The sequence below is a fragment of the Tubulanus polymorphus genome, chromosome 11 (assembly GCF_964204645.1).
Source record: "Tubulanus polymorphus chromosome 11, tnTubPoly1.2, whole genome shotgun sequence".
NCBI lineage: Eukaryota > Metazoa > Nemertea > Palaeonemertea > Tubulaniformes > Tubulanidae > Tubulanus > Tubulanus polymorphus.
This window is the reverse complement of record NC_134035.1, coordinates 3,674,215-3,746,303: the sequence shown is the minus strand read 5'-3', so window position 1 is coordinate 3,746,303 and position 72,089 is coordinate 3,674,215. Positions and strand designations below refer to the sequence as shown.

General features: G+C 40.1%; 3 protein-coding genes across 7 annotated transcripts; 1 reads left to right on the top strand and 2 right to left on the bottom strand.

The window, feature by feature from the left end:
• Nucleotides 1-23,300: 23,300 nt before the first annotated feature.
• Nucleotides 23,301-54,610, bottom strand: LOC141913393 (mediator of RNA polymerase II transcription subunit 25-like). 5 transcript variants are annotated; one of them, XM_074804901.1, is made up of 20 exons: nucleotides 54,480-54,610; nucleotides 52,611-52,890; nucleotides 52,006-52,051; nucleotides 50,431-50,555; nucleotides 50,260-50,358; nucleotides 45,839-45,959; nucleotides 45,090-45,243; nucleotides 44,054-44,137; nucleotides 43,246-43,371; nucleotides 42,911-42,981; nucleotides 42,175-42,384; nucleotides 39,276-39,826; nucleotides 38,791-38,953; nucleotides 33,392-33,577; nucleotides 32,667-32,762; nucleotides 31,930-31,998; nucleotides 26,531-26,599; nucleotides 25,314-25,386; nucleotides 24,667-24,815; nucleotides 23,301-24,065 (listed from the first exon to the last, which is right to left on the bottom strand). In XM_074804901.1, the coding sequence occupies exons 2-20, from the start codon at nucleotides 52,844-52,846 to the stop codon at nucleotides 23,877-23,879; spliced, it is 2,817 nt and encodes a 938-aa protein (XP_074661002.1). In that variant the 5' UTR covers nucleotides 52,847-52,890; nucleotides 54,480-54,610; the 3' UTR covers nucleotides 23,301-23,876. The 5 variants fall into 5 exon arrangements, 4 of the variants coding, with proteins under 4 accessions (XP_074661002.1, XP_074661003.1, XP_074661004.1 ...); XM_074804902.1 differs by lacking the exon at nucleotides 54,480-54,610 and adding an exon at nucleotides 53,001-53,149; XM_074804903.1 differs by lacking the exon at nucleotides 26,531-26,599.
• Nucleotides 54,611-55,285: 675 nt separating this feature from the next.
• On the bottom strand, nucleotides 55,286-57,739 carry LOC141912550 (holocytochrome c-type synthase-like). The gene is made up of 2 exons (XM_074803817.1): nucleotides 57,616-57,739; nucleotides 55,286-57,071 (listed from the first exon to the last, which is right to left on the bottom strand). The coding sequence occupies exon 2, from the start codon at nucleotides 57,049-57,051 to the stop codon at nucleotides 56,167-56,169; it is 885 nt and encodes a 294-aa protein (XP_074659918.1). The 5' UTR covers nucleotides 57,052-57,071; nucleotides 57,616-57,739; the 3' UTR covers nucleotides 55,286-56,166.
• A 975-nt stretch (nucleotides 57,740-58,714) lies between these two features.
• On the top strand, nucleotides 58,715-60,549 carry LOC141913156 (uncharacterized). The gene is made up of 3 exons (XM_074804618.1): nucleotides 58,715-58,812; nucleotides 58,948-59,086; nucleotides 59,928-60,549. Exons 1-3 carry the CDS (start codon nucleotides 58,805-58,807, stop codon nucleotides 60,453-60,455), a joined length of 675 nt encoding a protein of 224 aa, XP_074660719.1. The 5' UTR covers nucleotides 58,715-58,804; the 3' UTR covers nucleotides 60,456-60,549.
• Nucleotides 60,550-72,089: the final 11,540 nt, after the last annotated feature.

The following is a 72,089-nucleotide window of genomic DNA, read 5'->3' as shown; positions in this document are numbered from 1 at the left end:
AATCTGATTGCGGATCCGGAATCTACACCTCAGAATACATATTCCTACCAAATTTCGAAGGAATCAGAGAAAAAAAGTTTTCGCCGAAAAAAAACTCCTGGACTAACACCTTAGATTTTTGCCATTTTTTGCCAAAAAATCGAAACTCTTCGATTTGCTTGAAATTTCAGTCATTTATATTGTCAGGGGTGCTGATTCCAAATCTGCAATCAGATTTTGAATATCTCGAAAACTCTGGGGTCAAAGGCCTTTTGAAAATATAGGGGGGTCCCCCAAAAAATTCGAATTTCTCATTTTCTGGGCCTCGGATCCTAAAAATTCGTTCAGATTTGTGATCAGCACCCCAGAATACAAGTCTAACCGGAATTTCATCAAATCGGAGACAAAAAATATTTGACCCCTGACACTCATTTTGGGGAGTAGCCTACCTTAGATTGCCATTTCTCTGATATACCGGTAACTAGACACTCTTACACTGTGTATAACTGTTCGGTGGCCTCAAATCTATTAAGTTTCATTTATATCTTTTAGGATGTTTCTCATCATTAGGATGGAATTATTGACTTTTTGAGTTTGATGATCAGGATCAGATGAACTGGATAAATATGTGTTGGCAGTGTTAGAACTCACCGGGAGGATAAACAAACAAACGAACAAATATTGGGAGAACTTGACTTCAAATTTACTCTTCTTTAATAGCTTCCGAGCATTATTTCTGGTTACAGTGTTAGTGGTAGTTGAATGCACTATTTTAGAGAATAAAATTAAATTTGCTTGAAATTCTTCCTTTGGCATGTGAGCTTAGCGCTTTACTGGATGCTAATACATTCCGCAGACAAAAGAGTTCTATCACAAACGGTTTGAAATTCGTTTTAGAAAGAGAATCCCCTTCTAAAAACCTTAAACGATAGTCGAATTATTCATATACAATGGAATCGTATTAGATAATCAACGAAATTCGGCTAAGAAAAATATCTGTATTGCTCGCATGCCACAGTAAGATTGCGAGGCTGAGTTAGATATTTACCGTACAGTGCTGCCCCTATGAATAACGATAGCGGAATTTCTGTGAACTAAAATAGTAGCGCATATTTACCGCCGGAATTTAAATGTCCTTATTACGTACAATACAGACCAGTGTGTCGTCTAATTCTGATTAAATATGATACTATGAATACGTTCTGAATTTTGTATGATATTTCCTTATTTTTAGGTAACATATTTAATTTTTTTTAGCTAAAATTCACTTACTTATCAATCAATATAGTATTTGTATACAGAATAAATTATTCATTTTCATTTTTTAATGACAATTTATCATCAGAATTGACAAAATGTCCATATTTTTTCTTCGATTATAGTCTATTTGCACGCAAATAATCAGGGAACATACAAACACCTGTCGCTCTCTCCCAGACCATACTAGAAATACCCCGATTCAAATTAACTCTTTTAAGGCTCATTCTCTTATAGAAAAATTGTTTGGTTCGAACGTTTCAGAGCAGTTTTCAGAGTTTGAGAATTTTCCTCGGAATCCGGCCCGCAAATCGGTAATTAGTTCGTCCACTCCTGCCGTTCGAAGACTCTGGCAAGCGAGTATTATGTTAGTTCACATTTTCCACGCTATCGTTATACGTAGCAGCAGCACTAGACGGTCGAGATTGAATTAATCGCGCTATTTTACTGTGGAGCGGGCTCAATTCAATCGCTAATTCTTTATTTACAGTGAACTATTCCCTCAATTGATAAAGACTTTAAAGCCGCGATGATTCTAAATGTACGAATTTTGATATTGGTAAAAAAGATAAAAATTCATACATGATATTTCATTTTCAATATCCTCAGGTACACACACAGTTTAGGGGGACCTCACTCCAGTGACTTCGCAGACACTTCACGACAGTCAGTGGAGGCCGGGACCTACTCAAATTTAGTCTGAATCAGTCAGTCGTTTTTACTACGGGTTCCGGGTTGTTTAGGGAACGACGGCTAGGTGCTAGACTAACAGGGACCTCACTCGGTGTCAAAAACCACTTTCTAGCCTACACGGGCCGCACTACCCTAGCCGCTTGCATTGCACATGGTGCAGCAGGCGATAGTTTCACAAATCTTGATGAACTGTTCTTCAACTTCCTCCGGCACCACATCTTGTTCAGCAGGTTAAGACCAGCTGACTCGACCAGTTAGTTACACCAGCTTTCTCCCACTGCCACAGGCTGGGCTCTTGTGTAAAACGTGAATCTGTTAATCCAGTGACTGAAAACTGCTGAAAACTTTTGCTTAAGCCTGAGTTATTGTGTTTGCTTCTCTTTTCACCCATCCTCCCCAACCTCTCACCCCACCCTCCCTCAACCTCTCAACCCACCCTCCCCAACCTCTCACCCCATCCTCACTCAACCTCTCATCCCATCCTCCCCCACCTCTCACCCCATCCTCCCCAACCTCTCATCCCATACTCCCTCAACCTCTCACCCCATCCTCCCCAACCTCTCATCCCATTGTCCCTCAACCTCTCACCACATCCTCCCCCAACCTCTCACCCCATCCTCTCTCAACCTCTCACCCCATCCTCCCCAACCTCTCATCCCATTGTCCCTCAACCTCTCACCCCATCCTCCCCAACCTCTCACCCCATCCTCTCTCAACCTCTCACCCCATCCTCCCCAACCTCTCACCCCAACCTCCCTCAACCTCTCACCACATCCTCCCCCAACCTCTCACCCCATCCTCTCTCAACCTCTCACCCCATCCTCCCCAACCTCTCACCCCAACCTCCCTCAACCTCTCACCCCATCCTCCGCAACCTCTCATCCCATCCTCCCTCAACCTCTCACCCCATCCTCCCAAACCTCTCATCCCATTGTCCCTCAACCTCTCACCACATCCTCCCCCAACCTCTCACCCCATCCTCCCTCAACTTCTCAGTTAGTCTCCCTGTTAATGTGATTTCAATTTTATATTTCAGGTTTTCTTCGGGCTGTTGTGTAAACTTCATCACGAATACTGGACGTTGACTTCTACTGAAATTCATCACAGTTTTACTTCTTCAGTCAACTTCTTCCGGACTACTAGTGAACTAACTGGACTACTAGTCAACTAACCGGACTATTAGTGAACTAACTGGACTATTTAGTCAACTAACCGGACTATAAGTGGATAAAAAAACAGTCAGTGGTGGACTCCAGGAGGTGTATGTGGATTTGTGGAACTCAGTGGACTACCATTACTGCTAGACAAGGGCTAGTGAGTGTGTGAGTAGAATTTCTTATGAGTTTCCAAAACAATTATGAGAAAGCAGTTTATCTGTAAACACTGTTTTCTGCATTTCATAAGAATTTTCAATGTGGTTATTTGAGGCAGCCTGTAATTGTGTTGCAGGAGTTATAATACAGGGTTTTAGTAAGAGCATCAATTTCTACCTTAAAAATTAATTGAATATTTGATCATTGAATAATATTCGATTTTGGGCCGAATTTCCCAGGCAAATTTCATCAAAATTTGTGACGAAATTAAGGGGGTCAAAATACGAAATCCTGAATATCTCATTTTAGGTGCCTCGGATCCAAAATCTAACCCCATATTCGTAATCAGCACCCCAAAAAACATGTCTGCACTAAGTTTCATTAAAATTGGGCCCAAAAAAAATTTTGACTTTGTACCCCATTTTTGGGGTGCATATTTTGGGCATTAAAACCCATATTTGCCCAAGAAGATGAATTCCGATTCATAATCTGATTGCGGATCCGGAATCTACACCTTAGAATACATATTCCTACCAATTTTAGAAGGAATCAGAGAAAAAAAAGTTTTCGCCGAAAAAAAACTCCTGGACTAACACCTTAGATTTTTGCCATTTTTGGCCAAAAAACCGAATCTCTTCGATTTGCTTGAAATTTTAGTCCTTTATATTTTCAGGGGTGCTGATTCCAAATCTGCAATCAGATTTTGAATATCTCGAAAACTCTGGGGTCCAAGGCCTTTTGAAAATATAGGGGGGTCCCCCAATAATTCGAATTTCTCATTTTCTGGGCCTCAGATCCGAAAAATTCTTTCAGATTTGTAATCAGCACCCAAGGATACATGTCTATACTGAATTTCATCAAAATCGGAGACAAAAAATATTTGACCCCTGACACTCATTTTGGGGAGTAGCCAGCCTACCTGAGATTGCCATTTCTCTGATACACCGGTAACTAGACTTAACTCTTACACTGTGTATAACTGATTGGTTGCCTCAAATCTATAAAGTTTCATTTATATCTTTTAGGATGTTTGTCATCACTAGGATGGAATTATTGACGTTTGTGTTTGATGATCAGGACTACATCAGATGAACTGGATAAAATATGTGTTGGCAGCATTAGAACTCACCGGGAGGATAAACAAACAAACGAACACATATTGAGAGAACTTGACTTCAGTTATAGTGAACTTTATGTCCACGAGGACTAACTATGTGATGACTTTGCTGCTGATGGGATAAATATCTGTTTGAACTAAAAACTGTAAAACTAAAACTACTGATGGCATCTAGAATCTGCCGGATAGAAAACAACGAGGAACATAGAAGTTCAGGTGATATACAATCCCCTCTCTGTCTCTTTCTATCATCTCTTTCATCCTCATCTCTCATACTCATCTCTCATACTCATCTCATTCTCATCCTCATCTCACTCTTTCTCATTCTCATCTCATACTCATCTCTCATACTCATCTCTCATACTCATCTCTCATACTCATCTCTCATTCTCATCTCTCATACTCATCTCTCATTCTCATCTCTCATTCCCATCACTCATTCTCATCTCTTTGTCTCATTCTCATAGTCTCATTCTCATCTCACTCTCATCACTCATCTCATTCTCATATCACTCATCTCATACCTCATTCATCTGTCTGTCTCATTCTCATAGTCTCATCTCACTCTCTCACTCTTTAATTCTGGTCTCATACTCATCTCATACTCATCTCTCATCTCACTCTTTCATTCTCATTCTCATCTCTCCTCTCATCTCCTTCTTCTGGTCTCATTCTCCACCATCTACCGGGTTGTGATAGGAACTAGTTCCTGTCTCGCCCGGTAGATGGCATTATTTTTTTGATAAAATTTGCTTAAGCAATGGATAAATATGAGTTCCCCTGCACGCTGTCAGAACGTCCCTATAGCGTAGTGGGTAGGCTGCTGGACTGCTAGATCAGTGGTTGGTGGTTCAAATCCCATAATAGTATTTTATTGATAATTAAATAAAATGTTGAATTTTGATTTTGTTCGTTTCAATAAAATGTTGAATTTTACTTTTGCAAACAAGCTGTAACAAATTCCTACTTTGAATTTGGAATAAATCCTTTGATTTGTACTTTGCGTTTGTCCTTTCCTTTTTGACTTTTCCTTGAACGTGAGAAGTTGTAAGAGAGTCCTTTCCGGGGCAAGTGGAAGTTGTGAGAGGGAAGAGTCCTTTCCGGGGCAATCCGGGGCAAAGTGCCCGAGACAGAGATTTTATTAAAGAGAGCATTTTATATAGATGGACGTTTTATTTATTTACGTTACTTTTTACAACATGCGGCAAAACGAAATAATGACGAGTAGAGTCTGCGTCTCGAGGTTTGATGATGGTTCTGTAGTCGGAGTAGAGTCTGCGTCTCGAGGTTTGATGATGGTTCTGTAGTCGGAGTAGAGTCTGCGTCTCGAGGTTTGAGGATGGTGCTGTAGTCGGAGTAGAGTCTGCGTCTCGAGGTTTGATGATGGTTCTGTAGTCGGAGTAGAGTCTGCGTCTCGAGGTTTGAGGATGGTGCTGTAGTCGGAGTAGAGTCTGCGTCTCGAGGTTTGATGATGGTTCTGTAGTCGGAGTAGAGTCTGCGTCTCGAGGTTTGAGGATGGTGCTGTAGTCGGAGTAGAGTCTGCGTCTCGAGGTTTGAGGATGGTTCTGTAGTCGGAGTAGAGTCTGCGTCTCGAGGTTTGAGGATGGTTCTGTAGTCGGAGTAGAGTCTGCGTCTCGAGGTTTGAGGATGGTGCTGTGCGTCTCGAGGTTTGACGATGGTGCTGTAGTCGGAGTAGGGCTGCGTCTCGAGGTTTGACGATGGTTCTGTAGTCGGAGTAGAGTCTGCGTCTCGAGGTTTGAGGATGGTGCTGTAGTCGGAGTAGAGTCTGCGTCTCGAGGTTTGAGGATGGTGCTGTAGTCGGAGTAGAGTCTGCGTCTCGAGGTTTGAGGATGGTGCTGTAGTCGGAGTAGAGTCTGCGTCTCGAGGTTTGACGATGGTTCTGTAGTCGGAGTAGAGTCTGCGTCTCGAGGTTTGAAGATGTTGCCGTCAAATATTGCCGGCTGAAAAACAAATCGGATAATCGTCAAGCTAATGAAGAAGATTGAATATGCAAAATGTACGGATGGGTGTAGTTTAATATAATTACCTTATCTTAATGTAAAGATACCGAAACAGCAAAATGTGAGTTGATGCGGTTTCCAATGCAGCAGCAGCAGCAGACTAGTTCAGGACGTTGCGACAAACGAATTGTGTGTACATGTAGTTGTCAGTAGTAGCGAACTGGTTTCGGTTTAACCCTAAAAAGACACAATATTCATAATGTATGAATGTGCGCGAAATAGAACATCGGAAATCAGCGACAACAGCAACTCGTCTTCATCAGCAAATTAGCCGTCATCTGTTTGTAGTTGAAATCCGACATCAACAGCAGCAGCAACACCAATAAAAGCAGCAGCAGCAGTATCGGGATCTCCTCCGCAATCGTCAGCACCAACAGCCGCCAGTCTCATCTTGCGTTCTCAATCGCTAGGCGTCACAAATTCCTTCACGTTCCAGTCTCTCCTTACATCATCAGCCGCTTATTAGTTGGTTCTTCGCTTGAAGCCACACTTTCTTCACGCCTTGTTTCAGAGCTCTTATAGGTTGACCTTCATCACTGGACATCAGTTCTCGGACTGGCATCGGGCGGCTCGAACCGCGCTTCTAATACCTACGTCAACCAATCAGCGACGGTGCATCATCGATGCGACCGGATTGGATCAATCAGAAAGCTCGATCGCGCATTCCTGTGACAGACCCGAGTCCGTGACGCTAATCCGCAAGAACCATTCAATTCGTGCCAAACATTTTCAATGGGGCCTACAGGTCATCGAGTTTAATTCGACTATTCATAGAGGCACACATTGTTAAAGATAGAAATATCGAATGCGACGTTTTTAGGCTGAAATTGTATGCTGAAATTTTATCTCATGGTTTAGATAAACTCCAACAAACTTTAGTGTAGATTTCCCTTCTATTTAAGTCTGGTTTTGAACTGTAATACCGGCTCAATTTTACTTTTTCGAGTTTTGCTTTAGGATATTGAAGTTTGCTTAAGGGTTTGTGCAGTCACGCGGCACTATTGTGTAGTAGAGCGTATGGCATTTCTCCAGTGAGTTATTCTCTATTAGATAGAGTCGTTTTGAATCCGAATTTATACACAAGTTCACCAGACATCGCCGCGTACACATCTTCTTTAATTGAAATCTGGTGATGTTAAAGAATTATCTCAAAGTTTTATCATCAGTTGAGAAAGAACTGTGATTGATCACCGCGCGCTGTTTGCACCGAATAGTCGCTTGGATTTCTTCAGTTCGAGGAAATAAAAAAGTTTCCCAAACCCTCACCACTAAACTTAAAATAACAAACTAATATTGTAAAAAAGTCGAAGCCCCTGGTGGAATTACTCCGCTGCCGGGACTGGTATTGTGGGATAAATAAATAATTCAGCCAGAAACGACTGAATTAAACATAATTTACCCCACACCAGTTATTTTGTAGGACTCACGCATTAGCAACCTCATTCCAGGGAGGACAGTACTCTCGACTCGCCCGCCTACCGGAGATCACTTGCCACATCCTGACCCGCCTCCTCCGAGACTCGAACCTGGGCCACAGCGGTGACACGCTAGTCGCCGACCGACTAAGCCATCCGGTCCGCCCGATTGTGACAGGAAAACATTCGAACATATTCCACGGCCATTCACATTCGGACAAAAGACCATGACGTCACAATGGTCAACGCCGTGACGATGTCGACTCAGACTGAAATCGCCCGTTTCTGACCAAACTTGCAGCTCCAGAGTCTATATCTTGAATCTCTACAAATATATACTGATCGTTGCAGCATATTAGTCCTAGATACGACGGGTGGTTTTTGAATTTGAGAGTTCTAAATAGCGTATTTCCGTTTCAAAAATCCAATATCCTAAATCCCCACAAAACTCTACGTGCGTCTCGTATGACAGCCGATCTGACTCATGTACAGAATATATAAAGACTAATCACGTCCCGGTCACGGCCATGGTTCCAGTTAAGTCGTGCGCGACACATTTTGTTCAAATACGTATGCAACTTGCGCCTCTTAACCCTTAAAAAACTTAATTTCGATTATAGTTAAGGAATGATTATTTTACTTTTTAATATCACTATCATCAACGGCCAAAACCATTCCTTGGCCATTCATTGTCGAACGAAAGTTGGGTTCGGCTGATAATGGTTTTCGCCCCACATACCCAAACTAACTTTTGAAATAATCAAACCTTTAGAAAGAGGGGTATCCCAGTACAGGTATGCCAGTACATCCGAGCCGAATATAGAAGGAAATTCCCCACCAGTTTGGTACTCTTTCTCCAGGCGAAAAAGTCCAGAAAATCCCTTGCTTTATCATCAATCTGTCTCTCAGGACCAATGGATTTGGGGTCCCTCTTCATTACAATTATGGTCTGATGCCTGACTGGATAAATGGATGACTGGTGACCGAATGACCGAGCGACTGATTGATGAGATATTCTTAACAATACAATCTAGGAAATGCAGAAATCACAGAGGACCCTTAAGGCGGGGATCTGAGACATAGACCTCTGGACCCCGTCAATAACTGTGCAAAATGAATGAAGCGTATTCGAAGGAGAAAATGTGGCACCAGACTGAATCATACGTATTACTTATTCAGTAATCCAATACGCACTAAGCCTCAGAAATGGTGATCGATGGTGGTTTTAATTCCGGGAAGCAGTATTTTCCTATGGGGGCAGGAGAAATTCTCCGCTTCATTCTCCGGAGTAAATGGATAGATGATTGATATCGTAGCCAGGCCTGTAACGTGGCCGGTTTTATAGGCAGTTTGCTTTCCCTATAAATAAAAGTTTCCTTAAAATGTGGACTTTTAAGTGGACCTTTTTGAAAAGGCGCTCGAAGGTAAAAAAGGAGCCTAGTGACAACGGCATTATGTGTTAGCAATGCAAGGCTCCCTACGGAGTCCAACGCTAGTCCTAGGTATCTGTAGCACTATAAGATCGGGTAGGACATACGACAAGCCTAGGATGTTATTCATTTCCAGCAAATTCATTTTTCAGAGCGAACCGTTTTGGGATTTCCGGCGGTTTGTCGTAAACTACCTGAACTATACCCCCCCCCCACTCCGCTGCAGGCCCGGATGTTCGGAAGTTACTACTCCCCAGTCACTACACAGATTATAGGCTAGAGATAAAATGTTAATACCAGTCTATGAGTGTCACTGGTCAGTATATAGCCGCAGTGTATAGATTTTAAAAAAGAGCAAAAAACAACCCTCTAAATTTGGGAAACTTTTATATTTATTCAATTCCTCGAACTGAAGAAATCCGAGCGACTATTCGGTGCAAGCAGCGTGGGATAACCTCATGTCGATCTTAATCAGCATTTCAACAACTGAACGAACTTTTCTCTAAATTGCTTGTTCACAATTATATAAAGAATAAGATTTATACAAGAATTGATGATCGATGTAACCAGATAGAATGTTAATACGTTTAAACCGCGCCCGAGGACGTAGCGTCCACCGATTTTACCGAGCAAACCTGGAAATTCTAAAATCGTGAAAATGATACTCATTGTAAGCACCATTTTCGTGGCTTTTGCCATGCCCTTTTGCGGTTTCGGATCGCTAGTTGTGGCGGTCAGATCTTGCCTACGCGTCGTTTTAACGTGTAATACAATTAGAAGAGCTATATTCGCTACGAAAACTAATAGATTCGGTATGAAAATACGGAAGATCGGGTCGATGTATCGGTTCATTAGTAGAAAGACACTGTCACGCGCAAATGATGCTTTGTAATGAGGACCGAGCTTCGATGTGGGCTGATAGATTACACGCATCGTGATCGGGTAATACGAACACATAGCCACAGAAAAGACACACGCGAATAAGATAAGAAAATTTATCCTATATCGTACCTTCAGTAGAAAAATGATAGTCACTAATCGTTCGCATTGAATAATTACAGTTAAATAATTACGAAACATTTGAAATCCGTTATTCAACATTGTCAGCCATATGTAAATGTACGGGGAAATTCGCGGCGCTACGAAATAAATGATCATATCACCGCACGTGGCATAGTGAATATAAAACCGCACCGGGTCCTGAATGAGTTTCGTCACCAGAAATATGATATCGACAACAGCGAGACATTTCAGTAAATAGATGCAGCGATTTTTAGTTTTCAGTTTGACAAATACGACGATGATCATCGCGTTTAAACCAACACCGACCGGGATTAGAGGCGGCAATACATATGCGGCCAAAATCCATTTGTCGACGTACGACCTCTTGAAAATCGTTGCGTTCATCCTCGTTCTCTATGATAGAACTGATGAATTAAACTAAACATTTCATCAATAGATAAATGCAGCAGTTTCTTGTATTCAGTTTTACAAATACAATTACGACCATAACGGGGAAGGCCTCTTAGTGTTTGATATCATGATGTTTTTGTGAGTTGTAATTATTTGTAATTATTCTGGCGTGAGTGAGGACGTTTTGACCGACGAAAGCGAGGACGTTTTGACCGGGTCTGCGAGGACGTGTTGACCCGACACCACTTATAACATCTATAACTCCTAACGTAACCATAAGTATAAGCCCATCCGATTGTAAAAGCTTACCACCAACGATTAGGATAGATAGACAGATAGATAGATAGATAGACAGACAGACAGACAGACAGACAGACAGACAGACAGACAGACAGACAGACAGACAGACAGACAGACAGACAGACAGACAGACAGACAGACAGACAGACAGACAGACAGACAGACAGACAGACAGGCAGGCAGGCAGGCAGGCAGGCAGGCAGGCAGGCAGGCAGGCAGGCAGGCAGGCAGGCAGGCAGGCAGGCAGGCAGGCAGGCAGGCAGGCAGGCAGGCAGGCAGGCAGGCAGGCAGGCAGGCAGGCAGGCAGGCAGGCAGGCAGGCAGGCAGGCAGGCAGGCAGGCAGGCAGGCAGGCAGGCAGGCAGGCAGACAGACAGACAGACAGACAGACAGACAGACAGACAGACAGACAGACAGACAGACAGACAGATAGATAGATAGATAGATAGAAAGATAGACAGATAGATAGACAGATAGATAGATAGACAGATAGATAGATAGATTTATTGCTCACAAATTTGCGAAGAGCAACTAACTACTACTAGATAACTAACTACTATGACCCCTAACTAAAACTTAAAGTACTCAGAGGTCGTGGCTACAAAGACCGCGAACTGCGACACATCAAAAGCCAAGCTCTACGGCACCACGCCGAACGAGATCTACGAGAACAACAACGGGCCAACGAACCGCCGAAAAAGCGTTTACCGCTTATCTTACCTCACTCCGAAGCCAACCGAACCCTAGCCCGTAACATCCGAACCAGATTTACGGAACTGGCTACGGCCACCGGCCGGTCGGACGAGGTAACCACGGTCACCGCCTACACCAAGCACAAGAGTCTCAAAGATCTCCTAACTTCGTCGCAGCTCAAACCCACGGAGCCACCCCCTCCCCGAGTCCCCTCTTCACCGCATCGTAACAGAAATACTTCCGTTGGTTCCAATTTTTCTATTCCCAGGTCTACTCAAAGAACTCCGTCAACCCGACGAGGCACCAAGAAATGCAGAACACCGAGATGTCGTACGTGTCCACTCGTCCGAGAAACAACCGTTTGCCGCAGCCACAACAAAATGCACGCGATCGGCAGCACAATTAATTGCGCGACCCGTGAAAATGTATACTGCATCGAATGCACCAAGTGCAACATGCTGTACGTCGGCCAAACCGGAATGTCTCTACGAGAACGCGTCACTCATCACGTCTCACGCATCAGAACGAAGAATTCGACTCCAGTCTCGGACCACTTCAACCAAGTCGACCACACCCGCGAACACTTTCGGGTGTACGGTCTCCAACACCTACCAGGCTCCACGAGACCGATCCGCGAAGCAGCCGAACAACACTGGATACGACGACTCGACACGAACACGCCCCGAGGCATGAACGTCCCGTAGACCGCCTCACTACAACAATTAACTCTTACTACTTTTTTACAGGGATAACCCGCTGCCCGTGCACTAGTGGGGTCTCCAAACCTTCGGTTTGGTCCCCTAACCTCTATCTCTAAACCTAACCCCGCCCCGATTCCCGGCCATTATGAGTTTTCCGGGTAGTCTAGAAAGACCGATGAAAACTCCGGTTTGCTGAACTACCCCTCTTTGCGGGGATGCGGTATGATGTTTGATCTGACAGTTTCAAGTGGTTAATGGGTGTTTCAAGTGCTTAAACGATGCTTATTACTTCGTGGTACCGTGGTTAAAAAAAAAAAGATTTCATAATAATACGCTCACCGCATGTTACGGTGTCAAACTAGAAAGGATTCGCCATTGAAAAATCATAAATGACCATCACTGACCACCACTGCCCTAGTGAAACTTCTCGAATATCGTGGTCGGATTCGAAAGTGCTTGTCGTCGTATTGTTATTTCTAGAGAGATATAACGGATTTGCATACATGTAAAATTATTATTTTCCAAAATACTCAATTTTCTCCGCCGATTTTGAAGAAATTCTGTCATCTCCACTCGACACATGATTTCACTTCGGTGCCTTTTAAGGGAGTGCCCCTTAAAGTTGAGTTCATACTTAGTCAAACAAGGAGATATGCCTGATTCCTTTTTAAAATTTAAATTCGACATATATCATCAAATTACTAGAAAGGGACAGCAACTTTTGGTCATCCGCGAAAAGATACCTAAAATGCGATAGGGTTATGGAAAAACAGGACACGAAACATAAAGAAAAACCCTTTGTTTGGTAGACTGAAATTATTGAACTCTTAAATAGCAACATTCACAGAAACAAAAACATAAGAACATATTCTCGCCCAGCCTTTAAAAAAACATAACGTAATGATATGAGGCCACGGTCATCTTTAATTGAAATCACATGATTTCAATTAAAGATGACGCGTAGCCTCTTATCAAATGACAGAGCCTATATATTCATTCTCTTAACGAGGATGGGTCTCCACATTCATAGGATAAGGAGAATTGTGGGTTCGAATGATGAATACAACTGATAAAGCGCCAATTTCACTGGTTCTTGTATATAAATGTTCAAAGGCGCTTTTGAGTAATCGAATTAACAGGTGTGTTTTTAGGAGTCTTTAAGAATTTGAATTCAAATCGAGTGTTCATATCGACTATAATTGAGCATTCTAGGGCTGGGGCAAGAAACGTATGAGATCGTCCGCCAAGGTAACGCTAAGGAGATATTAAGGAGCCAGTCCGTGGTGGCTATTGAAAGCGACGACCGCATATGAATGCATTGATTGAATGACATCTCAAAAGTCAGATTATATAAAATCAAAAATGATATATGGATAAGTTATTCCATATATACTGGTAAAAATGATGCCCAATATGTGATATAAATGTTCAATCAAAAAGTAGAAACTGAATCCATAATTCAGTATGGTATTGTAACAACATCAAACACACAAATTCAATCCTTTGTTAAATTGGTAGCCAGTGTAGATGAGCAAGTATCGTGGTCCCTAATTTTAGCTATCGCAATAATTCAAGCCACGCGATTTTGAACGGTTCAACAAGTTGGAGTTTGTGTAAAGATGAATGAGTTTGAAATGGAGTGGAATTCAGATATTACTGTTTGCATGTTTATGTCTATTACCGGTACTCAATCTTTTTACTAATCATAGAAAATTGTGGTAAAATATTTGACTACGTTTTAGATTGTATCTCTCCACGCCAGAGGTAATCACGGATATCGGACTACAAAAGCATTCCTTGTGTAAAGCTCAACTTTGTAAATTCCTGGAAAAGCTCGCCTCGGATATTTCAATAATGATTAAACATTAATTTTCCCAATGAAAAACCTAAACAAACCAATGTACGCTTGCTTTAAGTTTGCCAATGCACTATCGTTGCTTTTTCTAGGTATTTGTACTGTTTGCCACAAAAAGATTGCATCCTCTATTACAGGAATTAAGGATACAACTCTGGGACCAGTTAGTTTAGATTAACCATTATACAATATGATACATGGCCAAATACACTGTTAATATGTAAAAGATCCACTATGTACACATTTCAAATTTCAAACCAAGTTTTATCATTAGAACATTACGACACAACGTTCAATTTCTCACTAGAGATCTTCTTTTTGAATTTGTTTGTACACAGTGAGTTTTCGTATCGTATTATCGTATTATCGATTCTCCGCATTTGAGTGTGACTATTTTACAAGTAGAAAGTTATTTTAGCAATGAAGTTTTAATCGTCATTATTAATGTTAACTATCCACTGGTAAACTTACTAACTTTTGGCAACTGACCTTAGATCGTGGAATAGTCTCAGGTGGCCTGCAGATCCACTCTTGATTTGTACTACTAAAGAAATATACATTATAAGACTTAACAAGTATATTAAAGTGCCATTTATCTTTATAACGCGATAATTCGCGTACGTATGATTGAAAAACGATATTCTATCGAGTCTCATGTTACGTACTTATGATTATTGTGTATAGAATCAATAATTAGCAACCTTCCACGGATACGAAGCGGCCTAAGTTTACATCCTACCACAATTTTCCTCGAAACTCTCAGCATTATTTCAAGGGTCGGTCTTATATGAAGAAAATATATCAAGGACGTGTTCACAGGTTAGGCCAAAAATCTTCCCCGAAAACTTCAAATTTTTACAAGCAAATATAATATACTTCATGCTTTTCGTGCAGAAAAAATGCATGTCCACTAATTGTAAATTGTGTTTTCAAAGTAAACGATTGAGTGTGGAATTGTTTTGAATTCAGGGTTCTCCAATTTACTCTCCGGTATTTTACAATTGCTTCAATAAGACAAGTCACACTATTGTTGTGATCAGATGGCCAATTGAATACTTCTTCATTATATTGAAAGATACGTTATACTTAATGCATCTTTTCTTAGGCCTTACAGCTTTCTCTATTGGTCAGCGTAAACTTATGGGTAATTTTGAGTGATCACTCAGAATTACCCATAAGTTTGAATTCTCGCTGAACTACTACATCCCTATAACAATATATACTTCATATCAGGCGATTAACTTTAATCTGTGGTCAGTGGACAGCAGCTACGAAACTACTACATTATCATTCCTTCTATATTCATATATATGATATGATATAATATCTTCTTTAATGTTCAGTTTGAACAAGTCTCGCATAATGGTACCGATACGCACGTTCACGCGAGTGAAATGTGCACGTTACAGGCTCAAATGCGCACGTTACAATTACAAATCGAAACATTGTTCGTTCAAAACCCCACGAGATAAATATTTTGCATTTAGTAGGAAATTCCAAAGTTAGCTCGCTACCTACTATAAAAATCTGACAAGACTTTTCAAGCGACAAATTTAAATATAAGAGCTAGTAGTACTAACGAAGGGTTCAGGCAAAACCCCGTGTCATTTCTAAAAACATTTAACCGGTAATTAGAGAGTACTTGTGTAGCTTATACATGTAAAAGAGATGTTATATTTACGTTCAGGCCAAATGAAATCATTTGATACCAGACACGACTAAGTTGTTTCTGAAACAGATAAATATAGCTATGTGGTCAGTATTGGTCAAGATTTGGTCAGTTGGAATAGTGTTGTTAGATGAAAGCCCACACAATATCTAATTATTAGACACCAAACACGACTGTGTTGCTTCTAAAATAGACCAATTACTTAAAGTATTAGTCAGTATTGGTAAAAAAAATTGGTCAGTTAAATAGTTGTTAGATCATAGCCCGCGCCATATTTAGTCGCTCGACGCCCAAACACGATTTTATGGCTTTACTAAACATATAAATTACTTATGGGGGGTTATGGTTTGCACTGATAACTGGTCAGTACTGGTCAAGTATTGGTCAGTTAAACAATTTTTAGATTAATGCCAACATCATTTCTAGTTATTTGACCCAAACAACTTAATTGTTTGCTAAACAAATAATTTACTATATATGGTACTGGTCATGCAGTGGTCAGTTAATAGACCATGGTCCGAGCCACGAGTTATTTGATACCAAACATGATTGGATTGTGTCGTTTCGAAAATTTATCTGGTGGGCAATTTGTGGTCAGCCCTGGTTCGTTAGGTTCTTATTTTGCGGGCATTTTATCTCGAACCACCGAAAGACTGAATTACTAATTAATTCAACAGATCATTAATTGCTGAAAATGTCATGAAGATTATGTTTAACTAATAGTCCTTGTCTGAATAAAATATCTCTAGTATGGGTGCTATGGAATCATGTCCTTAACTGTACACCGCACTGTATCTTTGTACTGTATCTTTTTATGTTCACTACTACCGTAATTGACTATGATGTTTTCAAGTGGTCTTAAGTACCGCTAATAGCCGAAAGTCGTTGATTTATGTGAAATTTACATACAGCGCCACCCGTTGGTAGTAAAACTAACCCGAGCAATACGGGTGTTAAATAGATACGCTAGCAAACCGGCATTCTCATAATGGCAAAAAAATGTACCGGTACGATACCGGTACAGATGTTTCTCTTTTTCCAGTTTTCTTAAAGTCATTCATAAAAAGAAATTGCTTATTGACCTAGCTTCATGTTTCATGTTTCAATAATTTCTGATAAGTAGAAGCCTGGACCTGACTGGAGTCCACACGTTTTCACTGCTATTTGGCAGCACTTTTGAGAATATACAAGAAAAAACCAAATCTAGAGGAATAAAGAGAAGTGAATGACCAGGATGGGAAAACTTTAGTATTATTCACTCTTGAATGTAGTAGTTGCCTGACCTCAGTTACTTGTAGGGTTGAGCACATAGAAACCACAGGGTTCCAGATCTGCGATGATATGAACTGTTTGATGCACCGCGATCATAACCACTGGGATAGACTTTAGTAGGAAATTCCAAAGTTAGCTCGCTACCTACTATAAAAATCTGACAAGACTTTTCAAGCGACAAATTTAAATATAAGAGCTAGTAGGACTAACGAAGGGTTCAGTCAAAACCCCGTGTCATTTCTAAAAACATTTAACCGGTAATTAGAGAGTACTTGTGTAGCTTATACATGTAAAAGAGATGTTATATTTACGTTCAGGCCAAATGAAATCATTTGATACCAGACACGACTAAGTTGTTTCTGAAACAGATAAATATAGCTATGTGGTCAGTATTGGTCAAGATTTGGTCAGTTGGAATAGTGTTGTTAGATGAAAGCCCAAACAATGTCTAATTATTAGACACCAAACACGACTGTGTTGCTTCTAAAATACACACATTACTTAAAGGTCAGTATTGGTAAAAAAATTGGTCAGTTAAATAGTTGTTAGATCATAGCCCGCGCCATATTTAGTCGCTCGACGCCCAAACACGATTTTATGGCTTTACTAAACATATAAATTACTTATGGGGGGTTATGGTTAGCACTGATAACTGGTCAGTACTGGTCAAGTATTGGACAAAAATTTTGACTTTCTACCCCATTTTTGGGGTGCATATTTTGGGCATTAAAACCCTTATTTGCCCATGAAGATGAATTCCGATTCAAAATCTGATTGCGGATCCGGAATCTACACCTCAGAATACATATTCCTACTAATTTTCGAAGGAATCAGAGAAAAAAAATTTTTCGCCGAAAAAAAACTCCTGGATTTTTGCCATTTTTAGCCAAAAAATCGAATCTCTTCGATTTGCTTAAAATTTAAGTCCTCTATATTTTTAGGGGCGCTGATTCCAAATCTGCAATTAGATTTTGAATATCTCAAAAACTCTGGGGTCCAAGGCCTTTTGAAAATTTAGGGGGTCCCCCCAAAAATTCGAATTTCTCATTTTCTGGGCCTCAGATCCGAAAAATTCTTTCAGATTTGTAATCAGCACCCAACAATACATGTCTATACTGAATTTCATCGAAATCGGAGACAAAAAATATTTGACCCCTGACACTCATTTTGTTTCTGAAACAGATAAATATAGCTATGTGGTCAGTATTGGTCAAGATTTGGTCAGTTGGAATAGTGTTGTTAGATGAAAGCCCAAACAATGTCTAATTATTAGACACCAAACACGACTGTGTTGCTTCTAAAATACACACATTACTTAAAGGTCAGTATTGGTAAAAAAATTGGTCAGTTAAATAGTTGTTAGATCATAGCCCGCGCCATATTTAGTCGCTCGACGCCCAAACACGATTTTATGGCTTTACTAAACATATAAATTACTTATGGGGGGTTATGGTTAGCACTGATAACTGGTCAGTACTGGTCAAGTATTGGACAAAAATTTTGACTTTCTACCCCATTTTTGGGGTGCATATTTTGGGCATTAAAACCCTTATTTGCCCATGAAGATGAATTCCGATTCAAAATCTGATTGCGGATCCGGAATCTACACCTCAGAATACATATTCCTACTAATTTTCGAAGGAATCAGAGAAAAAAAATTTTTCGCCGAAAAAAAACTCCTGGATTTTTGCCATTTTTAGCCAAAAAATCGAATCTCTTCGATTTGCTTAAAATTTAAGTCCTCTATATTTTTAGGGGCGCTGATTCCAAATCTGCAATTAGATTTTGAATATCTCAAAAACTCTGGGGTCCAAGGCCTTTTGAAAATTTAGGGGGTCCCCCCAAAAATTCGAATTTCTCATTTTCTGGGCCTCAGATCCGAAAAATTCTTTCAGATTTGTAATCAGCACCCAACAATACATGTCTATACTGAATTTCATCGAAATCGGAGACAAAAAATATTTGACCCCTGACACTCATTTTGTGATACACCGGTAACTAGACTTAACTTTGATTGGTGGCCTCAAATCTATTAAGTTTCGTGTATATTTTTTAGGATGTTTGTCATCATTAGGATGGAACCATTGAAGTGTTTGATGATCAGGACTCTACATCAGATGAACTGGATAAATATGTGTCGGCAGCGTTAGAACTCACCCGGAGGATAAACAAACAAACGAACACATATTGGGAGAACTTGACCTCAGTTATAGTTAACTTTATGTCCACGAGGACTAAACACAATCCAGGTCGAACATCTGTTGAGCTTAAAATTTGACCCGACCCTGTGCCTTTAAGAAAAATCACGATGAAGCTATAATCATAACGCAACAGACCCGACGACAAGAGAAATGAACTTGTTTAGAATAAATCGTCCGCGTGTGTAGTTAACGAAAGTGACCCGGCCGATTGAGAAACAAGGTATCTTTAGCTTTAAGCTGAAAATATAGTCGGTCATCGCCTCATTAACTGAGATCAATCCATATTGTATAAGATGTGTAGTTAACGAAAGTGACCCGGCCGATTGAGAAACAAGGTATCTTTAGCTTTAAGCTGAAAATATAGTCGGTCATCGCCTCATTAACTGAGATCAATCCATATTGTATAAGATATGCACAAAATTTGTTCATTTATTTAGACGACAAATTGTATCATATCATTTTTCAGGTTGGAGGCGCAAGTTGCATTTTTGAACAATTTCGGTCGACTAACTGGGACCGTGACCGTGACGTGATTAGCTTATATACATTCTGTACATGAGTCAGTCAGAGATATATCGGCTGTCATACGAGACACGCGTACAGTTTTGTAGGGATTTAGGATATCGACTCTGCGAGAAAATACACGGCATTTTCGAAACTGAAACACTTTATTTGGAACTCACAAATTCAGACTTTCAAAAAGACTTTCATCATCGTTCGTATCTGGACGCTGCAACGATCTTGTAGAGCGGATTCAAAATATTGACTTCGGAGCTGCAAGAACGTACGCAGGTTTTTGAAACGGGAATTCGCTACTCGACTTAGACCAATTGGAGTTCATCGTTAACATCTGGATAAACTGCAGCAATCAGTGATAGAGCTGATGATATCGTAGAATGTCGAATTCTTGATTACGTTGAAGATTTTGACACCACGAAATCTGTTCGGAATAAACTTATACGTGTAATATCAGGATATAATAAGCTCATAATCAGTGCATTGGACAATTATCATCGGATTGATAATCAAATGTGATCGCTAATTGATTAAACAGTTGGTGAGACATTCTTATGATAATTAGTGAGGTAATTGATAATTCATTTATTGTCAAATGGAGGTGGGGGGGAGGAAGTGTTGAATTCCAATTTGTTCTTTGTTAATTTATTTCTGTATGATTTTTAGCCATTGAACATGAATAAATTAATGTCCTTATATGATATTGTTTGTTATTTATTGTTTCATTCATTCCACTCTTATTGGGAATTTTTGACTACGGAATTTTCGGTCCGGTCCCACGTCATGGCTCGAATGGGCCTTTTTGGCTCATTTTTGCCCTGGCAAGCGATTATTGGTCCGGTCACGCATATTATAGGTCCGCTTCCGTAAAATTCCTGCCTCTCCTGGGCCTTTTAGGCTCCTTTTTGCCCTGGCAAGCGAGTATCGGTCCGGTCACGCATATTATAGGTCCGCTTCCGTAAAATGCCTGCCTCTCCTGGGCCTTTTAGGCTCCTTTTTGCCCTGGCAAGCGAGTATTGGTCCGGTCACGCATATTATAGGTCCGCGTCCGTAAAATGCCTGCCTCTCCTGGGCCTTTTAGGCTCCTTTTTGCCCTGGCAAGCGAGTATTGGTCCGGTCACGCATATTATAGGTCCGCGTCCGTAAAATGCCTGCCTCTCCTGGGCCTTTTAGGCTCCTTTTTGCCCTGGCAAGCGAGTATTGGTCCGGTCACGCATATTATAGGTCCGCGTCCGTAAAATGCCTGCCTCTCCTGGGCCTTTTAGGCTCCTTTTTGCCCTGGCAAGCGAGTATTGGTCCGGTTAATAGACATGCCTTATCAACGTTTTGAAAGATTAGCGATCGCATTTGTTTATTATTCCAATATGATCACGTACGATACACTGGATATCAGCTTACTATATCCCGATATACCGGTAACGCAAGTTTATTCTTTCAGCGTCACCATCTTCAACGAAATCGAAAATCCATTCTACGACATCATCAGCTCTAACACTGATGCTGCAGTTCATCCAGATGTGAACGATGAATTCGAGAATTCCAATTTGTCTTAGCTGAATAGGTATTCCCACTTCAAAAACTGATATATTTTCTTGCAGCTCCGAAGTAAATATACCTTGAAACTCTGTTAATATATACTCATCGTTGCCGCATCTAAATACGAACGATGAGATTTCCAAATGAAGTGTTTCCCTTTAAAAATCCAATGTATTTCTCGCAGAGTCGATATCCTAAATCCCTACAAAACTTTACGTGTGTCTCGTATGACAGTCGATATATCTCTGACTAATGCACAGAATGTATATAAGCTAATCACGTCCCGGTCACGGCCATGTTTCCAGTTAGTCGAGCGCGACAGGACATTGTTCAAATATGCAACTTGCGCCTCCAACTTGAAAAACATGACATGGTGATTTTTCGAAATGGACAAATGCGCACGAATTCTACAGTAACGGTTGGTTTAATGAGTCTCATTAATTAGTTAATGAGGCGATGATCGACTTTGTTTAGGTTAAAAAATGAGACCTAGTTTCTCATAATCGTCTGGGTCACTTTCGTAAACTGCAATGAAATTAACAATCAGTTCATAGCTAAAACAGACTGATCTGTTATTGTTTGCTTAATTATGATTTAGAAAATAGTTATGTATAGGGAAGGCGACCAGCCGGATCAACGGAAATGAGAAACAGGGTATCACTATTTTGTCTCATCAGTAATTCCAGCAATGAAAACAAAACATTTATGTTTGATTGATTGCTACCGACATGCCATTTCGCGAAATGTCTGCTTTTCAAAGGACCTGACAATCCGATTAAATACGTTTTGAAGATAGATGTTTGTCATTTGAATCAACAGATGCATTTAAGGACCTCTCTTAGACAATCTTGGGCGTTTTGGTATTACTGTGTTGTTTAACATTTTAAAATATTCAGGGGACATTATATGAAAATACGTGTACTTAATCGCAATAGGGTTATGCTGGTGATGGAGATAGTGAAGCTAAAGATGGTGGTGATGCTGGAGAAGGAATGCTGGTGATGGAGATAGTGATGCCGGAGGTGCAGATGGTGGTAATGCTGGAGAAGGTAATGCTGATCATGGAGATAGTGATGCTGGAGGTGACTGTGATGATGATGGTAGCGATGCTATGCTGAAGGTGCAGATAGTGGTGATGCTGGAGAAGGAATGCTGGTGATGGAGATAGTGATGCTGGAGGTTACTGTAATGATGATGGTAGCGATGCTATGCTGAAGGTGCAGATGGTGGTGAAGATGGCAGTGATGTAGATGATGGTGATAGTGATAATGAAGCTGCTGGAGGTGATGCTAGTAATGGAAACAGTGATGCGCTGGAGGTGCTGTTGCGGATGGTTGAGACAGTGATGATAATGATGTAGATGATAGTGGTGATGAGGATGTTGGTGGTGATACTGAAGAAGGTAATGCCGGTAATGCAGATAGTGATGCTGAAGGTGACAGTGATGACAATGCTGTGGTGATGGTGCAGATAGTTAAGAAAGTGGTAATGATGATTGTGACGCTGTGGTGATGGTGTAGATGGTTACGATGGTGATGACGATGGCAGTGATGTAGATGATGGTGATGCTACCAATCTACCAGTCATCCAGTAGTACTGTCATGCAGACATCCAGTCGTACAGTATCCAGATGACCAGTCATTTAGTGGTACAGTCATCCAGATAACCAGTTACTAGTGGTACAGTCATCCAGTCGTACAGTATCCAGATCACCAGTCATCCAGTGGTACAGTCATTCAGTTGCCCAGTCATCATGGTTGAATTACGAAAAAGATTTTGTAACGCAACCGTGGCTGGCATAAACTGGTCTTAAATCTAAGCTACGAATGTTGAACTGGGCCCTGTAACGGAGAGAAAAGTCCTCTGAGCTTTTGACGTACAGACAATTAATGACAAAATTAGAAAAAACAATAATACAATCTTCCGTTGAACGTATTATTAAGTTATGCTATATTCACAATAATTTACAACATACGTTTCAATAGTTAACACAAATATTCTTTACTTACATAGCAAAAGATGACGCAATAAATACATAATTTATCATTGAACACATAACATCATTATCAGCGTATAGACGTTTAAGTCGTCACATTAGGGAAGATCATTATGTTGACGACTTATTCAAATGCAAATTGAATTAGAAATACAAACTGGGACTCAAATTAACAAAGACTTTAACATCTCCATTGAAAGATGGCATTAAACATAGTGAAATATTAGTTACTAATGATACATCACACTGTGGTGTAGACATGCTACAGCAGAATGCTTGTTATTCAACGCACTGGGGTGGAATTTTTAAAAATCCTAAATTACAACCCCAGCATATTCGGGTATTAATAAGTCAGCACTGAAAGGGTTAAGTAATGTAACACCTTATCCGAAGACGATTTACAAAGTTTGGCGATAGACATAATTCAACCAACAATACGTAACAATAATTTCACAATCTATCACCGGGATAGCTTAAGGAGAACACTGCTATCCTAGTCAGTTAGAAATCTAAACCAAAGTCATCGGGCAGCAATTGTTGCGGCATTTGTTGCCCACCCATTTGTCCAGTCGCCATCTGCATTTGTTGCGATGGTTGTTGCGTTTGTTGCTGAGGTTGCGGCACCGGAGCCCTCTGTCTCTGTTGCTGCTGCTGTAATATGATTTGTTGCTGTTGTTGACGCATTTGTTGCTGAAAATAGAGAATAATGCATTTAAAAAGAACTACAGTAGAACCTCATTCTTACGGCCTAGGATATAAAGATTTATCGGTAACAAACACAGACCTACGTTCCAAATCGGTCAATCTAATAATTTCATGCTAGATACAACAAACTATTGGTTATAACTAACAGATTTTCTGGTCTCCAGGACTGTATTACCTTTAACCTAGGGGCTAACTAAACTGAAAATGAATTAAGTTAGCCCCCGTGTTAAAGGTAATACCAATCTGTAAAACAGGCCCCTGGAGTTTGTTGGTGACAAGACTTGTGACATTGTGATTCTAACTGAAACAGCTTCAACTAAACCAGCAACTGTAGGTGGTATCAATATGTATTAATAGCCACTATGCACTGTTCAGTGTTTACTTCAAACTCCTGGGCCCAACTTCACGGCTAACTCAAATGTTTGAACTAAAATGCTTTCAATGAAGACAACCACTAATAATTAACCGTTTTGAATCCGTTCTCAATCCCTGGATCCAGTTGCTCAAAAGTTGGTTGAAGTTAACAAGTGGATAGTTGACAATCTAAAGTCCATTTGAGCAACTGGCCTGTGAAGTGTGAACTTACTGCTTGCAGCATATGGCGTAACTGTTGAGCCGAATGAGGCTGTTGCTGTTGTTGTTGTTGCTGTGGTTGTTGTTGCTGCTGCTGCTGCTGCTGTTGTTGTTGCGGCGGAAACTGCATTCTCTGTTGTTGCTGCATCATTTGTTGTCGCGCTAGAAATTATGAAAATACGAAATATGTATTATAATATCGTCAGTACTTCTCTTCGTTCTTTAGTCCGAATGATTCCGCAAAGCCCAGGTTTAATTTTCCATGTTTCATCAGGCAGGGTGGCCACTTTCCACTAATTAACAAATTCCCAGAGTTTTCCCTGATTTTCCAGTAAGTAAGTAAGTAATGTGAGTAAATCATAGAAAACTCTAGGTCTAGAATGTTAGCATCAGATTCACTTATTGATAAAGAAACGCGTGGTCAATAACACATCCAAATTCCCCGAGTTCTCCCTGATTTTTCTAGATTTTTCAGATTCCCTGGGCCCGGTTTTATAGACTGGTATTACCTTTAACCCGGGGGCTATCTCAATTGATTATGTATTGAGTCAGTCCCGCGGGTTAAAGGTAAAATCAGTCTATAAGACCGGGCCCTGGGTTTTCCACACGATTGGCCAGCCTGCATATAGAGATCATAAAAGCCTTTTAACTATCACATACCGAGCATCTGTTGCTGTCTGGCCGCTTCCATGTGTTGCCTTTCTTTTTGTTGCTTCAACATTTCCATTTTCATCTACAAAAAGACGATAGAACGTATTTCAAAAATTTGACGCGAATATTTCACGATCGACCGCCGGTCCGTAATTGCTCGTCAAATACAGCCTCGTCATAAAAACCTAACGGTTTATCGGTCATTTCAAATTGACATGTGCTAAAATGAAGACATCAATTCCGTACGACTATCTACCAGACAAACAGAATTATATTGAAAGCGATGTATTAATCTGATTCATTAGATGAATGAAAAGCCAAATTAGAGAAAAAAAATCTGCAAAATCCACGGTTGCCGACGAAGTTTGATTCAATTCAATCAATTCATTTCTAATTACCAGCAGTTCACTACCAGGGGCGGATCCAGAAGCCAATTTTGAAGGACTTGTCACATCCCAAAATGGCATGTAGTTGTCCAAAAAGGCAATATCACGTGAACTCCCGACTGAGGGGCCAGTTTTGAGGAACTTGCCACATCCCAAAATGGCACTTTGATGTACATGTACACAAATTCATTTGTAGGTCGACCATAAATGACATTCATAATAGATCCAAATTCGTATTACATAGAGGAAATCCAGAGACCAATTTTGAACTCGTCACATCCCAAAAGGGCACTTTCTTGTCTCACACGACCCCCTGGATCTGCCCTTGTATTCATTGAGTCAATCTTCAATCGTAAACTGTGGATTCAGGTCCTGTTTCACAACTCAGGGTGAAATATTTCCATTTCGAACGCAACTGGATAAAGCTGAGTTTACTGCATGTATAATAAACTAAAAACAAGAAAAAAGAATATAACATACATAAATACGAGAGCGAAAATGAAATAAATATAACTGAAGATCGAACGGCAAGCCAAGCGAAATTACAATACTGCTCCTCCAAACTCGGTACCGGTCGTCTCATTGTGAAACTCCTCTCAAAGTGCGACGAAATTTACCAGAATTAAATTGCAAAACCTTCTATTTCCCCGATTCTAAAATCGGTAAAATATTCACGGCAGTCGCAACGCTACTGAGTTCCCTGATTCTCAACTCGGTGAGATATTCACAGCAGTCCCAATGCTAGCGAATAAGGCAGATGAAGCTAAAGCTATTAAATGAATACATAACGATTGAAAAAGAACTAAAATGAAATGATTTGTTTAGCTTGCGTTGTTATACCTGATCGTCCATCGACACGATACCGGCGCTATTCTGAGGCGGCAGTTGACCGCTGTTCAAGGAATTGATCTAAAAACAAAAACCCGACAATTAACGCATCCAAAACAAAGTCTTTTCGCATCCGTACAGCTGGATCGAATCAGAAATTCTCTTCAATATCAACAACAGTAGACTCAACGCTTGCTACGTCGATTGACTCGCGATCATCGCGACAAAACATTCCCCGCTCCAAAATCGACAAATCGACGCTCCGACGGTCCCAGAGTCGGCTGAAACTGAATCTAATGGTCAAGCAGGGTCTACTGTCTACTGCTGCCCTTCAAGCCGGTTTCATTGACTGGGCTTATAACGATTAAAGATGATGATTAATTCAAGATGATTTGACCACATTTACAAAGCTAACTTTCAAGGCGTTGGTGTATAGTCGATTGCGACTAAAACACTAAAACAGATGATTGGTCTTAAGTTTTAGACTGGTCTTGAATCTGAAGCATTTGACCGGGAAGCTTAGTCCTGGTAACGCATTGACAGATTAAGTCGAGTAGTGGCCTCTAATCTAAAAACTGGTCTTAATTTTCTAGGGCTGGTTTTATAGACTGGTATTGCCTTTAACCCCGGGGCTAACTCAATGCATTTTCAATCGAATTAGCCCCAGCGTTTAAGGTAATACCCGTCTATAAAACCGGCCCTTAAAGTATGAGAACCAAATTCAAACCAAATTACTCAAGGATCACCTGCAACCGAATGATGCCCAGTCTATAAAACCGGCTTCCGAGAACTTGAGGAATTTCGCCGCGACGTACATTTCTGAATGGACACGCTATACACAAAAATACGGAAGTGGTTTTCTAAGGTAATCAGCAAGAGAAAATAACGCGAGGGAATTTTCTAAACGAATCACGAAAAAAAAAATCAACAGCAAGAGAAAAACTGTAGTAGTTAAAGAGTCGTATAAAAAACTGTACAAGGGTCGAGAGGACAGCACAGGAAAAAATAACTGGAATGAAAAAAATATCGAATTATTTAATTACTTCTAATGAGAAAGTTGGTCAATGCGCAAAATCTTGCACAGAAGTTCCTGCATGCGGCATTGGACTAAAAGAATGATACCTTGTTTCTCCTAATAGGGCAGGTCATTTAGTAAACTGCAATAAAATTTGTAATCAGCTTAATTCTATAGCTGCTGGTCTGTTATAGTTAACTTGATTAAAAGTTATGAACAGGAGGGAAGGCGACCGCCGCGTCAACTTCTAAGCTCAGCAGAAATGAGAAACAAGGTATCGATTTTTCTTCCAGCCTCAATAAAAACAGAGGAATCTTCTAGTCTCCAGTTTCACCTAAACCTAATCGACGGTAGATTCAAGTCAGATTGTAGGTTCGGCTCAAGAGTCCAATCGATTTGGGTGGTACGAATTAGAATTATTCAACTAGTTTAATCGATGATCTATGATCTATGTTCTCGAGTGAAACTGCAGACTCCGCTGCCGATATTTACGCGACGTCGCCGTCTAAAAACTGACACGAAAAACAAACCTTGCCGTCGATTGTCTGCGTCCAGTTCACGATATCCTGCAAAATGTGAGAGAAACGACGCATGCATTTCATCGACGTTTAAACATTCGATCAATGGCGCAACCTCGTTTACGTTAAATCCCAGGACCCAGTTCCACAGTTGTGAGTTAGAGTTAACTCTGCGTTAAAATCAGTTCGTTTTCAATGTTTTAACTCAGAGTCAAATCGTAACTCACGACTGTGGAACCGGATTCAGGACGCTACAGGTCTGACATTTCAAGGACATGGCCCCTGCAGATTTAGGAATTCAAAATTGCCAAATTCATCCCCAAGTACGAAATTCCCCGCGTGAATTTCTAGGTTAAAATGTAACAATTCATTCATTTTTCTTCGAATCATGTACCGATTACTCTTAGTCAATAGTATTATCCAAATTTCATGATTCTTTAGGTTTTCGAAGTTGTCTTTGTAAGAGTTTTTCTCATTATTTTCTGATTCTCATGAGGTTTTTTAGTTTTTCCAGGTAGGTAGTGGTGCCACCCTGTAACACTATCTTAACACAACAGACCGAACATGACTTTTGAATTGGATGAGAAATTTCATATTGTATTATTATACAATTTCATGATGAACTATTGACAATAAGGAGCAGCAGATTTTGCCGAGCAATTGCGTGAAGATCGTAGAAACGAAGTTCCGCCGTAAATATACACATATAAATTCTACTAAGACTAAAACCCTCAATCAAAGAAAAACTGTAAGAAGATCTTGACATTTCAACTCGAATGCTATGAGCCGTTTTCAGAAACAGAAAGAATACCAACGAAATTTGAAGATGGCTCATTGCACTTCAAAAGGTCAAAATGCTCTAATAGTTCTATCTTGTTGTGGCTTACATTCTTCAATTGAATTGAAACTTTGATGGAAACTGATGAATACATTAAGACGTCTTGTTTCAGATTGTGTTCATCCTTTGAAGAAAATGCTTTATCATTGAGACTAAAAACATTTGATACCTTGTTTCTCTTTTCTGCCGAGCTTATTAAGTTGCCGCAGCCGCCTATCTACCTTGTACATTACTTTTTCTCAAAATTACGAACAAGCTAAGACCTGGCAGTTATAGAAATGAACTGATGACAAATTTTACTGCAGTCTACAAAATGACCAAGCCGATTAGGAGAAAGAAGGTATCATTTTTCAGCCTTAAAGGAAGGAAGGAGTCAATATTGTTAGGATGAACACTGAACGAACAATATTTGGATAACACAGTTTTATATAACATCCTGGGAGGACGTTTGGGGAGAACATTTATCGTAAACATCGCTGGGTTCTTCTAGATTAAAGCAAACCCCAAGCAAAGCGTAAACGGTAGACTCGTCCTTTTAACATCGAATTCATGCGCGGATCCAGGGGGAGCCTTGTGAGACTTGTGCAAGTCCAACAAATTTTTTCTTGAGTGCCCTTATTCCATTTTGTCAGCAAGGAAAAGTGGTGCATCTCAATGCGGTAGTGTGCCTTATATTGCTTTTTGGACATCATAAAGGCTTTTTGGATGCGCTGGTATGTCATGAATTCATTCAGAGTTAGAGAAGAAGTCTACCGTTAACTAGAATCTACAAGATGTAACTGTTGTAGAAGAATCCAAATTCAGTTAATCCTTCAACGACAACTACAAACAAACTTGCTTTATTCGGATCAGTTTAATCTACGCCTACGTAATCTCAGCTACATGTCGCGTCAGGTCGCGTTGACGATGATGACACTGCTATGGTTAAGAGTGGAAGATCAAGTCGGAAAACATTTGATAGACACGAACAATACAAAAAATTCAATAATCAACGAAAAATATGCGTAATCATATACAAAACATAAGGAGCCATTCATAAAGTATATTTACATATAAATGGAGGAAAGGTGGGAGGATTGTTTTAGACGGGCCACATCTTCCTGTAGAGGTTAGAATGCTGGGACCGAAAAGTTATTAAAACATCGAAAAATCCTAGAATCTATCAAGAACTTTATCAATTCTACTTAAACCCATTTTCAAAGAAGAAAACTGAAAATCAGCCCAGAAGTATAGGACCTTGAAAAATTGGCTACTTCTCCCCGTTTAGATAATCCTTGAATTAGCAGCCTGGTTATCAAAATTGGCTACTTCTCTCAATGTAGGCCTCCAGAATGCTTATTATAGAAATTGCGCATATTGTACTTTACAAACAGGCCCCTCCCTAACCATACGTTTTACACGAGTACATGAAATATGGAAAATACAAAAATCAAAGAAAAAAAAACAAAGAACCAACATTGAAACGGTTAATTAATATAATATTCATATCGACGAGAACGCAACAAACCTGTTCATCGAGAGACCAGTCGACTAGATCCTGTTGAATAGAACGTGATCATTTGCGGCGAGCAGAAATATGTTATAATCGCGAGAGACGAGGGGGGTCATCCATCGAGGAGGGGCAGGCATCTCCAGACGTTAAGGCTAGCTCGCGCGTGCCCAGCGAGAACAACATCGAAACAAGAAACAGATTTTGCTAGTTCGCTCCCCTATCATACACTCCGGACGATCTCCATACGGACAATCGGAAGAATGTTTCTCGTTTCATGAAGCCGCTGAGTTGCGACGAGTTTACCAACCGGGCTACATACTAGTCGAAATAAATGCGAAACTCTTTGAACTGAAGCTTGACGAGTTGCTATACTTGGAGTTATGATCGGAATATTCTACGGTAAAAACTGAAGCGAATTTATTGGTTTGTCAACTATTAAACTCGCAAAAAACAATGGCATTTAGCTTTGATTAAACGGACCATCGAAGTTTGTAAATCCCCGGGGTTCCGTTTCATAGACCGGTATTACCTTTAACCCTGGGGCTAACGCAATTGAAAATGAATTGAGTTAGCCCTCGGGTTAAAGGTACTACGCGTCTGTAAAACCAGCTCCAGATAATCATCTTGGGTCAGTTGCAAAGTCGTGGCTAAAGTCCAAAAGTGGTCCTAAACCTTAAGATTGATCTTTAGTTGTTAGATTGGCTATAGAACTAAGCTGGTCTTAAAAGTCCAAGCCATAACTATGCAACCGGGTCCGGTTGTTACGTATGGCAAGTCTCCTGCACTGGCAACACGTCTATGATACGCTGTGTTAGAATTTGCATGCCCCTCCTAGCTATAGACGGTACCAAAAATACATCCTCTTTACGTATTTTTGACGGTATGTCTATGAATGGATGACGCCCCTCTCACTCGATCAGTGACAAGTTATGGTTATCGTGTAATACAAGCGGCGGTGTGAAGTGAAAGCAGATCTGTAACCATTGATAAAACACTCCGAGTCCGTGTCGAAATGATAATACAAAATCCCACCGAGTCTGGAATGTTTCCTTGAGCTAGTAGCTAATCCAACGTCATGACTATTTCCGAAAGTAACCCCTACGTAGTTTGCTCTGCTTAAACTTGTTAAAGTATGCTTTGAATTGCGTTTGTATCTCATAATCTTGTTTTAACACTAGCACTTCTGAAGATGAATAATAAGATATAGACGAAATATAGAATGTACTACTAGCCCAAGGTAACATCAGTGTTCCTGAGGATGACTATTTATCAGGGTGGACTGATTTTTAACCTTTTTTTTTTTTTACAAAATTCCCCGACTATTCCCTGATGTCAAGGCAAGCGAAGCCCGGTTCATCAGGATTCAGTCGAAACTTCAAATTATAATCAGCTCAAGCAAACATTTCAGACTCTTCGCTTATTCCTAGTGTGTGGGAATTCATATCATCGAAGAAGCTTGCTCCAAATGAGCTACGTACGTATCAATGCAATCACAATCGTCGATCGAAAATAGTTATATCAATACGTCAGTTGAAGATGCTCGCTTACCTGTTGCGCCTGTTGATTCACCATATTCGGCGGAACGTTAGTTGCGCCCATATTCGGGGCATTAGGCAGCTGCGAATAGAATAACATGAATTTCATTATCTATAGATGTTTCTTCAAAGGAATTAGGCATTTAAGCAAAGTCCGTCATAACGCTGGCATCCTTTTAAATGCCACCGCTCACTTAACGCCAATGTTTAACGCCAGGGAACAATATTGCTTGATGTAACTCAAATTCAATGGAAATACTATTAACAAGTAAAAACAGTAGATGTTGATAAGTTTTGTTATGTGACAGTTTTGAGGTTTCTTCTAAACCCCATCATCAGCAGTAGTTAAACTGTAAACTGAGAATAATATCAGTCCGCCAGAAAGTATTATTTCTCATAATGCTGCCAAATCTTTTATAACACCATGTCTTACATTGTTTCCAACAGTTATTAAGGACTTTACTACTGTATACCTCCTTTGGGTTTCTTTTTGTACATTTTAATTGCCAGAGGTCAGGTGCTCAAAAGTTGCTTAAAGATAATCGGCGGGTAAATTCCGTAGTAACGAAGCAATTTCAATTGTAACATTGTCAACTATCTACTGGTTAACTATAACCCACTTTTCGGCAACTAGCCCCAGGTTTATAGAAATACATTTTTCTGTTATTTTTGTTACTGATGTCTATGATAAAACCCGTCTACATGATGGATTTGCAAAGGGTTAGTGTAAGAGCTGACGCTATTACGCACCTGATTCTGTTGTGGGATTCCGCCTTGTTGTTGAGTAAATTGCGCGTTCCCTTGTTGTTGTTGTTGTTGTCCCGGTTGTTGATTCATTTGCATCATCTATAAAGAAATACAAACACAATAAAACTCCTGCGCTGACTGATTTCCATGACCTTTCTTCCGAATTCCACGACATCCCTGGGGCCAATTGCTCAAAAAATGGTTACAGTTAAGCAGTGGATAGTTGACATAGTGACAATTAAGAGTTCATTGTTACTATGGTATTTATCCGCTGGTTATCTTTAACCAACTTTTGAGCAACTGGCCCTAGATGTCTAGGAAAGTTCAACTCGTGCCAGAAGATAGTCATAGCCAAGAGAAAGATACTCAATCAAGACCAGAAAATATGACAATATCATTACACCAAAAATTCTGTGATTTCAGTTATTCGGGCGAAAATAGCTGAAATTCTCTAACTTTCAAAGACCTGCAAGGGTGGAGCCAAGATTTTTGGAAGGTGGGGGACCAGGGTACTGAAGGGCACATAAGTAATCACAAAGGAAACAAATAAATACGAAGGGCACCCTAATGTGGCGAGCGCTGAATGTTGAAATTATGGTGTTCTAAAAGGCTATTTGATGGCTGTCATGAAGTATTAATTCATATCTATTTATAAAATCCCAAGGGACATAAAAGGTTTTGACCTGGAAGTATGGGATACCTCATAACATGTTTCTGGCTAGACGTACCTTTTGTTGTTGTTGATTTTTCTGTTGCTGTGCGTTTTTATGATTAGTGATGACGTTTCTCATGCCCTGTACGAAGCGTTCCTGGTCGTTCGGCACGACGCCGATGAACTGACTTTTCTTATTGCTGTAAAGCAGCATCAATATGCGCACGTCACATTGAGCTTGGGGGAAATGAACACATCCGGCCTGGAAACAAAAGTATTCAGTATCTTCAGTAATAAATCCCGTTTAACCCTTTCATTGCATCTACACCACATTGGGGTGCATTAATGCTATCGCTAATTACTTTTTATCTCTATTGAAAGATGGTAGCAATGATAAACAGTAACAGATATAGTCTAGGGGTAATAATACCAATGTCACTTCTCAGCAGGGAGAGATGACCGATACACAGTTGCAGATATAGGTTAGGGGTAATAATACCAATATCACTTCTCTCCAGGTAGAGATGACCGATACACAGTTGCAGATATAGGTAAGGGGTGATAATACCAATATCACTTCTCTCCAGGTAGAGATGACCGATACACAGTTGCAGATATAGGTTAGGGGTGATAATACCAATCTCACTTCTCTCTAGGTAGAGATGACTGATACACAGTTACAGATATAGGCTAGTGGTAATAATACCAATATAACCTCTCTCCAGGTAGAGATGACTGATACACAGTAACAGATATAGGCTAGGGGTAATGATACCAATATCGCTTCTCTCCAGGAAGAGATGACTGATAAACAGTTACAGATATAGGCTAGGGGTAATAATACCAATATCACTTCTCTCCAGGGAGAGATGACTGATATACAGTTACAGATATAGGCTAGGGGTGATAATACCAATATCACTTCGGAGAGATGACTAATACACAGTTACAGATATAGGCTAGGGGTAATAATACCAATATCACTTCTCTCCAGGGAGAGATGACTGATACACGGTTACAGATAAAGGCTAGAGGTAATGATACCAATATCACTTCTCTCCAGCAAGAGATGAGTGACACACAGTTACAGATATAGGCTAGGGGTGATAATTCCAATATCACTTCTCTCCAGGGAGAGATTACTGATACACAGTTACAGATATAGGCTAGGGGTAATGATACCAATATATCACTTCTCTCCAGGAAGAGATGACTGATAAACAGTAACAGATATAGGCTAGGGGTAATAATACCAATATCACTTCTCTCCAGGGAGAGATGACTGATACACAGTTACATATATAGGCTATGGGTAATGATACCAATATCACTTCTCTCCAGGAAGAGATGACTGATACACAGTTACATATATAGGCTATGGGTAATAATACCAATATCACTTCTCTCCAGGGAGAGATGACTGATACACAGTTACAGATATAGGCTATGGGTAATAATACCAATATCACTTCTCTCCAGGGAGAGATGACTGATACACAGTTACAGATATAGGCTATGGGTAATGATACCAATATCACTTCTCTCCAGGAAGAGATGACTGATAAACAGTTACAGATATAGACTAGGGGTAATAATACCAATATCACTTCTCTCCAGGGGGAGATGACTGATACACAATTACAGATATAGGCTAGGGGTGATAATTCCAATATCACTTCTCTCCAGGGAGAGATTACTGATACACAGTTACAGATATAGGCTAGGGGTAATGATACCAATATATCACTTCTCTCCAGGAAGAGATGACTGATAAACAGTAACAGATATAGGCTAGGGGTAATAATACCAATGTCACTTCTCTACAGGGAGAGATGACTGATACACAGATACAGATATAGGCTAGGGGTAATAATACCAATATCACTTCTCTCCAGGGAGAGATGACTGATACACAGTTACAGATATAGGCTATGGGTAATGATACCAATATCACTTCTCTCCAGGTAGAGATGATTGATACACAGTTACAGATATAGACTAGGGGTGATAATACCAATATCACTTCTCTCCAGGGAGAGATGACTGATACACAGTTACAGATATAGGCTAGGGGTAATAATACCAATATCACTTCTCTCCAGGGAGAGATGACTGATATACAAATACAGCTATAGGCTAGGGGTAATAATACCAATATCACTTCTCTCCAGGGAGAGATGACTGATACACAGTTACAGATATAGGCTAGGGGTAATAAAACCAATATCACTTCTCTACAGGGAGAGATGACTGATACACAGTTACAGATATAGGCTAGGGGTAATAATACCAATATCACTTCTCTCCAGGGAGAGATGACTGATACACAGTTACAGATATAGGCTAGGGGTAATAAAACCAATATCACTTCTCTACAGGGAGAGATGACTGATACACAGTTACAGATATAGGTTAGGGGTAATAATACCAATATCACTTCTCTCCAGGTAGAGATGACTGATATACAGTTACAGATATAGGCTAGGGGGAATGATACCAATATCACTTCCCTACAGGTAGAGATGACTGACACACAGTTACAGATAAAGGCTAGGGGTCATAATACAAATGTCACTTCTCTCCAGGGAGAGATGACTGATACACAGATACAGATATAGGCTAGGGGTAATAATACCAATATCACTTCTCTCCAGGGAGAGATGACTGATACACAGTTACAGATATAGGCTATGGGTAATGATACCAATATCACTTCTCTCCAGGTAGAGATGATTGATACACAGTTACAGATATAGACTAGGGGTGATAATACCAATATCACTTCTCTCCAGGGAGAGATGACTGATACACAGTTACAGATATAGGCTAGGGGTAATAATACCAATATCACTTCTCTCCAGGGAGAGATGACTGATATACAAATACAGCTATAGGCTAGGGGTAATAATACCAATATCACTTCTCTCCAAGGAGAGATGACTGATACACAGTTACAGATATAGACTAGGGGTAATAATACCAATATCACTTCTCTCCAAGGAGAGATGACTGATACACAGTTACAGATATAGACTAGGGGTGATAATACCAATATCACTTCTCTCCAGGGAGAGATGACTGATACACAGTTACAGATATAGGCTATGGGTAATGATACCAATATCACTTCTCTCCAGGTAGAGATGATTGATACACAGTTACAGATATAGACTAGGGTGATAATACCAATATCACTTCTCTCCAGGGAGAGATGACTGATACACAGTTACAGATATAGGCTAGGGGTAATAATACCAATATCACTTCTCTCCAGGGAGAGATGACTGATATACAAATACAGCTATAGGCTAGGGGTAATAATACCAATATCACTTCTCTCCAAGGAGAGATGACTGATACACAGTTACAGATATAGACTAGGGGTAATAATACCAATATCACTTCTCTCCAAGGAGAGATGACTGATACACAGTTACAGATATAGACTAGGGGTGATAATACCAATATCACTTCTCTCCAGGGAGAGATGACTGATACACAGTTACAGATATAGGCTAGGGGTAATAATACCAATATCACTTCTCTCCAGGGAGAGATGACTGATATACAAATACAGCTATAGGCTAGGGGTAATAATACCAATATCACTTCTCTCCAGGGAGAGATGACTGATACACAGTTACAGATATAGGCTAGGGGTAATAATACCAATATCACTTCTCTACAGGGAGAGATGACTGATACACAGTTACAGATATAGGTTAGGGGTAATAATACCAATATCACTTCTCTCCAGGTAGAGATGACTGATATACAGTTACAGATATAGGCTAGGGGGAATGATACCAATATCACTTCCCTACAGGTAGAGATGACTGACACACAGTTACAGATAAAGGCTAGGGGTCATAATACAAATGTCACTTCTCTCTAGGTAGAGATGACTGATATACAGTTACAGATAAAGGCTAGAGGTAATGATACCAATATCACTTCTCTCCAAGGAGAGATGACTGATACACAGTTACAGATATAGGCTAGGGGTAATAATACCAATATCACTTCTCTACAGGGAGAGATGACTGATACACAGTTACAGATATAGGTTAGGGGTAATAATACCAATATCACTTCTCTCCAGGTAGAGATGACTGATATACAGTTACAGATATAGGCTAGGGGGAATGATACCAATATCACTTCCCTACAGGTAGAGATGACTGACACACAGTTACAGATAAAGGCTAGGGGTCATAATACAAATGTCACTTCTCTCTAGGTAGAGATGACTGATATACAGTTACAGATAAAGGCTAGAGGTAATGATACCAATATCACTTCTCTCCAAGGAGAGATGACTGATACACAGTTACAGATATAGGCTAGGGGTAATAATACCAATATCACTTCTCTCCAGGGAGAGATGACTGATACACAGTAACAGATATAGACTAGGGGTAATGATACCAATATCACTTCTCTCCAAGGAGAGATGACAGATACACAGTTACAGATATAGACTAGGGGTAATAATATCAATATCACTTCTCTCCAGGTAGAGATGATTGATATACAGTTACAGATAAAGGCTAGAGGTAATAATACCAATATCACTTCTCTCCAAGGAGAGATGACTGATACACAGTTACAGATAAAGGCTAGGGGTCATAATACAAATGTCACTTCTCTCTAGGTAGAGATGACTGATATACAGTTACAGATAAAGGCTAGAGGTAATGATACCAATATCACTTCTCTCCAAGGAGAGATGACAGATACACAGTTACAGATATAGACTAGGGGTAATAATATCAATATCACTTCTCTCCAGGTAGAGATGATTGATATACAGTTACAGATAAAGGCTAGAGGTAATAATACCAATATCACTTCTCTCCAAGGAGAGATGACTGATACACAGTTACAGATAAAGGCTAGGGGTAATAATACCAATATCACTTCTCTCTAGGTAGAGATGACTGATACACGGTTACAGGTAAAGGCTAAAGGTAATAATACCAATATCACTTCTCTCTAGGGAGAGATTACTGATACACGGTTACAGATATAGGCTAGGGGTAATAATACCAATATCACTTCCCTCCAGGTAGAGATGACTGGTACACAGTTACAGATATAGGCTAGGGGTGATAATACCAATATCAATTCTCTCCAGGTAGAGATGACTGAAACACAGTTACAGATATAGGCTAGGGGTGATAATACCAATATCAATTCTCTCCAGGTAGAGATGACTGAAACACAGTTACAGATATAGGCTAGGGGTGATAATACCAATATCACTTCTCTCTAGGAGAGATGACTGATACACAGTTACAGATATAGGTTAGGGGTAATAATACCAATATCACTTCTCTACAGGGAGAGATCTCTGATACACAGTTACAGATAAAGGCTAGAGGTAATGATGTATATTTCTCTTCACTCAAATCCTTTTAAGTCAAATCATCACTTATCACCAAATCAATCTCATCATCGGGTTGCGTTACTTACGAATCCATTAGACATCACTCTGCGTAGATTATTAAGTGAATCGTCGACTTGTGGGAATCTGAACTCGACGTTTCGAGCTTCTTTGAATAAACTGTGCAGCTGAGCCAGTAACTGTTGAGGAATGAGCTGCATGATCAGTCGCTGCGGCCATCTGGCGCTTCCACTTTGAAATATAGAAAACATACATCAATAAATTAGTAATCGATCTATCAGTGTGACTGCTTTCCGTCAATTTACAAATCCCCTGAGATTTCCCAAGTGAATGTGTGGCAGGTGAATGGAAATATATCTTTAAAATGTTCTAATCTATTCATATATCACGAATCACCAATAGATAAAAGAAATTAGTGGTTATTTGAATCGCTTGGTTTTCTAGGTTTTTGGCAAAATTTATCGAATTCCCTGAATTTTCACTGATTTCATCCTAGATTTGTCTCATTCCAGGTCAGATGCCCCCTCCCCTGCAATGAATGAAAAGAGCTTACAGTTCTACTCCTTGATGCGAGAACACTTCGCACTGTAACGACCGCGTCACCTTCGTGCCGGTGTCTTTCGCGTGCGCTTTCACCTTCTCCTGGTATTCCAGTTGTCCCGTCCAGATTCTGATCACCGGCAGCTGAGCTGTGTTCGTCATCTGACCCTGCGAATGCATCGGGTCGGCCGGTTGCGTAAGACCCCCTTGCTGACCGCCGGCGCCGATCATCTGACTCTGAACGTTCATCTGCTGCTGGCCTGCGATCATTTGACCTTGTTGCGACACCTGCTGATTCGGGTTCATATTCATCTGCCCTTGCTGGCCCATCTGCCCGAGTTGCCCCATTTGACCCTGTTGCACCATTTGATTTTGGTTCATCTGATGGCCTTGACCCATCTGTGCGGGCATGTTCGGGTTGCCTTGATTACCCATCATGCCCGCGTTGCCCATCATGCTTTGCATTCCTTGGTTCTGTTGCATGATCGGGTTTTGGTTGCTGGCGACGACCTGAGGCTGAGAATTCATCGGCGATTGTTGCTGTTGTTGTTGCATGACGTTTCCCTGAATTAAACAAAACCGATCAGTCAAAACAAAATAATCAATGACCTACCGGCTACCGGTGTTACAACAGGGTTCATTGTCTCAAGCTCAGGTGAAATTCAAGCCATTTCAAGCTAGATTTATACCATTTTCAAGCTATTTTTTAAGGCACGTTGGAAGCAATTTTCGATAGTCGCAGCCAATTTGCCTATTTTTAACAGGTTCGTATAAAAATGTTAAAAAAGAGGTAAAATTTTGATTCCAGTGGAACCTCCGAGTTGATACGATTCTGTTAGAGATGAAACCCGTTTATCACAATGATTTTCAGCATTTCCTAGCTTAAATATTCATATCAATCAAGATTTGGATATTAGGCCATCCCAAATTAATTGTCTGTTTTGCCGTTACACCTACTAAAATTTTTGGGATAAGTCAGTAGGAAGGTAGAATCATTTTTATTTGCAAAATTTTGTGGCAAAAAAAATCAACAAATTTATCATCACCTCTTTTAGTGGAAACAATATCCCAAATCTGCGTTCAAAATGAAACAGTAGATTGAATATATGCACGCTATAACATAACCAGCTTTAATATAGTCACTAAGAATGAATGGCAGCTTATTGGAACACTGCCAGTTTCCTGGAAAACATCAACTATAGTCGAGGCATGTTTTCACGCGATGCACACTTAACTTCAAACATACGTAGCTCATACATCGGCAGTGGGTCGGCCATTTGTATCAAAAATAAAATTTATTTCAATGAATCCAAGAAAAAAGTTTCCACTCGGTACCTTTGAAGTCGGGTCGGTCGGGTGACGGCAAACAGACCTTTATTTTTGGATGGCCTAATACCAAATTTGTAATGTTCAATGACTTTGACTAGGTCGCGGTGCCTTCAACATGGCTCTCACACCTGGTGTGGGATTTCAATGCCATTTTACATCAATGCTCGATAACATGCATGACCAAAATTTCCCCATATGTTCAAGTCTCCAGACACCGGAGAGTTTTCATCGAAAAAAATTTGCGAAGAAGAAAATTTGTGATAATCGAGCATTTCAAGCCATATCTTTTTATTTCAAGTCAAAAATAATTATTTCAAGCTTTCGATCTATTTTCAAGCTGTTTTCAAGCGCTTGAGTAGTATTTCTCAAATTCAAGCCATTTCAAGCTTTTCAAGCAACGCGACGAACCCTGTACAACTAGAAACATTGAAAGGAAGGATATCAAATAAGTCTAACGCACACGGCACTGTGAAACATTCATTTTTCAACCTGATTTTGGCAATGAGCGTCATTAAGAAATATGTTACCGTCTCAAATTGCACTGAGGCTTGGCAGAAAAACATGCTCGATGTTTTGGTAAGCTGCGTGCATCAGAGCAACACGCTAGATGTTTCGCAGTGTTATGTCTACAGGGTGTCTCAAAAAATGTGTTACCATAGCTTAAAGCTTATTTATTCATTAACGATAATTGAAATAAGATTTTTTTAGGGGTAGGTCGGTAGACCTGGATGTTTACTCAAGGATGGAATGTTTAAATGCAAGAAATAAGTAGTGCATGGCTGACCATGTTTTTGAATGGTCCTTAAAATTGAGTCGAACCAATACAAGAAATAAGGATCATTGCATTATATACGCTTATTGATAAATGTTCAGCTTTCACTTAATTAGATTAAATTAAATTAACTGAAGCAGATTTCTACTAAAAATTGTTGGTACTCATGACTAATTAAGCTTCTCCGGGACTTGTTCGATATCATCACCTTTTTACCAATGCACAGTTAAGCTCAACGTTGAATTATGATACATCAGATTCACTATTTCTCAAAATGTGTTACTTTCCGCACACTAAGTCCTTGATTCCTACTGATGGTCTTTTGAATTACCTAGTTTTTACATTTCCCGACAGGAAATAAAATCACAAGGAGTGAAATTCAATGATTTTGTGATTTTAAATCAATTTTCCAACAGGCAGGTGGTTATTGAACAATAGACGTACACGATGAAACAATCCGCAAATATGGTTCGACAGCATTCGAATGGCGATTCATAAACCTGCTAGTGCTCAGCCATGCATGACTTTTTTTCATTTCAACATTCTCAAGTAAACATCCAGGTCTACCAACTATACCTCCCGAAATAATAATTAAAATCATTGTTAATGAATTAGTAACCTTAAGGCAAAGGGTAACGTATTTTCTGAGACACCCTGTATTACAAAGAAAAATCTTTTATGTTTATCAATGCAGTGCACATCAGGAGGTGGTTTAATAGACTGGTATTACTTTGACTCAATTGACAACAAATCGAGTTAGCCTCCGGATTAGAGTTAAGACCAGTCTATAAAGCCGCCCCCAGGGTTTTACCTGTTGCTGTTGTTGTTGCTGTAACATTTGTTGCTGTTGTTGCAATTGTTGTAAATGCCTTGTCGCTTGCAGCGTTTTGTGTTGTTGCGAGATCATCGCTTGGTTAGCCGGATTTACGACCGGTTGAGGAGTCTGACTGACCATCGCTTTAATCGCATTGGCGATGTCATGTGCCGCTTGTGGCGCCCCCGGCCTTATCGGTACATTTGACTGAAATTACGTGCCCTCATTTATCTATCATTTCATATCACGACTATATCTCTACATCTCAATTAAGTGAATACGAAAATTAAATGAACAAGCCATAAGCGACAACGGTTCTCGGGCTCAGGCTCAAACCCTGAAATTCCTATACGTTAGCTCCCGTTGCATTATAGATATGTTGTACAAGGTCATGTCGCTGAAGAGTTTTTAGTGCCTTGTTCTGCCGCTAGTTGGCGCGCCAGCCCATTCTTTGCACTGCACAACTAGACCCCAAAGTTTCATCAAGATCGCCTACACTATTAACAAAGCTAAGCAGCTGAAATATAGGGGCCAGTTACTCATAAGTTGGTTAGAGTTAACCAGAGGATAGTTGACAATTAAATGATCATTGTTACTATGGTGTTCATCCACTGGTTATCTTTAGCTTACTTTGGAGCAACTTGCCCCTGACACAGACAGATCGAGAGTGCGGGAATAAGGGCCTCCCGGAAGCCCGAGAACCAACACTTATCACTAAAATTTCGGTAATTACCTGCTGCGAGACAATATTTGCCATACCGGGCTGATTCTGTCTGATACTGACTTGACCCGGATGCTGCAAACCTACACGATAAGAAATTCAGACAGAGTCAATCGAAATATCGAAACAGAAAATAAACATGTTTGGACAAAATAAAACTTCGAACTGTTCATAGAATATCCTGTTAATCTCTGCTGACAGTCGTATGTGTGTCAATAAGTTGAAACCTTGAAACTATTAGCAATTAAACTAGATATTGTGGGAATGTTATTGTATCTAAATTCCGAGGATAATATCAGTCTATTCTCATCATTTATTCACTCATTAAAAATGACCTATTTTTTTACCTTGAGCTTGTCCGCCGTGGGCAGCAGGCGTAGGTACTTTGAACGTTCCGTCGCTGGTTAGACAACCGGCCGGAGAATTGCCGTGCTTCGGAATGTTTGAGACAGGTTTCGGACTGTGAGGAATCACTGATGAAAAAAATATTCAAAACAATCTTATCGACGAACAATATACTAGGGGGGCGGGGGGCGGATCTAGAGGGGAACAGTTCGGGGGTCTGGACACCTAGGTATTGAGGTTGATCTTTTCATCAAAACCTGCAAATTTCGACACTCATTCTTTCGCAAGTTGGCGCCATTTTCTGCCTATTTACAAATCCCTTGGGCTTTCCATGTTATAATACAAAATTCCTGAAGTGAATCCGAGAAATTTCTAAGTTCAAAATGTTTCAATTCATTAATTTTTCATTGAATCACACGGTTGGTCAATAGCATCATCCGAATTCCCTAAGTTTTCCAGGTTTTTGGTAGAATTTATCAAATCCCCTCATTTTTTTAAGCCGAGGGGACCTTGCACACAACTTTTAGCAAGGCTACTTATTCCAGAAAAGCCCTTCAGATTTTTCTTTTGGACCCCTGCCGTACAATAATTACGATTTCTACACCTAGTCTACAACTCCAAACTGGTCTGCCTATTTCTAAAAATTGAAGGAGTTTTGGGCATTTTGTTCAAATTAAAGGAGTTTCGAGCACCTTTAAAAGCATACTTTCAGTACAGAAGGAGTTTTCAAGGAATCAAGGAGTCGTAGGGACCCTCCCAGGCTTACGGCACATTTTGTAATCACGGAGACACAAATACACGTATACTCACGGGAACCAGCTGGACTTCCAACCTGTTTGATCGGTTGTTGATTCATGAGTTTCTCTTTCTCAGCGGATGGACTCGGAGGTCGTTCTGTAACAATTAGAAGGAGATAATCAATATTTCAGTCCCAAACACATATATGATTAACTTCTGGGCCCAGTATCATTGACATTGGGGCAAAATAACATCAGGAATATTTTAAGAATTACTTATGGCATGGTTCCCAGTTATATGAATTCATAATTCCCAAGTTTTTCACAAGTATTTCATGAGTGATTGTTCAATTTTCACAAGGAACAGACACCATCATCCTACAATCAACATTTTAGTGGTGACTGGTTGATAAAGGTAATTCTCAAGGGAAATTAAAAGAAACTGAAGAAAGTTGCCCTCCGCAAATGCAATACGTGAAATGTAAATGAATTTCCCAAATATTTCCCCGATTTGAGGAAAATTTTCCAAATTCCCTATCATTTCCAAACCGGGAATTATTCCAAAGTTCCAGACTTTTTCCCAATGTTTTCCAGGTATTCGGTAAAAATGTCGAATTCCCTGGAATTTTACCTGAATTCTATTCCACTTTTCTGATTCCATGAGTTTTCCAGGTCAGTGGCATCACCCTGTATGACGATACCCAATCTACGAAAGCCCCCTCCGCCAATGGACTTAAAGGGCAAATGCCATCAAAATATAATATTGTGTAAAATTCTTTTTCAAATGTGATGTATTCACAAATATCAAATATGGAACTGGTTTGAATTTTAGTTCAGCCATTACTGAGAAATATCACTTTTAAATTGGCAATTTCAGCACCTGCTCACTGTTATTGTTTATGTTAGCAGGTGCGTGTTTCTGAAGCCATCTCTGAACGCCGCTTCCAGTCATTTCACTAGACATTTCATGCGGTATTTTATCGTTTTAGGAGTGATAGTAGTAGTGGTGATAGTTATATGTATACTAAAGTTTCTTCTGGTTAAGAAATCGCGGAAAGTACAATTTTGATGGCATTTGCCCTTTAAGAATAGATACTGAAGCGCGCTACCTTGTAACTGATATCCTTTCAATAGCACCATATGTCGGGAATCGATCGTGTAATCTTTTTGCGCCATCAGCTGAATGTCGCCGCACGCTCGATCGAACAGTTTCTGCAACACGGGCAATTTACGCGGCGCGACTATCGATAAATGCACTCCACGCTGAAAACAAAATCAACGGCGTATGCTTTCAAGTAGTTTGCAGGGGAGCGGATCTAGGAAACTTGGGAGGCCGGAGTCCAGAAGAAGAAAGGGCATTTCTCGGATAAACCTGCCAAGTCAACGACCTTAATTGGGACTCCGTGCACATCAGCCGGCCTAGCTCAAGTCAATTTTGGTGCTACATACCTGATAAAAATCTTATTAGGACCAGAATGGGTGGACAGTTGACCTAAAATATCGTTTTTCAATCCATTTTTGACAGAATTGAAGGATTGCAGAAAAGTCTGAATTGAAAGGGTTTGAATAATGAATGGTGACTCCATGATTTGAAAGTTTAACAGTATGATTTCATGCCTACCCACTGAAGTTTGGTATGTAGGCAAGGAAACATATTGTCAAACTTTCAAATCATGGCCTCTCTCTCATGAACCCCTTTCAATGAAGACTTTTTGGATATCCTTAGATACAGTTTAAGATTTAAAATCAATGCCAGTCCTTGCTGGTCCTGACTTTTATCGGTATGTAACACCAAAACTGACCAAGCTAGGCCACATGATGTGCTATCGAGTCAAGTTGAAATAGACATTAATCCTACCTCTCCAAGCATCGTAGCCAGCTCGTCAGCCGTGTAACCCATGTAGTTAATGTTGTTTTGACTGGGAATTTGATACGGCGGCGAATTACACACTAGAATACAATGCTTCTGGGTTGAAGTGCTGAAATATACAAAAAACAATAACGTATCTCGCGCAGCAGGAATTGAGACGACACCCTATGTCTGCGATCAAGACACTAATCCTTAAAAGTATACGTCAAGGATGGCAGGGAAAGAAATATTCCTGAGACGCCAGACCAACGGCAAACCAAATGATAAGACAAATTCTGCCTGACTGACAGACTGACTGGCACAGTTAAATATACAGGCTAGGGGCCCTAATACCAATATCACTTCTCTCCAGGCAGAGATGACTGATATACAATTACAGATATAGACCAGGGGTGATAATACCAATGTCACTTCTCTCCAGGAAGAGATGATTGATACACAGTTACAGATATAGACTAAGGGTAATGATACCAATCTCACTTCTCTCTAGGGAGAGATGACTGATACACAGATACAGATAAAGGCTAGGGGTAATGATACAAATATCACTTCCCTCCAGGTAGAGATGACTGATATACAGTTACAGATATAGGCTAGGGGTAATAATACCAATATCACTTCTCTCCAGGTAGAGATGACTGATACACAGTGACAGATATAGGCTAGGGGTAATGATACCAATATCAATTCCCTCCAGGTAGAGATGACTGATACACAGTTACAGATAAAGGCTAGGGGTCATAATACCAATGTCACTTCTCTCCAAGGAGAGATGACTGATATACAGTTACAGATAAAGGCTAGGGGTCATAATACCAATGTCACTTCTCTCCAAGGAGAGATGACTGATACACAGTAACAGATATAGGCTAGAGGTAATAATACCAATATCACTTCCCTCCAGGTAGAGATGACTGATATACAGTTACAGATAAAGGCTAGGGGTAATGATACCAATATCACTTCTCTCCAGGTAGAGATGACTGATATACAGTTACAGATAAAGGCTAGGGGTCATAATACCAATGTCACTTCTCTCCAAGGAGAGATGACTGATACACAGTAACAGATATAGGCTAGGGGTAATAATACCAATATCACTACCATCCAGGTAGAGATGACTGATACACAGTTACAGATATAGGCTAGGGGTAATGATACCAATATCACTTCTCTCCAGGTAGAGATGACTGATATACAGTTACAGATAAAGGCTAGGGGTAATAATACCAATATCACTTCCCTCCAGGTAGAGATGACTGATATACAGTTACAGATATAGGCTAGGGGTAATAATACCAATATCGCTTCCCTCCAGGTAGAGATGACTGATATACAGTTACAGATATAGGCTAGGGGTGATAATACCAATCTCACTTCTCTCCAGGTAGAGATGACTGATATACAGTTACAGATAAAGGCTAGGGGTAATAATACCAATATCACTTCCCTCCAGGTAGAGATGACTGATACACAGTTACAGATATAGGCTAGGGGTAATGATACCAATATCACTTCTCTCCAGGTAGAGATGACTGATATACAGTTACAGATAAAGGCTAGGGGTAATAATACCAATATCACTTCCCTCCAGGTAGAGATGACTGATATACAGTTACAGATAAAGGCTAGGGGTAATAATACCAATGTCACTTCTCTCCAAGGAGAGATGACTGATACACAGTAACAGATATAGGCTAGGGGTAATAATACCAATATCACTACCATCCAGGTAGAGATGACTGATACACAGTTACAGATATAGGCTAGGGGTAATGATACCAATATCACTTCGCTCCAGGTAGAGATGACTGATATACAGTTACAGATAAAGGCTAGGGGTTATAATACCAATATCACTTCCCTCCAGGTAGAGATGACTGATATACAGTTACAGATATAGGCTAGGGGTAATGATACCAATATCGCTTCCCTCCAGGTAGAGATGACTGATATACAGTTACAGATAAAGGCTAGGGGTGATAATACCAATCTCACTTCTCTCTAGGTAGAGATGACTGATACACAGTAACAGATATAGACTAGGGGTGATAATATCAATATCACTTCTCTCCAGGTAGAGATGACTGATACACAGTGACAGATATAGGCTAGGGGTAATAATACCAATATCACTACCATCCAGGTAGAGATGACTGATACACAGTTACAGATATAGGCTAGGGGTAATAATACCAATATCACTTCCCTCCAGGTAGAGATGACTGATATACAGTTACAGATAAAGGCTAGGGGTAATGATACCAATATCACTTCTCTCCAGGTAGAGATGACTGATATACAGTTACAGATAAAGGCTAGGGGTCATAATACCAATGTCACTTCTCTCCAAGGAGAGATGACTGATACACAGTAACAGATATAGGCTAGGGGTAATAATACCAATATCACTCACTACCATCCAGGTAGAGATGACTGATATACAGTTACAGATAAAGGCTAGGGGTAATGATACCAATATCACTTCTCTCCAGGTAGAGATGACTGATATACAGTTACAGATAAAGGCTAGGGGTCATAATACCAATGTCACTTCTCTCCAAGGAGAGATGACTGATACACAGTAACAGATATAGGCTAGGGGTAATAATACCAATATCACTCACTACCATCCAGGTAGAGATGACTGATACACAGTTACAGATATAGGCTAGGGGTAATGATACCAATATCACTTCTCTCCAGGTAGAGATGACTGATATACAGTTACAGATAAAGGCTAGGGGTTATAATACCAATATCACTTCCCTCCAGGTAGAGATGACTGATATACAGTTACAGATAAAGACTAGGGGTCATAATACCAATGTCACTTCTCTCCAAGGAGAGATGACTGATACACAGTAACAGATATAGACTAGGGGTGATAATATCATTATCACTTCTCTCCAGGTAGAGATGACTGATACACAGTGACAGATATAGGCTAGGGGTAATAATACCAATATCACTACCATCCAGGTAGAGATGACTGATATACAGTTACAGATAAAGGCTAGGGGTAATGATACCAATATCATTTCTCTCCAGGTAGAGATGACTGATATACAGTTACAGATAAATGCTAGGGGTCATAATACCAATGTCACTTCTCTCCAAGGAGAGATGACTGATACACAGTAACAGATATAGGCTAGGGGTAATAATACCAATATCACTACCATCCAGGTAGAGATGACTGATACACAGTGACAGATATAGGCTAGGGGTGATAATACCAACATCACTTCTCTCCAGGTAGAGATGACTGATACACAGTAACGGATATAGGCTAGGGGTGATAATACCAATCTCACTTCTCTCTAGGGAGAGATGACTGATACACAGTAACAGATATAGGCTAGGGGTGACAATACCAATCTCACTTCCCTCCAGGTAGAGATGACTGATACACAGTAACAGATATAGGCTAGGGGTGATAATACCAATCTCACTTCTCTCTAGGGAGAGATGACTGATACACAGTAACAGATATAGGCTAGGGGTGACAATACCAATCTCACTTCCCTCCAGGTAGAGATGACTGATACACAGTAACAGATATAGGCTAGGGGTGATAATACCAATCTCACTTCTCTCTAGGGAGAGATGACTGATACACAGTAACAGATATAGGCTAGGGGTGACAATACCAATCTCACTTCCCTCCAGGTAGAGATGACTGATACACAGTAACAGATATAGGCTAGGGGTGATAATACCAATCTCACTTCTCTCTAGGTAGAGATGACTGATATACAGTTACAGATATAGACTAGGGGTGATAATACCAATATCACTTCTCTCCAGGTAGAGATGACCGATACACAGTTACAGATATAGTCTAGGGGTGATAATACCAATATCACTTCTCTCAGGTAGAGATGACTGATACACAGTGACAGATATATACTAGGGGTGATAATACCAATATCACTTCCCTCCAGGTAGAGATGACTGATACACAGTTACAGATATAGACTAGGGGTAATAATACCAATATCACTTCTCTCCAGGTAGAGATGACCGATACACAGTGACAGATATAGACTAGGGGTGATAATACCAATATCACTTCCCTCCAGGTACAGATGACTGATACACAGTTACAGATATAGACTAGGGGTCATAATACCAATATCACTTCTCTCCAGGGAGAGATGACTGATACACAGTTACAGATATAGACTAGGGGTTATAATACCAATATCACTTCTCTCTAGGGAGAGATGACTGATACACAGTTACAGATATAGGCTAGGGGGGATAATACCAATATCACTTCTCTCCAGGGAGAGATGACTGATACACAGTAACAGATATAGGCTAGGGGTAATAATACCAATATCACTTCTCTCTAGGTAGAGATGACTGATAAACAGTTACAGATATAGACCAGGGAAACTTACATGGATTTTCTGAGTTCTTGCAGGTCATCAAATACTTGACAGGCCGTACTCAAACCTTCAGCCACATGACTACAAGCCTCTCCACCACCGCCTATAAATCTGTTAATTAGATACAACAGTTTATTCCGAATGTGCTCGGCTTATGGAGTTGAATTTTCGCAAAATACGTACAAAATCTGGTCCATCCATTTCATGAATTCGTGCGTGCTAGCCGTCGGAGCTATACACTTCACCGGCGGACCGGGAGCGTAGTCAGCAGCAGTGAAAACGACCAGACAGAATAACGTACAACTATTCTGTAAATGAAATAAAAGAATAAGAATCGATACGAGTTCGCCAGGTGTCTCTAGCGTACAGTACGACATTGACGCCGGATTTCTATTCAAATTCAATCAAAATCTTATCATAACTAAAGACTAATCAGAATTTATTGAGACGCGTGATTCACCTAGTTTTCCTATTGCAAGACCAATTTTTATGGTACATACCAATCAATGACGGATACTAGACAATGAACAGATATACATTTACTCTTAAAGCAGAGCTCAGAGATAAAAGGACATATATATATACAGCCTACAAAAACTACATAAATCTTTTTTTAAAAAGTTTCACATGTTTTCCAAAATGTTCACGTTTTTCACACAAAAATTTACTATTCAGAAATGTTCACGTTTTTTTTTCTCCACATTTGCATCACATCCGTGTAATTATTAGTTTTAATGATTCCAACAGATATACATTTAATCTTTGACATTTCACACAGAAATAGGCGAATGACGCCTCTGAAAAACTGACATATCGATCGGCAGACAAATAATCCTGTGAACAACGGGGAATCTACAGGCCTCTGAAACACATGATCCATAATGCCGCATATCGCACTGGAAATACTCGGTCTATCTTCGATGTTTTTCACAAAAGCTAACAGGTGCAGCTGCGATGCCGAAACTGACACAGTTGACAGCTTGCATCGAACTGGGTTGCAGAAGCATTTTGTTTAGATCATTCGATTGATTCGATTTCCAATCAAAGCGGCAGATTTTCTAGCGTCGTGTGTAGCCCAACAAAAAAAAAAACCATGTAAGTGAAACCTTTTCATTTTACAGGGCAGCCACTTGGATAATCGGTCGATTGTGTGGAATTTTCTTTTCAATCCCGGTTCATGTAAACCAATCAGACTATGAACTCGTTCACTTAGTTCGTTGCATCCAGATTTGCGAAACGAAGATGTACGACGTGGCGGGTTTTGATTGCGCCCTCTATACCGATTCTGGAATTCTCTTCTGGCGCATTCATTTCGACCGCAATACACCGCACTGATTCCGGGGTAGTAAGTGTAATCTGTAAACCTGATATACTAACTAGAATCGCCCGGTAGAGAGTATGTTACGCCCGTTACAATCAAAATTTTGGGTTCGTTTTTGCTTTCACTTTCGCGTATTAAGTTGCAATAGGTCAGTTTCCTATTCTGATGAGCCATTCAATACAAAATCACTGCTTGAAAACCTATGTCGCCGGTGACCCCTCAAGAAATATAATTAAATTGAGTTTATGGGTTTGGTAACAATTTTCAAACTGTCAAGAAATTTCAAACTATCTAATTTCTAAACTCAATTAGAATAAGAAAACATTGGAGATGCTTCAAATTGAACTTCTCGTTTTTCATCGGAGAAATTAAGCAAAATATCAAAGAAAATGTTATCTCTCATGAATTGATAAATAGCTTTAAGTGTCAAAACTTACATCACATCCATAATCGACTTCCTCCGGTGGACCGCCACTAAAATATCTATATAAAAAAAAGATATCAGCTTACATTAACGGTACGCACATCTTCAACTTCAGCCAGTTTATGGCCAACATCAGCTTACTGTTGAAACTGCCACATCTATTCAAAGTAACTCTGAACTCGGGATAAGCCCGGCAGTACGTGTACGTGAAATACCCACGATGGCCTAAATCTACACACACTTTGTACAATGGATATTAGACATAATTCGTGAAACAGGTTCAGGATCAGTTTCATGAAAAAGTTAAAGCTTAGGCTAAAAAAATTGATACTCCAGGTGCATGTTGTGACTATGTTGACCAATAAAAAGGGCATATATTCTTGATTTAGGGCGGAAAGGCATATCAGCAAAATTTTTTTGAAATTTTACTATCATTTTAGAGTTTTCTGAGCATCTCTGAGAGGCATTTAGTCAAGAAACATATATATTTTTATAGTAGTATATTTAGGAAAAATATCTATTGTGCATCTCGGGTGGTTACAACAGCAAATTTTGATCCCTGTTCATGAAGACTGGAAATAGTCCCAACTATCTACAATAGTAGAATGTAGTACTTACTCTAATGAGGGTAGAATGTAGTGCTCTTTTAACGAGTTGAAATAAGCGCCGAGATTCGCAGTTCCTTCCACAACAACTACAACATCGTACGTCGTATGAGCGGTTTCTATATTCTGTTGTTGTTGTTGTTGCTGCTGTTGTTGTTGCTGTTGTGTATTACTCTGTTGTTGACCGGTCTGCTGCTGCTGCTGCTGTTGTTGTTGTTGTTGCTGAAGTTGTTGTTGATTGACCGACATGTCGCCGGTATCCAGATCGTACACGTCACACTGCTATGTGTATTCTATAAAGACGATGAAGATAAGTTGATTAGCCGACTGATATTAATCTCAGTATTCAGTTAAGCCAGAAAAGGAGCAAAACCAACGGCAAAAAATTTCATAGTACCGATACCTAGGATGGGTATACTGGGGGTCCAAAACTTTTTGTGTCAGGCCCCAGTGGATTTAACAGTTTTGTCTGAGGAGTTCATCATAAGCTCAACGGACGAAAATAACAGCTCGAACAGCAGCGAACATGAGAAAAGAGCGATAACACAGTTTACCTCAAGACAAGGAACAAAGCCAGCAGTGAATGAAGGAAAGCAAAAAGAAGACTGGAAGCCACTGCGGCCAGTGAAGCAAAAGAGAATCCCAAAGCTTTCTGGTCGTACGTAAAGAGCAAAACAACAACGCGTTCGGGCGTAGGTGATTTGAAGAAAGAAGACGGTAATAAATCCTCATCCAATGAAGAAAAAGCACAGCTATCGAATGATTTCCTTCAGTGTGTTTGTTTACCTGCGAAGGTGATGGTCCTCTCCCTGACCCACCAAAAGCTGAGTATAGTATGACCTCGGAGGACTTCGTGATCTCAGAGGAGAAAGTACTGAGCATGCTTCAGACCTTGAAGACACACTAAAGCTACAGGCCCCAGACGGCATCAATCCCCTGGTTTTATCAAAAGCGGCGGATATATTGGCTCGCCCAGTCACGCTACTCTTCTGCAAATCACTTGCATTGCAGAGCGTCAAGTTCCTCAGGACTGGCGAAAAGCAACTGTCACACCTATCTTAGAAGCCGCCTACAACCATGCAACTATAAACCAGTTAGCCTCACGTGCATTACTCTGTAAGATGATGGGAAAACTCATCAGAGAAAAGGTCATCAAACACTTAAGTGAAAACCAATTCTTCAGCAAGCAGCAGCACGGTTTTGTACACGGTAAAGCCTGCGTTACACAACTATTGGACATGATGGAAGTCTGGACGGAGATTCTCATCGAGGAGTGAGCATTGAGACATTTACATGGATTTCATGAACGAAGGCGTTGTGCCTCATCAACGCCTCCTCTTAAAGCTGGAAGTTTACAGCATCCAAGGGAAGGCTTTTGATTCTTAGCCATATCAATGATCCCGCGATACAACACCAATGTTGTGTTGGTTAAATTTTTCGAGTTTCACTTAAGTTTCAGACCAGAGGCCTTTTTATGAACCAGCAAAATCGAAATAGATTAGCTATCTAGATTATATAGCCGATTAGTGTCAATTAGCATAACCGGGTATGTTGGTTGATAAAAACGCCAGGTAGAAATTATTCAATTATGGCCTACTCAGCAGCGACTTCTACCGAGAACACCATATCGGTTGGATTAGATAATCGGCATACTTGCTCGCCGAGCGAGTATGCTGAGCATGCTAATCGATTATGATAACCAATGTTCATAAAAATGACGGATTATGACATAATCCATGCTCATAAAAACGTTTTGCATACTCGAATATACTAATCGAGTGTTCATAAAAAGGCCTCAGTTTTGACAATCCTATTCCTAAAAACAAAGTCACTCAAAAAAAAACATTTAAGAAAGGCCTTAAGCTTAAGACAAGTGACTCACACAACTCGTTCTCGATTTCTTGGTGTAGTTGACGTACAGACACTACAGTATTTGCACAGGTTTTAATCAGAAAAATTGAAATAAAACGAAATCTAATAACGAACTGTAATATATTTTCGTTGAATTTGTCTTTAATTTACAATCAGCGCCATCTATCTATGCACCATGTTGCTTGAAAATTATCAATCTCGGACAATTCAATTCAAATCTTTTATATTTTGACACCAGCGGGGACGAATCCTGAGTTTACAGGCCTCTTCCACTGTGCAATCTCGAATGGAACCTAGGCGGTTTTGGGGGCCCTCCCTCGAGAAAATCTGAATAATTGATTATTTTCTGAGCATCTAGAGTGATCCTAAAACAAATTTACCACGCAATAATGTTATCTGGACAGAAATCTGCCCTTCGAGTACTAAGAATCCTTAGTTAAGTTGCGCAGAAAAGAATTAGCCATTATTACAGGGCTTGTCAAAATAGGCAATGTATGTAGTTCCACTCCTCAATAACGGCCATCCCAATCATTATGTATAGCTCAAGAAAAACATTTTCGGACTTTTCTTTGTAGGATCCTCGTAATATATGATCGTCACACAACACGGATATAGTGTCTCTTCAATGGTGATTATGTATAATTCACCCGATTGTGATATATGTATATAGTAATGAGATTCTCTTGCATGGACTACGAAAGTGCCCCGACAGTCACCTGCAACCTCAATCAAACAATCAATTTGTCAACGCGGGAAAAATTGAAACCAAAACTCCGAATAAAATGAGTTGAATCATCGATATCAATAATAGACGGAATTTTACTATCGATTAAAACTAAAAAAAAAACAACCTCCATTCGTAACAATCAAAATCTACAAAACACCACCGGAATATGACAATCTAATAATTACATGGCTAATAGTAGTGAACACACGCGATAATCAATACTTACAACTGATAAAATTCATCCGTTAGATAAATCATTTGAGGTCTTTATTACTGATAAGTCTGAATAAGGGCAGTTCATTATGTACGTTTACCATCGAATCTATCCTTTATCTACTGATATCTTTATACATTTTTCGATTGATGACTAAATATCACAATTCATTTGATTATTTCAATTTACAGTCAGCTGTTCATTCTGTTATGCAGTTAACCGCGCCTTACTCGGTCTGCAGTGGACTTGTCTATATAGTGTACATGAAAACCCCACAATGTAGCGGATAAATAACGAAAATTAGTTATTGATAGCAGTTGGGGATCAGGGAACTCGGTAGCGTTTAGGGACTGCTGTAAATATTTCGCCTAGTTGAGAATCAGGGAACTCAGTAGTGCTGGGATTGCTGGAAATCTCACTGAGTTGAGAATCAGATAACTCAGTAACATTGCAACTGCTGTTCACTGAATAAAGAATCAGGGAACTCGGTAGCGTTAGGACTGCTGTAAATATTTCACCTAGTTGAGAATCAGGGAACTCGGTAGCGTTAGGACTGCTGTAAATATCTCACAGAGTTGAGAATCAGGGAACTCAATAGCATTGTGACTGCTGTAAATAATTCACTGAATATAGAATCACACGAATAACAGTTTTCCAAATAGATTTTCTCGTAAATTTAAACAAATTGCGGGGTGTTTATCAACACAAGACCGAGAGTAAGGATCGATCGACAGCAGTTGTAGCGCGTGAACGTTATCAACTTTCCGACTGATCCTTCGACGTCCACCGCCACCAGGCGACCGTCATGCGATCCCACAACGCCTCGAACGAATCCAACGCCGGCCGCACGTCAAGCAACGTGAACCGACTCGTCGCCGGGTCGACCGCGCCGCCGTCGTAGTAGTCGATCACGTAGCGCACCTCGCGACCGCAGCGGTCGACGATCCAGTCGTGTCGATCGAACGGCAACTCGTAACCCATCCAGCCGCGTATGCGCGCGCGCGGCGAGAACTCCTTCGCCTTGCCGCCGAACCGCACGAGCTTCGGGTCGTCGCATTCGCGCGCGTGCAACGCCTCCCAGCGCAACACCTCCTGCCACGCGTGTTCATTGTTCGCGTTGTGTATGCGTATGATGTGCGCCATGTCGTTCGCCGACAACGCATCGTCCTCCCAGCGCCAGCCTTTGCGAATCATCGCGTTCCAGAACATCTGCTGCGACGGGTAGACCCAGTTCTGGCCGGCGTTATCGGCGGTGGCGCCGCCTTTCGGAATCGTCGAGACTTCGCGCGTCGTCGACAATCGAAACGGTTGCCCCGGCGACGGTTGCTGGTTCGGCGGCGGCATCATGTTCGTCGGGTCGATCTTTTCGTCGGCGGCCAGCTGCGATAAATGCATCGGGCACTCGCTCGCGTACGACATCTGCACGGTATGCTCGCGCTGCGCGGTCGCGCCCGACGCGGTTCCCTCCTCGCGGTGCATCGGACATTCGCCGGCGTATTTCATTTGAACGGAATGTTCGGTTTCGGCTTCGGATGCCTGATTATTCATCGGGCATTCTTTCGTCGTGGTCGTTGGTAAGATATTCGCACCAGTCGTCGTCGTTACAGCTGCAGCTGCCTCCGTGGAATACGTAGCTCCCATATTGTTCGATAAACAATCAGCTGCAAGAAATAAATTAGCGATAAATGAAATAATTCGAATGAATTACTTATATTACAGTAATATGGCTTTTTTTCACCCTATAATGAGCCTTATATAATGAAAAGAGCCATTCATAATTTTGAAGCTTAATCTTCCACACTACTACAAGCATAACGGAAAGGCGACTGTTATTTTAGAAATCCTAACTGAGACAACCAATGATTAGGTGATTATTCTATTTAGGGCATTTTTAGCTGTCGCGTCGACCGGGAGGGGGGGGGAGGGGGGGTAGTTACCTAATCGTTGGTGGATAGCTTTTTTATAATCAGATGGGCATATACCAACGATATGTGGTTTGTGAAAATATCCGAATGTGAAACTAAACCACAGACAGGTTACTGACTATGGAGAGAAGGGGCCCGGCGTGGCAACTTGAATAAAAAAGTATTGAATTGAATCGCCATCCTTTTCGTCAGCTGTAAGTTCAAAGCCGGGCGATAGATTAACAGGCGCACCGACTCATCCTTACACTTAAACATGGTAAAAGTGATAAATTACGCTTACACTTGTGTATTTGTGGAAATGATATCAGTTATCTTTTTGGAAGTGGATATTTGCAAAATGTTTCATAACAAATCGTCGCGCACGACATCCACCATTTTACACGAACAACTCGGACTGCTGGAGCGGACTCAGTGCTCGATAGATCGGACACGACGACGAAGTCCGACATCGGGGACGCTAGTAAGAATTTTGAATTAAGCTTACGCGGTATAATGCGAGTCAGGTTTACAGAGCTGCTTGCCCTTACAATTTAATAATTGTATCAATTTGAAGTCACTTGGTCTTATTCTAAAGAATGGTTTAATGAACCGGGTGCGAAGATTCTGAAGGAAAGGGCATTCTAGAACAAAATGGTACTCATCCCCAATGAATGATTCTCATATTAGATCGATTACATATTCGCTCTTCCCGGGGGGTACGGTTTTATCTATGTGTCCGTGCGTGTGTGCCCCCGCATGGTTCGCACAGGTATGGACACCCAGAATTTCCTGATTATCTGGATTCCCCGATCAAAGTCTCAAGATTACCAGATCCGCACGAGACAATAACTCAACAACTGATTTCGATATTAGCAGGGAAGTAAGAAGGAAATTTTCAGCGGCATTTGTGTAAATATTGTAGTTTAAGGTTGATTCCACATTGCAACATCCTTTTTTCTTTTGTTAAGCAGGATGAAAAGAGGGCACATTTTGTGTCACGAGAAGCGAGCGCCAAAGGCTCAATTTATGGGGTCTGTGGCCCTCCTCCGGACATTTTTTTATTTTTCTGTGAAATCGATGCTGAGTGAATCTGGCAACAAAAATCATGTAATTTATCAAAAGAGGAAATAACATGAATTACCAGGTATACGGTAAAAAATGTCCCAAGAAAAGATCTACCCGGAAAAAATGTCCTGGAAAATATGTCCTCGGAAAAAATGTCCCAGGGAAAAAGTTTCCCTGGAAAATATGTCCCCGGAAAAATTGTCCCATTTGTAAAGTAGGAAAATGTCCCAGTCGTTCATTAATAACTTGGTAATTTATTGAATTTCACATCATTCAGATCAGTTATGGTAAATATAAGTTGGGATAATAACTTTTTCATTAGCTTGTTCCATATGGCGATGACAGAATAGATCGTGACTAAAGGGCGATCCATTCAGTACCTCACAGACAGGCACGGTTACCGAACGCCACATACGCCTCCCATAATGAGCCCGTGAGTTTTGTTAAGGATTTTCAAAGAAAAATCTCATATTTGTCGATTGTTAAAAGTTTTTCATTTTTTGTCAATCTATGTTTATCATAGATGGAGATTACATATTCACGTATGTATTTTATCTATATAATAAAGGTCAGATTCGAACTACTTGGAATATCTGAAAGGAAAAAATCTACCGATCGTTTGTGGATCATGTCCCGGCAACACATACTACTATAAAGAAGAGAACATGGCAAAGATGTTGGCATTCGCTGACCAAAATGCCGAAAAGGTAAGAATCCTTCAATACGCTCATTTGCACTTCCCTGTACGCTTTCGTTAGTTAGTTATTCTAAAAAGCAACTGGACCCTGATGCTTTCTTGCATGACGTATAGACGTAAATTCGGAAATTTTCACTCAAAAATCGTATGAAATAAAAAAAAACCTAGAGCCGAGTCGTCATAGGGGTCGTATTTTTTCCTTAAAACGAGGTTTAGAACTTACCGATTTATCTTGCTGGGCGGAGAACGCGACTTAATTAGCGCCGTTGATGATAGCTGATGTCCGTGTAACGACTGTTCGCTCCCCCCAAAATGGCGAAAAAATCGAAATACGATAGTTTTATCAAGATTGCAAGGAATATTGCGTTGAATTGTGATTTTTCGAAAGTCCTTAGAAATCATACAAATAAATACGGAGTACCAACCTCAGTGTTTTTCATTCATGATTTTTGAAGAAAAACATCCGAAAATTAGCAATTTTTTCGCAAGGATGAGTGTCGAATTTGTGGTTTTGAACAATCGTTGTCTAATTGACAAAAAGGGCGACCTCAATAAATAGGCGGGGGCTAGACCCCTCGAGACCATCCCCTAAATTCACTCGCGGTTTGTTCGTGATGCCAGTACCTGCTGTGAAATTAGTAAGCTTCCTCAATGCGCTGTAGACGAACATACCAACCTGCCATCAGTTTGACATAAGTGATGTAAAACATACAGCTCACGCCCGCATTGCGGATCAATCCGTTTAATCTTCTATGACATATTGCAGTCGATTCCAAATATTTTCTGAGGAGTATATTTAAAAACAAAAACAGACTGATAAACCGGTACATCAGCATTCGGTCTTTTTGTAGGTGCTTGTGATTATACCCACGGTGCCGTACATTCATAATTACATAGCAGTCGGCCGAAGCAAGCCGGAGAAGATCGCTCGCAAAGAAACGCGCAAGCTGGTGACTTTGGCTCAGAAAGTGATGGAAGATTTGGATATCGACCAGAAGAAGTTCCATTTCGTCGACTGGAAAGCAGAAATAGAAACATCAGTCGCTTACAAGAACAAGCTTACCGAGGTACTTCGCCTGTACGAGACGTGTTCGGAGTTCAAACAGGACGCCGAAATACTGACGAAAGACGTGCTCATGTCGATCGTTCAAAGCTTGGACCGGCCCTCCAACTCGCCGGTAGAAGTCGACACGCAAGAGGGAGTGAAATTCCTGCTGAAAGAGCTAGCGTTCGATATGGCAATTCCGGAAATCTACAAGGGCTTCGAAGAGTACATCGATGTCTACCATGAGCCGGGCGATAAGTTCTTCAGGTCGTTCTATTCGGGTCGCTACGACGGTAAAGTTAAGACATTCAGAAACGAAGTCGTCGTCAATTAGTAACGTATCATATTATACACAAACGCGCCACTGATTCGAATTGTTGAGTTTTAAGTTATAAATGAAAATCTAAGGATAAGGAATAAAGTTTATATATCGGTGTTAATTTCTGCTTCTAATATTCAAATGTGTTTTTAACTTCCGTATTCCCCGCGCCCACCAATAAGTATATCGAAAAATTTTGAGAATATTTCCAACTTTGAAGGGATGGGTCAGAATTCCGTTAACTACACCTGTTTGGTAAAATCTTCTGCGAAATCAATTTACTACGGATTCAGGATTTCTTTTCTGCGTGGACTGAACCGTGGAACGATATTATTGGATTTCAACTCTTAGTAGAGATCAATTGCCCTTTGGAGATGGGACCATTTCTAAATGATCCGCGACGAGGAGATTTGCGCGTTAAAACAAGATGATTCGAACAATGAATTCAAACATTGTCATTACCAATCCTGATACGAAGATAAAAGAGTTCAAAAAAGCACGCTTAAAAACATACCTTGGCGACTGATAAGGGTCATATATACATACATATATGCACATTTCAGCAAGCCTTTGAAATAAAGCCTTTGGAATTGAATTATTCATGCATCCAAAATTATTCGAAAACGCGCTAAAAATAAAGGATTGTCGAAGTTAAACCGTTTCATTAAAAAATATTGTGATTCGCATTTCACATGTCTGTCGCCTTAATCAGCCTGTCATTCAAACGAAACGATTATGATTTCACATATTATAGATTATACCCTCACTAGCTTTCGCCGCACATCGCGTTGATTTTTTTCTCCACGATTTGAAGTTTAATAAGCATGTTTAGAATCGGAAATACCGCATATCCCGAGTATTTGATGATGTTACGTGGCAGCCTGCAGACCCGCAATCAGTGCATCCTAGATAATCACGACTGCTCACGACTGTGCGACCTTGACATTTGTCTCCGCTTACGGGTGGGTTATGATTAAAATTCATAACTCATAAAAATTCTAGTGTTTTTATTAGATTCTATACAGTTTTCATACAGTTATACAATAACAGCGAATACAGATATTATTAAGTTCTCATTTATCGACATATGCAGTCTGCGACGCATGTACAAAACGATGACTATCGACTTTTTTATGAATACTGCTAGCTTCCTTATTAAGAGTTATGGGTCAGGCGATGCCAAAAGATTCGTTACCTGTTTTAGATGACGGAGATCTGGATTATTCAGACTGTTACGCAAATAGCACAAGCTGAACAACCACTGGCCAAGTTGACTAGAAATTCTATAGGTCTACTGGTTAGCACGATCGCTCCCTACGTTAAAAAATCATTTCGGAAGTGAGTTCTTAGTTCGCAAATAATTCGCCTGCAATCCGAACACAAAATCAACAACGTTTAATTAATCTCAAATATCGGTCTTAATCTAAAAGACCGAGATATACAAATATGAGCGAGTATGGATAAAACAGACCGCACTGTTCGATAGAATATACATTATTACAGCAAAAATTAATCATCAAATCATTAATTTCATCCAGTACTTTTTATTCACTTATAAAATTTCACCGTGATTTCTATTCTATGCGTATATATGTAGCAGTACTTCCTCTAAGTCTAATCTTGGTAACATATGGCCTCAAATCGCGTTTAAAACCAATATCAAAAACCAAATTTTCCCAGGCTGGCGGTGTGGGAGGATTTTCGAATTCATGTTTCAAACGAATGAAATATTCGTAAGGCCGTATTTTCATTTTAAGTTGGGAGACGGAGGATTTCGATGGACTTGAAATAATTTTCTAAATCTCTTAAAACATTGAATTCATTCACTACAAATTGATTGATCGGGGGAGGGGATTAGAAAAAAAAATCGTTCTACTTTGAGGTCGTTTTGCCTAATGTTTTCGAATATTTTCTCTATTTATTGCCTACACACATGACGCGGCCATTTTTACATATCACGCTATCTACTGACAATATATCCATTAGAACACCCATTCCCAACCGCGATTTTTTTGTGTGATGTCAAAGGATGATGTGGCATTGTGGAAGAAATTATAAATGTTTACTTTCGTTTCTAAATCCATGCTTAAAAATGAGGGGCTCCGGGTAAAGAATAGAAATACATATTCTTTATACCTAGAAATTGGAAACGTTCGTCGGCGGGTCTGTAATCCAACTTAAGAAGAAAACCGCCTAACTACATCATTTCGAAGTAAGATATAGAAAGTTTCCTTTCCAGTGAGACTAACTACAATTTGGTTTATGTTTTCGGCGTTCGGTTGATGCATAAGCCGGCAGTCGACTTATCAACCAGCCGTTGACCAGTCTGAAGTTGACGCACAGTGTTACTCGACACTGTTGACGTTGGATCTTAAAATAGGGACTTTCATTTTATCATTTAGTTAATCGGTAGATTTCGTTTGATTTTTTTTTTTGATTTGGTGTCCCTTACAAACCCATCACACCTGCCGTTGACGAAACAGAGGGTTTGATTTTGAAATCGGAAATTGATGATGTTGATATTAACGTATTAAGCGAATTATCGATCATTAGTTTGAAACCTTTCGCGTTGTTTCGAAGAGAAAAAAGTATCTAATTCATGCTTTTTCCACCAGCTGCATTTACGTATTCAAAAACGTTTGAAAAATGCAAATCCGATGTATGAAATAGAGTAATAAATACACTGGGAGCAAGCAATGAACGAACTGGCATTCAATACGCAAGGGATGACTACCGACTTCCCCTGCCCGTCGACACCCCCGCATCTCCACCCCGGTTACTAAATCACCGTCGGGTACGAACGCATTCTGTATATAATTAACGAAAAATTGAGCTGTCTTCGCCGCGGCTGCAAATAAATCGCTGCGAAATATAATTATTACACGTAGAAGACACGTGGAGGCGACCGTTAACCTTATCCGCGTAACATCGGTGATTTATATGGTAGAATCAATTTTTTGTTCTTTTCGCGGTTTCACGCGGTGTACCGCAGGGAAATCAGTGTCGCCGAGCCTGTAGGTTTCACGGATATCCATCTACGTCTCGTCGATACGGCCGTTTTATCGACTCCTCGCAAAAGATGCCGGGCATTTATTTCCTCGTAAATGAGTTATCGACATCTCTCGAGAAATCCATCAGTCATTCGATATTTGATACCCCGATCCCGTATCAGAATAAGGATAAAGATAAGCGTTATATCATTAATCTGTAAAGTTTCCGATATGGCGTGCGCTCTAGTCCTGGAAATGGTTGTATCCGCAGTGATCTCCGTTCGTGAACCCAACACCTATGTTACATCAGCCACAAGGTTCACGGTGAATCGCATCGAAACATGCTCGCTTAATGATAATGATTTTCACGATGGTTGCAATTTAGCATTCTATTCAGATGAACGATATTGAAAATAGTAATTTAACTTCCATAGCCAATTTTCGCTGTTATACGGCTCTGGACGCGGTTCCACTGTTGTGAGTTAAACTTAACTCTGAGTTAAAATCAGTTCATTTTTAATGAGTTCACCTAGAGTTAAATCTCAAGTCAGAACCGTGGAACTGGGTCCTGATGCTTTCATTCAGTTGGTGTTTTTACCCCAGCCTATATCTCAAGTAGCAGTCATCTCTCTTTGGGGGGGGGGGGGGGAGGTGGAAGTAATACCCGAGCAACTCTACTCAGCGCTCACGAGTCATCTATCAGACCAGGCACTCCTGGATGGAGATAGGCAATGAGGATTTGCCCGCGGACATTTACGGGTTCGAACCCTCGACTTGACTCCACAGAATCGAACGCTCGCCCACTCAGCTCCACGGTACAACTTCAAAACATTTTAATGAACGTATCTATGAAGGTTCTGAGCTATCGCTGATAGATAGTACTCAATGGCAACTCGAGCGAGAGAGTAATTTTCTTCAGAAAAAAAAACCCGCTGTCATTATAGAGAGCTGTGTTGATCCCAACGCGAAGTAAAGTATTCGATAAGATTTTTTGAGAGCGTGTCGACGACGAAGCCGCTGCTGATATTCAAATTTCATTCGAATGTCACATCAGCCCGGAAGAGTATGTTGTCTCTCCGCTCGGATAGAGCTGTGCCCGAAATATGAGCTATGTCATCGATTTGATATTTCGTTTTGGCAAAAATCACTTTCGATTCGAAATGCCGCCTGCTCAGAGCGCTTTTATCTGTTTCGAAATGGAAAAACTGATATGATTTGGAAGGTTAATATAGTCCTAAAAATTAAACGACACAAGAAGTTCCGTGCCTTAGGTCGCGATTTGCTTTCGAAAACTCATTAGTCAAGATTTCGATTCATAATTCTATATTTCTGATGTTATTTTGTGAGAGATCGGGCAGTCGGGAACCAGTGCTCAGTTGCTCAGTCGTCACTCAAGCCCTTAGTCACTTAGTGACTTAGATCTTAAGACTGGATCTTAAGATCTATAACCACTTCTGTTCTATAGCTAATCTAACAATTCAAAACTGGATCATAAGTTGTAAGATTAGCTATAGAAAAAAAATGATTATCTTTGATTTTTTTAAATAGGGGTTGACCCTATTATTTATTCAATTGGTTGATTTCATTTGATTTGTTCTGATTTGGCGTCCCTTGCAAACCCACCACATCTGCCGGGAGCGAAACAGGTGGTTTATCATATATTTTGTAAGATTTCGGAACCCGGTGGATACCAGAAAGCCGAAGATCAGCGTGAGCACACAACCCAAACGATTTCGAAATATGAACTCGCTTCGGGAGAGGTCACCATGCCGGATTATCTCGATAACGAGTTGTCAAAACGCGATGTCTACGCGCACGCTAACGTCTCATCAGTCATACGAAAACTGTCGACAATTTTCAACTTTATTCGGTTTGCAAATGACTCGGCGTCGTTTTGTTATCGTCGAAATGATTCCAGTGAATTTCGTCGATCATGTACAACATATCATGCGCAGTCGTCACAGATATGGCAAATCTTCTTTAGATGATTTTTTGTCGGTCCGTCCGGTCAACTCGATTCAGCAACGCGCGCACGATCTATCTTTCCATGTCGATTCGTCCGCCGTCTGAAACGGACCGATTTCGAAGCTGTTTGGGAGTCTTTATACCACTATCAATGTCGTTTGGCAAATCCATCCATCGACCGACGAGACAATATTTAACCCCAATAACGGGCAACATCATATTGACAAATCGGTCGTTTTCGGACGAACATTAACTCGTAAACCGTTGATGAAAACTGCGGACTTGTTTTCCCAGTGAAACCGTGTAATTGCTTAAACCGATTTCACGACGCACGGCGGTTTTGTGCCCGCACAATAATACATCATCCCAGAACATGGCTCTGGTTTTGACGCTACGGCCGATTTTTGGATGTTCGCTCGGTCCAGTCAGCGTTCAATCAGCGTGTCAAAAATTCAAAATTAATTTGTAAAGATATGTAAAGATGTTAAGATGTTATTAAGATGTTATGTTTGTAAAGTTGTTATACTGAGGGTCTTACAGCCCTTGATTACTGATTAATTTGAAGAGAAATATGAAGGTGTCACTGAAGGTCTTAGACCCCTTGTTTACTGATTAATTTTAACGTTCTTTCATATTCCAATGAAATGGTACATAAAAAATATTCAATTCGTAACTGATAGCGCTTTTCAGAGGTTGGCACGCGCACAATATTCTAGCGTGCAATTCAACCGATTTGATCGGAAGATTGCAGCGTTTAATGGTAAAGCGAATACGAATGAAATATTCAAAAAGCAGAATGGGACATACCTCGAGTGTAGAGTCAACATTTACGTTTCAAAAAGGAAATATCTGTCAGCGTCGGTTAAAAACAAACTTTCGAGAAAATCATCAATGTTTCAGGTGAAGTTGAGCTTAGTTAAGGGGAATTCCTGTCGACGGATCGGCGATACCGACCAAATTATGCAACAGATCCGATCGGTTTTTACGACGGGTTTTGCGACTCCATCAACGGCGTCAGTGGCCCCCGTTCGGAAAATAATTCATCGTTGATGACGTCATCAATGATTCACGCTGGCAAGAGGGCTATGACGGACGTGGCGGCAATACAGCGTAACTGCCGCTGGGGTATTGGTAAAAGTCGTATGGTCGCGGCTGAGAAGAGTCGGATATTAGAAGATATTCCACTGAGACACTTTGTACGGTTCTCGCCGCCCTGATATAGATTGAACGCAGTGCATACCCCGCGTAATGCTGTATGTACCCAGCAAGCATTTCAGTATAGTTTAAAAAGAGATTATCTTTGACCGTCGTGAACGTTTGTATAGCCACGATCCTGCACGAGCGTTTTTTTATTTACCGGGGTTTAATCTTTTTTCCCGCCAAATGGGTTATAGTCTGAATACCACTGGCCAGTTGCACAGTCGTGACTTAAGTCCAAAATTTGTCAAAATCTTAAGATTGGTATTAAGTTGTTAGATTGGCTATAGAACTAAATTGGTCTTAGACTGGTCTTAAGTCTAAGCCATGACTATGCAACTGCAGCCCCAGACGTTGTTACAGTCCCTTGCAACAACGGAACGGTTTGGGGGACAACGGCTAGATAACTAGACTAAAAAGGTTCGTGTACCTGGTTGATGCGGCCAAATTCGGCCCGACCAAAAACGTCGGACCAGGCCCGCGCAAACTTTAGCATCGGGCCAAATTATTCCGTGTGAACGCTTACTTGTCCTGGATGTGACTCACTTGCAGCAGCAACGTTTTGATGGCATTTTAGAAACGCGTGAACACGCTCTCTTTTAGGTACGGGCCAAATTTGACTCGGGTCTGATTCAGGTTGGTTTTACCGGGGTCAAATCATCCCCGTATGATCGCGGCTTTTGATATTCGTTGCGCATACTATACATCTCGGATTTGAAAGCCTTTCCTTAAGTGAAAAGAGAAGTATTTCGACTCGCCGCGTTGCAGCACCGAAACAACGAAGCTCGTCGTGTAATATGGCTAAATTGCTCGGCGCTAATGTACATCGCTGTTCTACAAGTCGTTTGAAATTGGCTCTCTTTCGTTGGATTTAGTCTTATAGCCCGAGACATCAGCGATTACAATTACCCTCAGCGCGAACAACTGCAATGTTGAGATAACAGCCGCGCGAGACCGAACGACTGTTTTCCCATCGCAAGCATTCGGAACGATATCCAAACATCGAAACGTTTAAACTACAATTAAACATTTCAACGCGCTTAACTATAAGTGACGTGAAATGCAGACAACTTAACGAAAATAGTCTCGAGTTTCGCTTCAGCCATTAGAACGCGTTTACTATCGCGGTCATGCACGGATCGAGTTACCGAACGCCTCGCTCGAAGAGATACGCAATAAAACGAGTCCGAATGGGACACGTTCGAAATTGCGTTGATTAGTAAAATTTAGAAAAAAAAGTTATGTTTCAAACGCAAATATCGTATTTTTAAAAGCATTACATTTTAGACACGTATACATGCATGTATGTAAATATACATCTATTATGTCGATAAAATGTAGTCCGAGCAATAGTCGCGTTATAACTAGTGTTTGCAGATTTGATAGTTGATATTTCAATGAATATCGCTATGAAAATTAGCAGTATTCCTTATTCAACTCAAAATCCATTTACTTCACCACTTAAAAGCTAAACTTTTGAAATGGTCATTTAGTCACATATTTGGCGTGTAACCTGTAAATGTCAATGTTTCTTGTATATACGTCCGGCTGGGTCAACTTTTAAGCTCAACGGGAATGAGAAACATGGAATCAATTTTTGACTCGTCGGGAATTTCTGCGATGAAAACAAAACCGAATCATTCATGTTTGATTATTACCGACATGTCATTGCGAGAAATGTCTGCTTTTCGACGTACCTGATTTTATTGCACTGACAATCCGATTTCACGAACGATTTGAATAATTTATGAATATAACACTTCAGCTGATAGACGCAGGACATTAACCTATCTATAATCGTTTAATATTTACCTATAATTTTGGCGGTTTTGGTATTTCTTTGCTTTGCCCAAAAATTTGAAAATATGCAGGGGATATCTTTGAAAATACTTAATCACAAAAGGTGGTCGTAACAGGCTTTCGACACACGAGTCACTCATACTCCCGAAGTATTACCCAAACAACATTATCTTATATATACTGACTTGTTATAACTTTATTGTCAAAGAAATATTTCCTTTATGCCAAATAATCATGATACATACAAATCATACTGAAGATGACGGAAAAACAAAACATTCAAATACTAGAAATGATAGATAATTCAATGCGAAAAGAGGGAGATTGAAACTATATATTGACTGACACAGGCTTAATTTTTACTTTCAAAAGAAACAAACGGAGGTCATTCGTATTACTACATGGGCTTTTACATAGTATCTATACATAATAGTTAGTTGTTGTAATTAGTAAGTCACGAACGCGCGTGATTATGAGACGCTCATTACGCGCGCCCGTGCGGTTGAACCGGCGTCTCGAAAGAGTTTCGATGAATCTTTCGACGTCGTTGGTTTCAACGTCACGCGCGCAGGTGTCGAATATCAACCGCATTTGATCACGCGCCGTATAGAATTTCTTTAATCAACGTTCACGCGACCCAAAATTAGTACGACGTTTTTTTTAATCTTTATTTCTTTTAGTAATTAAATATTTTATTAACGAATAACATCGTGAGATAGAATCAAACTTACCACGCGTATAAACATTATGGGCAAGTTAAAGTTTTTTTTTTATCTCGTCGAAGTTGGTCGCCAAAAACAGGGAATTCGGGTTATCATAATAATAATAATAATAATAATAATAATAATAATCATAATAATAATTTTTTTGATAATCATTATCGTTACTATTACATGTATGATTATTACTATTAATTTCGATATTATCATTATAATCCCTATTATCTATTCTATTTGGTGCCTTATTCAGTAAAACACAGCTGCTTTAAGGCACTTATACGTAAAACATTGAATATACATAATGATATAGCCACTGGGCTGTAACAAAAGTGTGGCTAACCATCAGCTTGAAAAAAAAAGGTTTTAAGAGGTCAGAATATTCAATATTTTCGGGGGCCTTGCTTTTCTCTAAAAAGAATAGCTTAAACAGTTCTAACTCCATTTTTCCTGGTGAAATTAAAAACGCGCGAACCATTGAAGATCATTGACAAATGTAGTCGATTTTCAAACACTCCCACTTCCAGTCAAGGTTTCAAGCGTTATGTGGACGAGAAATAAGTCATATTTTGACTAAATCTAATCAGTGAACTTCGGGTCATGAATGCGTCGTCGTGACCGAAATAGTCAATGTTGTAAGATGTTAAGCAGTGTGATGTATTATTGTCCAAAGCGTCAATAAACATTCAAGTCAGTTTTCTTGTATCTATCTGAAGATTCTATATAAATGGCATCCGTTTATTTTCTGCGCCCTACACAATTCTCTCCTTCGAAAAGTAAACTTTACTATTAACTTTACAATCAGCACCGATGAAATGATTATCGACATTCGCGAGGTCCCTTTCGTTAATTAGCTCCCCGTTCAAGCGAGTGCAATAAGTTGTGGCCGATGCGCGAACTTTCACGCAAGTCGCCTTCCATTAAAATTAGCACCGGCGTTAAATTTCAGTTTACAAATCGATTAATTAAATTCCGAACAACAACCGTGCATCGACTAATTAGTAAATGTAATCCGAGTGCTATTTCTCGTCCCTGCGCGGTAGTGCGGTGACCCATCACGGCATCAACAGTCGCGCGAGACGCCGATTTCCGTCGTCTCATAACGACTATTTCCATCGGTACAACTCTCGATCGGAAAGCGCACGCATGACGTAAAGGCCGAGAACGGTGCAGCGAGTTTGTGTGTGAGTGACGACGACGAACGAACGTTTTTTCAATCTCGTGTCAGTTTAGAAGAGGAGCTCGCAGCGTCGAACACAGCTCTCAACACCGCCGACAGAACCCGGACTTCCGATAGCCAAACATTAAGCTGCAAGTAAGTATACGCATTTCGTTTCCGAATTTAATTTCAACGGGAATTGTGGCCAATAGATAATACGATTAACATTAGGCCACTTTATTCGAATTCAAGATCGGAAAACGAAATTTATTATCGAAAATTCAAAAATCGTCCGGTCAGGTTTTTAAAATCTTAACATTTTCGATAACAGATTTCGTTTTTCAAATCTTTTTCAATTTTTGATTTTTTAATTGGGCTTTTTCGATTATATATATTCTTATAACAAGGATGCGTCAATTTTTCGTTAGATTCATAATAATGATCCAATCTTGTATCATCAGATCTGATTTAAATTCAGTCGGTGCGAAAATATTGGAGTTTCTTTTTTTTGTATCAGCAAAAACTGGTCGGTTTCCGAATCGTGACATTTGAAATGAGGCACGTCCTTAAGAGTTCTTTGACACCTACGGTAAAATGCTCGATAAATCTTATGAGGCTACTTTTTAAATTCTTGAAATTCGGACATTTTCTACGAAGGAGATTTTACTTGAATCTACCTGAATTAAGGGGATCGAAGCAGATATAGTTAATTCCTAATCCATAACGAAAATTTAATTTCTATTTAAAGTGCGCAAGAAAATAAGCAATTCCTTTTGAATAATTTCTTATTCTTTTCTGATATCTTGATAGTAGTTTTTCTATACATATTTGAACAACTACGTAAAGAAAATCGGTTACTCGCGAAACGATCCTTACGAGGTCTCGAGGATTCTATAGTTCATACTTTTCAAAGCAATATTCATCGTCAAAATCACTCTCGTCGGTTCTCGGGCTATGTCGCGTGTCACTCTTGACGAAGAAAATTGTTATCTATTTTTTTTTCTTGATAAGAAACAAATTAACTCGTAAAGTTGACAGCGAGTGTCTATCGAAACAGCGCTTTGTTTACAGATAACCTCTCAGTGATGATACGCGCATCGTATATGTAAACTTGTCGGTTCCCACGAAATAGAGTCGAAGGGTCGAGTGCTTTGAGAACCGTCAAATTTCAGACGTCGGCGCATATTCTTTTTTTTTTCTTTTTAAAAAAGTATCCGATATTGATATTTTTTTCCCATGCTATTCTATTCGTTACGCATTTCATAATAACACGACGAAATTGCACAAATCCGTTCTCATTTTTGTCATGAAAATACTAAGATGATTTAGAAGAAGGAATATATCTATACTCTTTCTCAACGCAAGGGAATCTAAAAGAATACAGCAAATTTATTTCAGACATGACCGTGATATCGTAGAAATATGACGCTATTTATTAAGATAACCAGACAGTAGCTTGCTTTGAATAAAGGAATCAGTATCATTATCATTATGATAATTATCATTATTATCATTATAGTTATCATGATTATTATAATCATTATTATCATTATTATTATTCTTTATTCGTGAATTAAATTACATTAGAACATTTGCGATTATTATGCGCTGTTGTATTGAGAAAAGTTCATTAACGATAATCCATACGTAAGTGAAATGAAAATGAACGTGACCGTGCTTCGGAAACCAACTATCAATCAGCCCGAAATGAGAAACCGGAAAAACCCCGAAGGACAAGGATGCACACAGGTTGAAAGGAAGTGCTTTTACTTCCTGTAACAATGTCGTACATGATTCGAACGCATACTGCATATCCTGTTTA

Bases quoted from the DNA above. Each gene is read 5' to 3' on its own strand.
- LOC141913156 (XM_074804618.1), top strand. The intron at 59,087-59,927 runs GTAAGAATCCTT...GTCTTTTTGTAG, and splicing joins CTGACCAAAATGCCGAAAAG to GTGCTTGTGATTATACCCAC.
- LOC141913393 (XM_074804901.1), bottom strand. From the start codon at position 52,846: ATGTCGGTCAATCAACAACAACTTCAGCAACAACAACAACAACAGCAG. The intron at 43,372-44,053 runs GTGAGTATACGT...TTTTTTCATCAG, and splicing joins TGGAAGTCCAGCTGGTTCCC to TGATTCCTCACAGTCCGAAA. The intron at 33,578-38,790 runs GTAAGTAACGCA...TTTTGTTTCCAG, and splicing joins GAGTGATGTCTAATGGATTC to GCCGGATGTGTTCATTTCCC.
- LOC141912550 (XM_074803817.1), bottom strand. From the start codon at position 57,051: ATGGGAGCTACGTATTCCACGGAGGCAGCTGCAGCTGTAACGACGACG.